Raw genomic sequence first — 72,089 nt, 5'->3', positions numbered from 1 at the left:
CAAAAGTGAAAAACTTAAATGCTCAATTATACTTGTCAAAAGTAAAACTCTCGTCAAACCTTGTCACTTGCGAGGGTCTCAAAACTTACTAAATCCCGTTATCCATGAGGGTACTAGAAACTTATTGCCGAGCCTGTCTAGCACCTGCTTTCCTCATGAAGGGTTTCTCCGGAACAAACAAAATCTCCTGCCCCTATTTCAATCAAAGAAAACTTGTGAGTTTAAACATGGTGATTGGTTTGCGGCCTTGACTTTGAGGGCGATTGCTCCTTCACTTCCCATGATAACTTCGATTTCAACTCGAAAGACCTTGCCTATTTATTGACTAACCACTTTCTCTATCACCCTTATCACGAAAAATACCTCTGATCCGTTCAAACCCAATACCATTAATCTATTGCATTATGCTCATGCATTGACATATACTAAACCTTTGTGTTTCAAATGAATCCCAAAGCACGTCAATTGCCACCCACTCAGTGTGCATGCTATTCTTTCCTGATTTAACCCACTGGCCTTGGCCTGAGGTCTATTACTCCCTCACTTGCCATGATAACTTTGATTTCCGCTTGGAAGACCTTGCTTGTCATTGGTTCACCACTTTCTCTGTTAATCTTATCACATAAAACACCTTTGATTCGTTCACCCAACATCCTCTATCTGTTGCATTATTCATGAATTGGCATATACCAAACCTTTGTATTTCACATGAATCCCAAAGCACGTTGATTGTTACCAACTCAGTGCGCACGCTATTCTTTCCTGACTTATGACACTTTGATGTGCTAGCCAGATCCCGTGTTGTGCAACTGGAAAGCTGGTGGCAAATTTTGAAGTCATTTCTCACTTGTTCTGACAAAACAGACTCAGGAAGAGGAAGTAAACAAGACAAAAGGAACAGAGTAAAGGACAATGGAAAGAGATGATTCCTAACAGGAAAACTACAAAGTAGAAACTTATCAGATGTGGATACCAACTCTAATGACCATGACATGCACCTGCGACCTAATCTGTCAAGCAAGTCTGATGTTCAACTCTTGCTATACCCCTAAACCATGAAACTGGGCTTCAAACCGATTATCCACTCTGATTCGTGATCCTTATTCGACTTGTAGTGCCCGAAGGGTTTTTACCATCAAGCCTATCTCATTTTGTTCTTTCTCTCAACTCACCATCGCCTTATGGTGTCTGTGAAGGTTTTTACTAATAAGACTCTCTCATTTTATTCTTTTCTTCTTATTTCCTCTGATTCTGCAGATGACAAGGCATTAACCATGGTAAAAACATCATATACCTTTGGCATGTCTAAACTCAGCACTCTCAAAGATTATCCCGAAGGTCTTTTTTTGGACTGTAATGTGGCTTTTAGACATGGGTAGAAAGAAAAAATATCATAAAGACTCAAAATAACTAAGACAACGGGGTTAATTTATTTACAAATTTTGGAATCCATTTCAAAACTTTGCCCCAATTTCTAAAACAAGAGAATTTGATTCTAAGAAAAACCACCCCACTCTTAACTTCGTGGGATTATGAAATATTTTATTTGGTGCGACCGAACCGTAAGGCTCCTACGTATCTTGTGGTGACAAGAATCAGGTCGAACGTAGTTCACAAGACTACTTTTGTTACTACTTTCCTTTTTTCTTTTTCTTTTTTTTTCTATCTTTTTTTCTTTATCTCTATCTTTTCTCTTTTTTTTTGAATTTTTCTTTTGGATTGAACTTTCTAAAATAAACCTATGGGGACATGAAGTCTTTTTTTCATATGATTCTAACTTGATTCCAAAAAGGGAAGGTCAAAGAAATCAATACAGGCTCAAAACGGTATCGAATGGTATAAGTGTTTGGGTAGCTGAAAGAGGGCCTCCCAATCCCTGAAAATGCCAAGTACAACACATGCAACTTGAAATAAAAAAGGAAGAGCATATACAACATTTCTTTTACAGCTTCGACATTGATATCACTAATATGCTTTCCACTTTTTTAGTGCCTTGTCAAGTACAGAACTCTCATTGGGTGATTTCTTCTTCACAATGGATACCCTCCGACTGTTTGGAGCAAACTCCCTTGACTTTATCTTGTAAATTGAGGTGTACATGAACTCAAAACTACTTACTTCAAATTGTTGGGACGCACTCTCTTGTAACAAATTCTTGTCGCCCTATTAACTTCCCAAACTATCTGCCATAGTTTCACACAATTCGGGCTTTAAGCGATCTCAAAATCTCTTTACTTATTTCCCTCAAATGCCCCTATCATCTTCAAAATTGTTTCATTGCTTCATGATTAGGCTAACTTTTAAGACCAGACCAATAATTACGCGTGCATGTCATGTCACTAGAGTCAGCATGAAAAGAACTATAAAAGAGAAGAGAACTGAACAAAAAATGATTAGAAATAACAGAAAATAGAAAATTGCATTGGACAGGTAGTGAAAGGGTTTGAACAACAAAACAAGCAAAATAAATTGGGGTTACAATCCAGGAACAAACCTAGACAACACTAAACGAGTCACTGCGACTAAACGAACTAGGCAAAATAAAAGGATAAAAGGGTTTCAGTCACAAAACAATATCCAGATTACAACCCTGAAATAACCCGAACAACAGAAATGACAACCAAATAAACCACCAAGACTCCTCCCCGGCTAGCCAAGAGATGGAGCGTCTTTCTAATTACCAAGTACGACATCTTAGTCACTGAGTTCCGCATCAACATTACTAGGACTTTCACAAGTCTCCATCACACTGACCTTAGCAAATTGCTTTTAGGTCCCTTTTGCCAACTTGTTCTTAGGATCAACTTTTGGAACTGAGACTGATAGCGCTGAAAACTTTGCGGAAAGTGGCCCTCCGAGGATCTCAGAAGAATTCACATATTCCTTTTCAGCACAAATCATACCCACCATATGCGTCTCATCATGAACATGTGATGGACTTCGGCTAGGGTATACTGCATCTGGATTTTGCACGATAATGTCACCTGCCTCGATAAGCTTCTGAACTGCTTCTTTTCAGATGCCAACACTTTTCTATGATGTGATCCGGGGCATTAGAGTAATGTGCGCACCTTTGAGAATAATCAAAATTCTTTGGAAGAGGGTTCGACATTTTTATCCGAATCGGCTTCAACATGTCCAATTGCCTCAATCTTTGGAATAGACTGGCATATGATTCTCCGATAGGAGTGAAAATAATTTCTCCTTGTTGTTGCCTTCTCATTTTGAACTCCAGCATTGGTTGGAACCTCTTTCGGGTAGGTGGTTGATATGCTTGAGGAGGCGGGTAAGACATTTGTAGAGGTGCTGCAGGCCATTGCGGGTTTCGTGGGTGTGGAACATATGGCGGTGCATTGTGGATAGGGTACTAGGAAGGTGAGGTATGACTTCGGGGATTTTGTGGAGGAAAGTAATACTGGGAAGGATTATCTGGAGTACGAGGATATTCATGGGGTCAGTATTGAGGCTGAAAGAGTTTAGCAGAAATGCCCACTGGATCTTGTCGTTGGCGGGGGCTCAGCAACATCTTCTATCAATGGGAGGACTATCCCGAGCAACTTGTTCGTTCTATCTGAACCAAAATTCCCTAAAACTTTCCTTGGGTTTGTTTTCTATCTGAGATAGGGAGGAGCGGTCTGGGACAATGTCTATATTGTACTGAAAGTGTCGCACAAAATCTTGAGCCATGCCATCCCATGTATGTCACTTACCGACATCTTGATGAGTATGCCATTCCAAAGCTGCCCCAGTCAGGCTCTCACTGAAATACGTCATCAGCAACTCATCTTTCCCACCAACACTTATCATTTCACTGTAATAACCCCTCAGATGGGCTACTGGATATCCACGCCCACCATACAAATTAAACTTTGGCATCTTAAACCCTTTCAGCTTTCTGGATATCTCATCTTGCTCCATTGTCTTGGCAGGCTTTTCAGTTTCACCAGGGGGCTCAAAATGAGGAGCGTGAGAGTATGGATCCGAGACTTTGAAAGTTGGTTCTGGAGCATAGTGTAGGGCATCAGGGACTTTGAACACAGTCTCGTTAGAGGATCGAGGAAAAATAGCTAGAGAAGGAGATACAAGAACATGAGTGGTCAAAGGAGTAGGATATGAGGTGGTTCTGGGGGTGGAGTGTGAAAAGGTTGTGGGGAGATATCAACAGCAGTGGGAATCTGGATTTGTGATAGTAGTGGGATAGTTGCAGGGTTTTCAGTGTAGCTAGTGGGGAATGAAGGTGGAGGATGCTCCCTGATCCAAGACTGATACATTTCTGCCATCTGATGTTTCAACATTTGGACCTCCCCTTTCAATTCAGACGCCGACTCCACAAACTCCCTCGACGGGTCAACAACTCTTATGTCCAAGTCTTTGCTAGCCATGGCTACCTTGATCTTTGACCTTGTGTTGTATGGAAGAGTTACCAGTTTAAGAACCACAAACCAACCACCCTTCTGCTATAATGAGGATAACAAAGAGGAACAAAATGAAGTCATCATGTTACTGTTAGGGCATTTAACAGCTAAAAATATCACATTACGTGCAATGTCCCTAGCAACAAGTAGCGGTACAAGAATGACTTCGAGGGTCACAAGGTCACTTGGCATCATCCCAATTTGTTCATTTCAATCTTCTCTTTTCTTTCCTTTTCTAGCACTTGCTTGCTCATTTTCCTTCCTCTTTTTTTTCTAATTATCACACTTTTCTTTTCTCTCATTTCTCACATCCCATAATTTCATCCCTTTTTTCCTTCTTTTTCCTTTTTCTTTTAATAAAATAAAAAAATGATTCGATCGAACCCTATATAGGTTGCATACGTATCATGACACCGCATGAATCAGATCTTTGCGTAGTTCGGGAAGATCGAGAATAAAGTAAACAAACTAACGTTCTCATTTTATTTTTATTTTTCTTTTTTTTTACCTTAATGAATACTCTGATGAGAAATTATTAAGGAAAAACCCCTAGAAGAAAAAATATATTTTATGATTCCTTTTTTTAGGAAGGAAGTCTAAAGAATAAACCAAAGAAAAATATTTTGAATTTTCATTTGATATCCTGAAAGAAAGATTTCGAACTAGGAAATGAAAAAGATAAAAAATATTTTTGGATTTCAGTTTTGATTATCTAAGAGAGAAACTCTGAAGATAAACCAAAGATAAAGTATGTTATTTTTTTTCTTCTATGTATAATATCCTAAAGTTCTAGTAAAAATAAAAGGAAAACATTTTGTTTTTGTTTTTTATATATTTCCCAATGGAGAACCTTAAAAGAAAACCTTTTTAGAATTTTGGAATTAATACCTTAAAGAAAACTTTTAAAGAGGTACTAAATGAAAATTCTCTTTTTTGAATTTTTAGTCTTAATATACTAAAGAAAATATAAAAGCAATTTTTTTTTTGAGTTCTAAATATTAATTTTCTAAAGAAAAAACCACCTCGAAATTTCTTCTTCTTTTTTTTTTAAATTTCTAGGAGTAGTATTTCTAAAGAAAATTCTAACGGAAATATAAAAACGCAAAATATCTTCTTCTTTTTTTGGATTTTTTATTTATAATACATTTTTCAAATACAAAATAGGAAATAATAACAAAGGCTCGACAAACTTAACTAGACTATGACAGACTCTAGCATCAACTAAATGACTGAATACTACTGTACAAGACTAGAAAGTAAACATAAACAGTAGACTCAAAAACATAAAAAAGCTCCTCGGGCAGCTCCTGAATGCAGTGGTCGTGGGGTATCTGTCATGCTCAAACTCTGGTAAGTAGATCCACACCTGTATGAGAAAATTGAAACCAACACTATGTGAGACAATAACATTCTCTACTAGATACATGCAAGACATGGTTGTGACTATTTTTTTAAAATTAACCTATGTGGCTAAAAGGAGCTAAAAATGCAAGATTTGGCTAAGACCTCGTGAAGCCAAGAACCTAAACTCACTAGGAAGATCGGACCTTATGTGGGTTGTCTACGTATCACGCCTCGAAAGACGAGAATCAGGTATGCATAGTTCGGGCAAATTGGATACGGACGAGAATTAAAAAAAATAACTAATTTAGAGAAAATATTTTTTTTGTCCTTTTTAAAAAAAAAGATGAAATGTGTAAACTCTTTTTGGATTTTCTTTTCCCCTTTTTTGATTTTTGATTTCTGTAAATGATGAAAAGGTGCAAAATCTTTTTTTTTTGAATTTTTTATGTTTTTTTCTTTTTCTTTTAACTTTATTTTCACACTTCATTCTCTTTTTTTTTTCATTTGCCCTCAATTATCATTGGTCCGCCAAATGATCCTTTTACCCTTGAAGATTGTAACATGTAGCACATAGGATGCATCAGGATGGTCTTTTATTTTTGGGTACACCTGTCCTAGACGGACTCAACCCCCGTGTTGAGTCCCCAAAGTCAAATGCACATGATACAAACAAACGTGCCTACTAGGGATCCGGCATGAGGTTATGTTATTCTAAGTTTAAACTTAGGGTTGTGTTCTTGACCTAGCTTACCCGAGCGGACAACTCGAGCCGAAGAGAGGGCAACGTACCGGGAGCACTAAAGTCTACACGGCCTTGTTGCTTGCCCAACCTCGTTCTATTTGGTATGACTTCTACATAAAAAGCGGGCCACGCGAACGTGTGCTCCACTTTCAGAAGACTCAGAGGGGTGACGTAAGAAGACAGTTATGTACAATTTAAATAATATCAAAGTGGTAAATAGACAACAATTAGCACAGTAGATCCACAAAATAGTGTAATATCAACAATAAATGAAGCCAAGCAAAAAACATATTAACAAGCTCGAATTTTGAACCCTGAACCAGAAGTTCTGGGTTCTTGTTCCCAACAGAATCGCCAGAGCTGTCACGCCTCCTTTTTACCACCCCGAAAAGGGGTATAAGACAGTTTTTACCAATTTAAGTGACAATCGAAATGAGATTATTTAAATTAGAATCAGAATCGCCACTTGGGATAATTTATTGTGTCCCAAGTCACCGGTTTAAAATCCCGAATCGAGGAAATTTGACTCTATTTATGGTCTGCGAACACAGAAATTCGGGTAAGGAATTCTGCTAACCCGGGAGAACGTGTTAGGCATTCCCAAGTTCTATGGTTTTAGCACGGTCGCTTTGATCATACTTGGCTTAATCAAATTGTTCCATTACCCAATTTTAGAACCTATGTGCATTTGCCTTTTAATTAAGAAATTATCTTGAAAACAGGTCACGCGTACGTGTATCCATTTGTTTGGCGCGTCAAAAATTATGTCACGCGAACGTGTACACAATTCACAACAGAAAGTTTAGTCCTAGAGTTCTATTTTCCAACAAAGCAAACTTGTTGCAATTTAGACATTCATATGAATTTGCTTGCGCAGCTTTTATTCGAATTCAGCAAACTTCTTCGAAACAACAGTTCTTTCACTATTAATTAAGAGGTTCAAAATATTCCTTCACAAAGTTGATTGTTGACATATATTAGCTAAATAAAGAATTTTTGTTATAAGTTAGGAACTAAAAAGACAGACTTGGAAATAGGAATGAACGATTTAGTCAAAGTACATCTCAATCCCGAACCCGCATATCCAACATCAATTTAATGAATTTGAACTAAACCCATTTTTGATCAACCATCCACGATTCAAACAAGTCACTGTTTGCCACTTTCATTCAAGTTTATTCATGTCTTCATTTTATTGAACATATCTTGTAAGACAAAATAAATAAAGAACAAATGAAACAATAAAACAATGAAACTAACCCAGATTAAACAAATCATAAACATATTCAAACTTGTTGAAACAAAGAGGTATATCCATCGATTAAATAAAGAGATGAAAAGAAATGGACCTCAATATAGCCGAAAAATTGGTTATTTGACTGTTTTAAACTCAACAATATAACAGACCATGGACTGAACCCGAATTAGCACTAGAAAGCTGAAAACAGGACGAAATCTCGAATCATCACTAGAAACTCAACCATAACCGGATTCAAAACCCACATTTTAATCAAAATTCATCCAAAATGAAGTTGACTGCCAAATCGGACCACTTGAAGGACATGGAAACTACATACGAAGCTCAGCCGACAAAACAAACAACAATCTCATAATTAAACGGTTCTAACAGCTTTAAAGTTGTTCCAAATCCTCTGTTTCTGCCGAGTCAGTGCGAGGTTCCGTCTAGAGTTGGATATGCTGTCCCATTTTATGTATTTTCTTGCTGATGTCTTAAGGATCTAGGTTTTGTTTGTTGTCAAATCTGGATGGAAACGGCTCATTGTTTGAGGTGTTAGGGTTCTGGTTCGTTGTTAATGGGAAGAAGTAGAAACAGCGATAGCTATGGTGTTCGTCGATTCTCTGTCCAGCGGCGATTGTTTGTGTGTGTGTCGGCGGCTGAGGGTTGGTTGTTGTTGAAGAAGAAGAGAATGGGTGGGGGTTATTTTTGTGTTGCAACTGATTTCCAGCCCTTAGGTCCTAGAGTTTTTTCTAGGTTTTCCCATGAAGAAGAAGAAAAAAGCTGATGGGGTCTCTGTGTGATCTCCTTTGCGTTCCAGCAGCTGAAAAGTTTTTAGGCCTTCTTCATTTTGTTCAAGAAGAAGCAGAATGTTCTGAGGTCATTTAGGGTAGGGTCTTGATTTTCTGAAAACGGTGCTGTTGGTTATCCCTATAGGTCTTAGAGTCTAGGTATTTTGTAGGGTTTTTTAGGTTAAGGGGTATGGGCTAGGTCCGAAAATTAGGCTTAAAATGGGTTGTTATGAGCCTAAAATATTATTCTTTGTCACAACCCGGACTTCCCACCCTCGGGAGTCGTGATGGCGCCTACTAATGTGAGCTAGGCAAGCGAATTATTGAACAGATTACCTTTATCCATTTTTATACCCTTTTAGCATTTATAAAGCAATAATGTGAAAAACAGCGAAAATTTTATTAAGCGAAAGAAATGTAGTAAAACATCTGAAATATGAATCTAATACAACTGTTTAAGCCTTAATCACCCAGCACTGGTATCACAGTACCATAGACGATCTAAGAGTGCTAAATACAAAGTCTGAAAATAAAGATACACCATTTTTGAATCAAAGAAATGAAACAGGAAATAAAGGATAGAGGAGACGCCAGGGCCTGCAGATGCCTGCAGGTCTACCTTGGATCTCCGCGTGGACTGAAGGTAGCAACCTCACTGCGGTCCGAAGTCTACACCACTTGGATTTGCACAAAAGAGTGCAGAGTGTAGTATCAACACAACCGGCCCCATATGCTGGTAAGTGTCTTGCCTAACCTCGGCGAAATAGTGACGAGGCTAGGACTAGACTACCAAATAAACCTGTACAGTTATATCATAAATAGCGAAAATAGAACAGATAATTGCAATTAAAATTGGGCAGGGGAAACATGCTTTGGGGAATAACAGATAACACCAGAATATCAAGAGAATATAAAGAAACCAAGATCCCATTACTAACATGGATAGGGAAAACAAATGCAGAGTTCACTTTCATTTCACATCTCGTTGCAGGCGTGCAACCTGCTCCTATTTCACATATCTCGTTGCAGGCATGCAACCCGCTCCCATTTCACATATCTTGTTGCAGGCGTGCAATCTGCTCCCATTTCTTTTATCAACACCAATCACAAAAGGGTCCCGCCAAGGGAACAATAATATCAAAACAAACATTCCGGCAAGGGAACAATAATATGATAATAACATCCCGGCAAGGGAACATTAATGATAATAGTATCCCGGCAAGGGAACAATAATGATAATAACATCCCGGCAAGGGAACAATAATGATAATAACATGTGAAGTGCAATAAATCACAACGGAGTCATAATAATTACAATACAAGACTCACGGGCATGCTTGACACCAACGTATAGATACTCGTCACCATGCATATACATCGTACTCTACAATTAACACGTAGCAATTAAGACACGACTCTTAATCCCTCAAGCTAAGGTTATACCAAACACATACCTCGATGCCACGAACATAATTCAAGCCTCTACTATCGCTTTACCTCTTGATTCCACCATCAATTCGCTCGTATCTAGCCACAAGTTATTTAATTACATCAATAAACGCTAAATGAATCAACTCCAATGCATGAATAATGAGTCTTCCAAAGTTTTACCCAAAAAGTCAAAAATCGCCAGAGGGCCCACATGGTCAAAACCCGAGGTTCGAACCAAATCCCGATTACCCATTCCCCCACGAACCCAAATATATAATTTGTTTTTAAATCGGACCTAAAATCGAGGTCCAAATCCCCAATTTTTGAAAAACCTAGGTTCTACCCAAAACACCCACTTTCCCCATGAAAATCATTGATTTTGAGTTGAAATCATGTGAAAAGATGTTAATGATTAAAGAAAATGAGTTAAAATTGACTTACAATCAATTTGGAAGAAGAGTTGTTCTTGAAAAATCACCCTAGGGAGTTTATATTGTGAAAAGATGTGAAAAATGGTTGATTTTCGGCTAAGTATAAAAATTGCAGGTTGCAGGTATGGGAATTGCGAACCCCGACCCCTGCTATGTTCGCTTTTGCGAAGGGGTTATCGCATTTGCGAGATGAGATTTGCGAACACTGTGTCGCATTTGCGACTGTTGGCTGAAAATGGGGAAATCGCATTTGCGATCAAAAACCTCGCAATTGCGAGATGGGCTGGCCTGGGTTGCTTTCGCAATTGCGACACAGCCCTCGCATTTGCAAGCCAGGCTTCGCAAATGCGAAGCCTGCAGGCCTGAACACACCAGCTAAAACCTGCAATTCACCAAGTCTAAAATTCACTCTGTGGCTTATCCAAAACTCACCCGAGCCCTCGGGGCTCCAAACCAAACATGCACACCAACCTAAAAACATCATACGGATGCGCTCGTGCATTCAAATCACTAAAATAACATCAACAACTATGAATTTAGCATCAAAATCATGAAATTTTCTTAAGAACTTCAAATTTCCAATTTTCTCATAAATGATCCGATTCACGTCGTTTCAAGTTCAATTATTACCAAACATCACAGACTTATCTTGAATAACATATAAGACCTGTACCGGGCACCGGAACCAAAATACGGGCCCGATACAATCAAGTTTTAATCACAATTCATTTCCAAATCTCATAAATAATTTCAGAAAACAATTTTTCTCTAAAAATTCATTTCTCGGGCTTGGGACCTCGGAATTCGATTCCGGGCATACGCCCAAGTCCCATATTTTCCTACAGACCCTCCGGAACCGTCAAATCACGGGTCCGGGTCCGTTTATCCAAAATATTGACCGAAGTCAACTTAATTCATTTTATAGTCAAAATTTATCATTTTTCACAAATTTTCACATAATGTCTATCCGGCTACGCGTCGGAACTGTGCACACAAATCGAGGTGATGCTGAAATAGGTTTCTAAGACCTCGGAATGCATAATTCATTTCTAAAACAAGTGATGACCTTTTGGGTCATCACATTTCTCTGTGAACAAGACGAAAGTACTACCTTATTTACTAATTAACCCTACTTAAATAAAATAACTATTAAAATAAGACTAACCGTTAAAACAAACCTATTTTTGATATTTTCAAGATTAAAAATGACTACAAAACATTAATGAATCTATTTTTTTATAATTTTCATTTTCTTGTAATAAAATAAAGTAAAAGAGTCAAAATTAGTTGAAATATCGATATTAAGCCTAAATTAAATATTTACATGCTAAAATATAAAAAATCTTAGGGAGGGTCAAAAATCACATGTCTACAATTATTACTATTTTCGGATATGGTAAATTAAACTCATAATATAAGAAAAGTTTATGAGATTTTCTTTGTTGTAAAGATAGCAATTATTTTCTCACAAGGAAAGAAAGTTATTTTTTATCATTTTAAAAAAATTAAGCGTACGAAAAATTTGTATTCTTTATATGAGATTAGGAAAATTAGAATGTTGAGAAAATATATGTATTTTTACATGGATGTTTTAATGAAATAATAGTGTATGTATTTACTTTATATGGTACCACATGACCATGATAGTAAAGTATATTATAGTATGATATATAAAGTGTATTAAAAAGTGAGTAGTATTTTAAGTAAGTTGAGATAATTTTTTTAATTACGTGTGTAATTGGTTAATTATCGGATAACAGGTCATTACCTAGTTAATTACTAAGTTAGGGGATAAGATTTAACCCCTCCCCAATGTGGCAATCACTCATTTACATTTAATGACTAAGCATTAAAGTTGCAAGATGCCAGCATAAAGTTGTACATTCCCTTGTTTCATAGTCCGGCAATCATATTCTTCGACATTCATATCATGAAGTATATTTCCTATACTATTCTTCGGTGATACATTTTGTAGATGAACTCCTATTGTCAAACCTTGCCGCCTTAATAGGAAAGCCTACCCAGTGCTTTCATTTGAGGTTAAAAGCGAATCCATTTGAGGTGCTTGGAATTCAGAAATTGGTGGCTGAGCTGGATTTAAGCTGTATAACTACATATAATCTTGACGCACTGAAGTTTGTTTGTTGTGGAGATGAATCTGATAATTTGCCTTACACATGTTGTAGCAATGATGTACAAAACATGCAAAAATCAGATTTATCATCCGCTGCTATAGATGTATTTGATGAAAATTTACTACCCCAAAAGAACAGTGAGTAGTCAAAAAGCTTTCAGTTTGATCATGATAATTTTTCCAGTTTGGGGGTGTGTTGTTAATGTTGTATTCTGCTTGTTTTCTGATCTGCTGAAAAGAATATCTTTGGTCTCTCTTTTTAGCCTGTACAAGAGGTTATAATTTGCGAAAGGTACGAAAGACTAGTACTTGGTGATTTGATGAATAGCTAAAAAGTGCAATAAATAACAAAATATGTAAAAGGAATACTAGAGGAACTCATAAATAAAAGAAAAGGTTTTTAAAATTATATTGAATTGGTAGAAAGAGGAACTTGATATGTTCAATTTGGATAATGATATTATGTACAATTTTGGCATATTCATAGAGATATGACTAGCTATTGGTGTGCTTTACCCGTACCCCTTTGCATCCCTCCAAAATTTTGTATGTTCCAGATCATAGGGTGGTCATTGGCAGCTTTATTGACTGTCCTTCCTTATTCTAGAATTCTATTTAATTAGCTGACTTGATCCTCATTCAGTTGATCCGTATACGTTCCTTGGTTTGCGGTTAATAATTCACTTACTCCACCTGCTGTAGAAGCTTATCTTCTTGAGGACGATTATTTCCGCCGTTCAAGGGAAAGCTTAAAGAGAATTGGTCTAGGTATGTTAAGGTTATCCCTTCTTTCTCTTGGCATGATCCAAAATAATATAGAAGAAACGAGTAAACGCACAATTTCCAATAATGATACTATCCATAGAAGTATTAGAGATACCCATGTTCTTGAATTCCCATATGTCTTAGTGTTCTATCGTCTATTCATGGGTCTCAGAAAATACATAAGTTGATAAAATTTATTTCGTGATATTAATCAGAGGCATAATTGTCTTATGACGTACTGAGAGATTTTATTAACGTATTTCATGTGCATTTCATGCATTTATACATGCACATTGACCCATGACCAGATGGCGTTATATACGCGTATATATGTATTTATATATATATATATGGGATATGGGAAAAGGTTATGGCATTATATACGCACCACCACCTGATCAGTTGGTATACGATGATGATGTTGCCCACAGTGGCTGAAATATGACTTAGACGGCGTTATATACGCGTATATATATATCATTATATACGCACCACCATCTAATCAGTTGGTATACGATGATGATGTTTCCCACAGTGGCTGAAATATGACTTAGATGGCGTTATATATATATATATATATATATATATATATATATATGTGTGTATATATATATATATGAGATATGGGAAAAGGTTACGGCTTTATATATGCACCACCACCTGATCAGCTGGTATACATTGATGATTTGCCCATAGTGGCCGAGATGATATGATGGGATTCCCTTAGAGGCTTGATGACGTTGTGTACGTACAGACCTATGCATTACATGATATTTATACGTGTATGCATGATACTATAAATATTTCACGATTTACAGAGTTATCCATACTTACAGGTTGAGTCCTTTACTTCATGTTTCTTTCATGTCCTTAATTAAATGTTGAATTACTATTATGTTTCAATTCCGCCTTACATACTAAGTCTATTATTCGTACTGACGTCCTTTTGTTGGATACGCGGCATTCATTCTTGCAGGTATAGATAATTGGTTTGACGGGCCCTCATAGTAGACGAGATTGGCATTCAGCGAAGGATCGGTAAGACTCCACCTCATTCGGTGTGCAACCGAGTCTATTAGTCATCGAGTCAGAGTTTTGCTACAGACTTATGGGTAGGTCGGTACCTGTCCCCTTTGATGTCAAATAATCTTAGAGGCTTTGTAGACATAGATTCAGATTGTACAGTATGTTAGAGGCCTTGACGGCCCATATGTGTTTATGTTTTAAGCAAAAAGTGATTTAGTGATACAATATTTTTTCACTTACAATTGTACATTACAAGTTGTGGCTAAGTTGGCCCATGATAGTTACAAAAGGAATGAATGAGTTACAGAGTAGTTCGCTCGGGCCAGTACGACACCGGGTTCCAGCCACGCCTCCCCAGGTTGGGGCGTGACAAAGTGGTATCAGAGCAGTTCGTGTCCTAGGGAGTCTACAAAGCCGTGCCTAGTAGAGTCTCACTTATGGGTGTGTTGCGTGTCACATTTATAATTGAGAGGCTATAGGTGTGATGACCCGACCAGTCTTCTCATGAGTTACCACTCTGTTTCCTCATTTCTACTTCTTTATGCCTTGTTATCCGTTTTTTGTGGTATCAGGTTGGTCGGATCGAATCCGGAATGATTTTGGTAAGATTTGAGACACTTAGTCTCTTTTAAGGAAGTTTAAGTTGGAAAAGTCAATCGGATGTTGACTTATATGTTAGAGGGATCGGATGTGAGTTCTGATGGTTCGGTTAGCTTCGGGAGGTGATTTATGACTTAGGAGCGTGATCGGAATGAGTTTTGAAGGTTCAGAATAGATTTAGGCTTGAATTGGCGAAGTTGATATTTTGGCGATTTTCGATTGGTAGGCGTGATTTTGATATAGGGATTGGAATGGAATTCCGAGAGTTGCAGTAGTTTCGTTGTGTCATTTGGGATGTGTGCGCAAAATTTCAGGTCATTCGGATGTGGTTTGGTTGGGTTTTTAATCGAAAGCGTAATTTGGAAGATTTTAGGAAATTTGGCTTGAATCCGATGTGTTTTGGTTGATTTGATGTTTTTGAGGTGTTTTGATGATTGGAACAAGTTTGAATAAGGTAATGGGATATGTTTGTGCTTTTGGTTGATGTCTCGGGGGCCTCGGGGTGATTTCGAATGGTTGACGGAAAGGTTTAAGACTTGTGAAGCTGCAGAATCTGAGTTGCTTCTAGTATTTCCGCACCTGCGGATTGGGGACCGCAGGTGCGACGCCTCACTGCGGGAGATAGACCGTAGAAGCGAAAAAAGGTCTAGAGGAGCAGGAACCGTAGAAGCGGCTAATGGGACCGCATCTGCGAAGCCACAGATGCGGATAAGGGATCGCGAAAGCGGGAATGCCTGGAAAGGCAACGACCGCAGATGTGATGGATGGACCGAACCTGTGAAGGCACAGATGCAGAAGGTTGATCGCAGAAGCGGTTTGGTCCATTAAGTGATTTCCGCAGAAGAAGAAGAGGAACCGCATATGCGGTACCTCAGAAGCGGGTATTGTGTCGCGGATGCGAAAATGACTGGGCAAAAGGTATAAATTGTAGTCTTCACGAATTTTGAGCTATTTCACCATTTTTATCTCGGCTTGGGAGCTTTTTGGACGATTTGAAAGAGGAATTTCAAGGGTACTTAATTGAGGTAAGGAATTTGGACCTAAAACACGTTCCTATGCTATTATTTCATGGATTAGAGCTAAAAATTATGGAAATTAAGGGTGAAAATTGGGAAAACTAGGGCTTGGAAACTTAGATCTTTAATTGGGGATTTGAAGGACTATTTGGGGTCAGATTTGAGAACTTTTGATATGTATGAACTCGTGGGGAGATAAGGAATATATCGATGTAAAAATTATTGAATTTCGAGACGTGGGCCCGGGGGTCGAGTTTTGGTAATTTCGGGATTTGTGTAGTATTTTGATTACTTTCGCTTGGGTTTCGTTCCCTTAGCATATTTTGACGTCCTCGTTCTGATTTTGGATAGATTTGACGTGTGTGGAGGACAATTTGAGGGGCAAAGGCATCACGAGCTAGAGATTTGACCGGTTCGAGGTGAGTAATGATTGTAAATGATGTTCTGAGGGTTCGAAATCTTGGTTTGCACATCATAGTGCTATATTGAAGTGACGTACATGCTTGATGACGGTTCGAGGTGAGTAATGATTGTAAATGATGTTGGGATTGTGACTTAGTCCGTCCCGAATGACTATTTTACCGCGTATTTGACTGAAATCTATTTGTTATCATCATGATTTGCGCAGAATGCCATATTTGGGCCTTGTGCCAACTATTTGAACCCTTCGGGGATTTTTACTGGTATTTCCTCACTGTTTTGACTTTATATTTGAACTCAGTCATGATATATTTCGTTGTTTTCGTACTCAGCCATGTTTACTCTGTTTTAACACTTAAATGATCTTTTAAATGATACTTTGGGATGAGAAACATGTTTTACCACTACCCCAGTGGCTTGTGAGGATTTTGACTGAGTAAGACCGAGGGCCTATGTTGTGAGGAAATATTTAATACTGATTATGAGGCTGAGGGCCTGAGATATGTACGCCACGAGATGGCTTGATATTGCGTTTGGGCCGTAAGGGGCCCCTCTAGGAGTCTGTACACTCCCAGTGAGTGCGCGTACCCATTGTGATGTGAGATTGAGCCCGAGGGGCTGGTATTGTTCTATGTGATTGCCCGAGGGGCTGGTACTCTTTTGAGGTGTTGCTCGAGGGGATAGATTTGTTGATATTGTGCCCGAGGGGCGAGCCTTTATGTGTTTACTTTTCATAATTGATTGTCAATTGCCTACTTAATTATTGTAAAAGGCTTTTCATGAAACTACATTTGAGTTAAAAAAAATTAACTATCTTTCACTGATTTACTGATTTAAAAATGGTTTTACTGCTTCATTATAGAATGCTTTGTGCCTTACGTGATTTCTTGCTTTCAGTCTTTATTTACATTTGTTACTCACTAAGTTGGAGTACTCACTTTATTCCCTGCATCTATGTGTGCAGATTCAGGCATTGTTGATCCTGCCTGTGCGAGTTGAGAGCTCCCAGCGGACATTCGGAGTTCACGAGGTAGCTACTTGACATCCGCAGACATGTGTTTCTCCCTCTTTATTTTTTCTATCTCTTATCAGATGTTTGTAATAGTTTTTAGACTCTTCAGACTTGTATTATGTTATATAGATGCTCATGACTAGTGACACCCCGGTTTAGGGCTATGTTGGGTTGTCCTTCCGCATATTTATGATATTATCTGCTACTTAGTATTATTAAATCATGTTTTAGACTATTTTCTTGTTGTTTAACTATTTAACATCGAATTGGGAATAGTTGGCTGGCTTTGTCTTCACGAGAGGCGCCATCACGACCGGGTTCGGGTTTAGGGTCGTGACAAGTTGGTATCAGAGCCTAGGTTACATAGGTCTCACGAGTCATGAGCATGTTTAGTAGAGTCTCACGGATCGATACGGAAATATCTGTATTTATCCTCGAGATGTTGCAGAACCTTTAGGAAGAACTCCATATGCTTAAAATCCTTGTCGTGCGAATTTGTTGATTCGAGTACTAAACTTCTGTTATTCTATTCTCTCATAGATGGTGAGGATGCGTGCTACTGGTCAGGATAGACGACCACCAGTACCACCGGCTGTGGCCACCAAAGGCCGAGGACACGATCGTGGTCGTGGTAGGGGCAGAGCAGCTAGGGCAGCACTTGCAGATCTACCAGCTGCCCCAGTTCAGGATCAGGTCCCCGTTATGGACGCTCCAGCAGCACCAACTCAGGCACCAGTTATGCCCATTATGATTCCGTATCTTCAGGAGGCCTTGGCTCAGATCTTATCAATTTGAACTGGCCTAGCTCAGGTGGTTTCAGCCACTACAGCCGTAGCTACTTCTCAGGCCGGGGGAGACAATCTGATTCCCGCCGCTCGCACACCTGAGTAGGTCGTGCAGGGACTTTAGATACCGGGGGCACATCCAGCCAAGTCGGTTGCAGCTGCTCAGGACTATGTAGTTCTTGCTATGCCGGAGGATGAGCAGCGTAGGTTGGAGAGGTTTGGTAGACTACATCCTCCAACTTTTAGTGGTGTAGAGGGCGAGGATGCCCAGGGTTTCTTAAATAAGTGCTAAAAGATGCTTCGTACAGCGGGTATTATGGAGACTAGCAGGGTCACTTTTACTACTTATTAGTTTTAGAGAGCTACCTTCACTTGGTGGGAGGCTTTTGAGAGGCGTGGTCCTGTTGGTGCAGCACCCATTACCTGGCAGTAGTTCTCCATTCTCTTTCTAGAAAAGTATGTGTCGTAGTCTCGCAGAGAGGAGCTACGCAGAGAGTTTGAGTGGTTGCGTCTGGGAGAGATGACGGTGACGCAGTACGAGATGAGGTTCTCCAAGTTAGCTCGTCATGCTATTTGGATGGTTCCGGCAGATAGAGAGAGGATTAGGAGGTTTGTTGATGGCCTTACTTATCAGCTTCGTATTCTCATGACTAGGGAGATGGTGATTGGTGCTACTTTTGAGGAGGTTGTGGATATTGCCCATGAGATTGAGTCTGTTCGCCGCTAGGAGTGAGAGGAGAGGGAGTCCAAGAGGCCTCGAGGATCTGGTAGTTATAGTAGTACTCCTTCGAGGGGTTAGTTTTAGCACGGTAGAGGTCGTCCATTCAGGCATGCTCAGCCAGCTCGCCTAGGTTATCGTGGGGCGTCATCGAATCATGGTTCTCACAGTTCTCATCAAGGCCAGTCATCACTTAGTGCCCTCCTAGCTCAGAGTTCGTCCCGTGCTCCATTAGTTCAGGTCTCTTCTATGCCGAGTGCATCTGCTAGTCACTCCGGTGCGAGGGGTTCCCTTCAATCCCCTTCTCCAGCACTTGGGAGTTGTTATGAGTATGGTGAGATAGGTCATATGTAGAGGCAGTGCCCTCGTCATCTTGTGAGTTCATCTCAGCAGAGGGGTCAGTCATCGGCTTCAGCGCCAGTTACTTCACCACCACCCGCCTAGCCAGCTAGGGGTGGCGGTCAGTCAGCTAAGGGTTGCCCTAGAAGGGGAGGTCGATCAGGTGGCGGTCAGGCCCGTTTCTATGCACTTCCATCTAGACCCGATGCTATTGTTTAAGATGTTGTTATTACAGGTATTGTTTCAGTCTGCTACAGAGATACCTCTATATTATTTGATCCCAGTTCTACCTTTTCTTATGTGTCATCATACTTTGCTCATTATTTGGGTCTGCCCCGTGAGTTTCTTACTTCACCTGTTCATGTATCTACCCCGGTGGACGATACTATTATTGTAGACTGTGTATACCAGTCTTGTGTGGTGACTATTGGGGGTCTGGAGACCCGTGTGGATCTTTTATTATTATGTATGGTGGATTTCAATGTCATTTTGGGCATGGATTGGCTATCTCCGTGTCGTGCTATTCTGGACTATCATGCTAAGACAGTCACATTGGCTATATTGGGTGTGCCACAAATTGAGTGGCGAGGTGTGACTGATTATGTTCCCAGTAGAGTGATCTCATTCTTGAAAGCCCAGCTTATGGTTGGGAAGGGTTGTCTTTTGTATCTAGCCTTTGTGAGGGATGTCGGTGTTGAGAGTCCCAGTATTGATTATGTTCTAGTTGTGAGGGATTTTCCCGATGTGTTCCCTGCAGACCTGTCGGGCATGCCACTGGACAGGGATATTGATTTTGGTATTGACCTGGTGCCGAGCACTCAGCCCATTTCTATTTCGTTGTATCGTATGACACCAACGAAGTTGAAAGAATTAAAGGAGCAGCTTCAGGAACTTCTTGATAAAGGGTTCATTCGGCCTAGCGTGGCACCTTGGAGTGTGCCGGTTCTATTTGTGAAGAAAAAGGATGGCACTATGAGAATGTACATTGATTATAAGCAATTGAACAAAGTAACAATTAAGAAATAGTATCTTTTGCCTCGCATTGATGATTTATTCGAACAACTTCAGGGAGCGAGAGTGTTCTCCATGATTGATCTCCGTTCAGGTTATCACCAGTTGAAAATTAGGGACTCAGATATTCTTAAGACAGCTTTCAAGACCGATATGGTCATTATGAGTTCTTGGTGATGTCTTTTGGGCTGACTAATGCCCCAACAGCGTTCATGCATTTGATGAACAGTGTGTTTTGGCCTTATCTTGAATTGTTTGTCATAGTCTTCATTGATGATATTCTGGTATATTCGCATAGTTAGGAGGAGCACGCGGAGCATTTGAGAGTTGATTTGCAGAGATTGAGGGAGGAGAAGCTTTATGAAAAATTCTCCAAGTGTGGGTTTTGGCTTAGTTTAGTGGCTTTCTTGGGGCATGTGATGTCTAGCGAGGGTATTTAGGTTGATCCGAAGAAGATAGAGGCGGTTCAGAGTTGGCCCAAACCATCCTCAGCTACATAGATTCGCAATTTTCTTGGTTTGGTAGGCTATTATCGCTGGTTTGTTAAGGGATTCTCATCTATCACATCGCCCTTGACCAAGTTAACTTAGAAGGGTGTTTTATTTTTATGGTCGGATGAGTGCGAGGAAAGATTTGCTCCAGTGTTAGTTTTGCCATCAGCTTCACGTTCATATACCATGTATTGTGATGCTTCGAGAGTAGGTATTGGTTGTGTATTGATGCAGGAGGGTAGAGTTATTGCTTATGCTTCTCGTCAGTTGAAGCCCCATGAGAAGAACTACCCTGTTTATGATTTGGAGTTGGCTGCCATAGTTCACGCGTTAAAAATTTGGAGGCATTACTTATATGGTGTGTCTTGTGAGGTGTTTACTGATCATCGTAGCCTCCAACACTTGTTCAAACAGAAGGATCTCAATTTGAGGCAGCGGAGATGGTTGGAGTTGCTTAAAGATTATGATATCACTATATTGTACCATCTGGGAAAGGCCAACATGGTGGCCGATGCTTTGAGCCGAAAGGCAGTGAGTATGGGAAGTTTGGCATATATTCCAGTTGGGGAGAGACCTCATGCAATTGATGTTTAGGCCTTGGCCAATCAGTTCATGAGGTTAGATATTTCGGAGCCCAGTCGGGTATTGGCTTGTGTAGTTTCTCGGTCTTCCTTATATGATCGCATCAAAGAGTGCCAGTATGATGGTCCGCATTTTCTTATCCTTAAGGACATAGTTCAGCATGATGATGCAAAAGATGTGACCATCTGTGATGATGGGGTGTTGAGGATGCAGGGCCGAATTTGTGTGCCCAATGTGGATGGGCTTCGAGAGTTGATTCTGGATGAGGCCCATAGCTCGCGGTATTCCATTCATCGGGGTGCCGCGAAGATGTATCAGGATTTGAGGCAGCACTATTGGTGGAGGAGAATGAAGAAAGACATTGTGGGATTTGTGGCTCAGTGTCTTAATTGTCAACAGGTGAAATATGAGCATCAGAGACCGGGTGGCTTGCTACAGCAGATGGATATTCTCGAGTGGAAGTGGGAGAGGATCACTATGGAATTTGTTGTTGGACTTCCACAGACTTTGAGAAAGTTCAATGCTATTTGGGTGATTGTGGATCGGCTGACCAAGTCCGCGCACTTTATTCCTATGTGTACTACCTATTCTTCAGAGCGGTTGGCAGAGATCTATATCCGGGAGATTGTTTGTTTGCATGGTGTCCCAGTTTTTATCATTTCAGATAGGGGCACTCAGTTTACATCGCAGTTTTGGAGGTCTGTGCAGCGAGAGTTGGGTACTCAGATTGAGTTGGGTACAGCTTTTCACCCTCAGACGGACGGGTAGTTCGAGCGCACTATTCAGATATTGGAGGACATGTTGTGTTCTTGTGTCATTGATTTCGGAGGATCATGGGATCAGTTTCTACTGCTTGAAGAGTTTGCTTATAACAACAGCTACCAGTCAAGTATTCAGATGGCTCCATATGAGGCTTTGTATGGGAGGCGGTGTAGATCTCCAGTTGGTTGGTTCGAGCCCGGTGAGGCTAGGCTATTTGGGACAGAATTGGTGCAGGATGCCTTAGAAAAAGTGGAGGTGATTCAGGAGAGGCTTTGTACAGCGCAGTCGAGGAAAAAGAGTTATACTGACAGGAAAGTTCGAGATGTGTCCTACATGGTTGGTGAAAAGGTTCTGTTGAAGGTTTCGCCCATGAAGGGTGCTATGAGATTTGGAAAGAAAGGAAAATTGAGTCCTCTGTTCATTAGGCCTTTTGAGGTGCTTCGGAGGATTGGGGAGGTGGCTTACGAGCTTGCTTTGCCAACCAGCTTGTCGAGTGTGCATCCGATATTTCATGTTTCTATGTTTCAGAAGTATATTAGGGATCTGTCTCATGTTCTGGATTTCATCACGGTTCAGTTGGATGATGATTTGACTTACGATGTGGAGCCAGTAGCTATTTTGGATCGTCAGGTTCAAAAGTTGAGGTCAAAGGATATAGCTTCAGTGAAAGTGCAGTGGAGAGGTCGGCCAGTGGAGGAGGCTACCTGGGAGACCGAGCGGGAGATGCGGAGCAGATATCCTCACCTGTTTGAGGCTTCAGGTATATTTCTTGACTCGTTCGAGGACGAACGTCTGTTTAAGTTGGGGAGGATGTGATGACCCGGCCAGTCGTCTCATGATTTACCGCTCCGTTTTTCCCATTTCTGCTTCTCTATGCCTTGTTATCCGTGTTTTGTGGTATCGAGTTGGTCGTATCGAAACCGGAATGATTTTGGTAAGGTTTGAGACACTTAGTCTCTTTTAAAGAAGTTTAAGTTGGAAAAGTCAACCGAATGTTGACTTATGTGTTAGAGGGCTCAGATGTGAGTTTTGATGGTTCGGTTAGCTTCGGGGGTAATTTAGGACGTAGGAGCGTGATCGGTATGAGTATTGGAGGTTCGGAGTAGATTTAGGCTTGAATTGGCGAAGTTGATATTTTGGCGATTTCTGGTTAGTAGGTGAGATTTTGATATGGGGGTCAGAATGAAATTCCGAGAGTTGTAGTAGTTCCTTTGTGTCATTTAGGATGTGTGTGCAAAATTTCAGGTCATTCGCACGTGGTTTGGTCGGGTTTTTGATCGAAAACGTAATTTGGAAAATTGTAGGAAATTTGGCTTGAATCCGATGTATTTTGGTTGATTTGATGTTGTTTGAGGTGTTTTGATAATTGTAACAAGTTTGAATAAGGTAATGGGATATGTCTGTGCTTTTGGTTGAGGTCCCAGGGGCCTCGGGGTGATTTTGGATGGTTGACGGAAAGTTTTGATACTTGTGAAGTTGCAGAATCTCAGCTGCTTCTAGTATTTCCGCACCTGCGGATTGGGGACCGCAGGTGCGATGCCGCACGTGCAGGAGATAGGCTGCAGAAGCAAAAAAAAAGGCTAGAGGAGCAGGAACTGCAGAAGCAGCTAATGGGACTGCATCTGCGAAGCCGCAAATGCGGATAAGGGCTCGTAGAAGCGAGAATGCCTGGAAAGGCAGCGACCGCAGATGCGGTGGATGGACCGCACCTGCGAAGGCGCAGATGCGAAAGGTTGATTGCAGAAGCGGTTTGGTCCATTAAGTGATTTTCGCAGAAGCAAAAGAAGAACCGCATATGCGGTACCGCAGAAGCGGGTATTGTGTCGCAGATATGAAAATGACTGGGCAGAAGGTATAAATTGTAGCCTTTGCGAATTTTCAGCTATTTCACCATTTTTATCTCGGCTTGGGAGCTTTTTGGACGATTTGAAAGAGGGATTTCAAGGGAACTTAATTGAGGTAAGGAATTTGGACCTAAAACGCGTTCCTATGCTATTATTTCATGGATTATAGCTAGAAATTATGGAAATTAAAGGTGAAAACTGGGAAAACTAGGGCTTGGAAACTTAGACATTTAATTGGGGATTTGAAAGACCATTTGGGGTCGGATTTAAGAACTTTTGATATGTATGAACTCGCGGGGAGATAAGGAATCTATTGATGTAAAAATTATTGAATTTCGAGACGTGGGTCGGGGGTCTAGTTTTGGTATTTATGTAGTATTTTGATTACTTTCGCTTGGGCTTCGTTCCCTTAGCATATTTTGATGTCCTCATTCTGATTTTGGATAGATTTGATACGTGTGGAGGCCGATTCTAGGGGCAAAAGCATCGTGAGCTAGAGATTTGACCGTTCAAGGTGAGTAATGATTGTAAATGATGTTCTGAGGGTTTGAAACCCCAGATTGCACATCGTAGTGCTATATTGAAGTGACTCACATGCTTGATGATGAGCGTGGGATCGTGCACTATTGGGGATTGTGACTTGGTCCGTCCCGAATGACTATTTTACTACGTATTTGACTGAAATCTATTTGCTATCATCCTGATTTGGGCTGAATGTCATATTTGGGCCTTGTGCTAACTATTTGAACCCTTCAGGGATTTTTACTGGTATTTCCTCACTGTTTTGACTTTATACTTGAACTCAGTCATGATATATTTTGTTGTTTTCGTACTAAGCCATGTTTACTCTATTTTAACACTTAAATGATCTTTTAAATGATACTTTGGGCTGAGAAATATGTTTTACCACTGCCCGAGTGTCTTGTGAGGATTTTGACTGAGTAAGGCCGAGGGCCTATGTTGTGAGGAAATATTTGATACTGATTATGAAGCTGAGGACCTGAGATATGTACGCCACGAGGTGGCTTAATTTATATGAGGCCGAGGGCCTAGTGATGATGCCACGAGATGGCTTGATATTGCGCTTGGGCCGTAAGGGGCCCCTCCAGGAGTCTGTACACCCCAATGAGCGCGGGTACCCATTGTGATGTGAGATTGAGCCCGAGGGGCTGGTATTGTTCTATGTGATTGCCCGATGGGCTGGTACTGTTTTGAGGTGTTGCCCGAGGGGCGAATTTTTTGATACTGTGCATGAGGGGCGAGCCTTTATGTGTTTACGTTTCATAATTGACTGTCAATTACCTGCTTAATTATTGTAAAAGGCTTTTCATGAAACTATATTTGAGTTAAAGGATTTTACCTATCTTTCACTGATTTACTGATTTAAAAATGGTTTTACTGCTTCATGATAGAATGCTTTGTGCCTTACGTAGTTTTTTGCTTTCAGTCTTTATTTACATTTGTTACTCATTGAGCTGGAGTATTCACTTTACTCCATGCACCCCTGTGTGCAGATTCAGGCGTTGTTGATCCTACCATTGCGAGTTGAGAGCTCCTGGCGGACATTCGAAGTTCACGAGGTAGCTGCTTAACGTCCGCAGACCCGTGTTTCTCCCTCTTTATCTTTTCTATCTCTTATCAGACGTTTGTAATAGTTTGTAGACTCTTCAGACTTGTATTAGGTTATACAGATGCTCATGACTAGTGACACCCTGGGTTTGGGCTGTGTTGGGTTGTCCTTCCGCATATTTATGATATTATTTGCTACTTAGTATTATTAAATCATGTTTTAGACTGTTTTCTTGTTGTTTAACTGTTTAACATCGAATTGGGAATAGTTGGTTGGCCTTGTCTTCACGAAAGGCGCCATCACGACCGGGTTCGGGTTTAGGGTCGTGACAATAGGGCATTTAGGAAATGTTACCCTTCTTTTGTTTCCAGATCGTGCCATAGAGCTAAGTCGTAAGAAGTTAGTATGAAGTTGTCGCGAGATTTTGTATGCACCAGAGGTGCAGGTATCACAATAGAGCTATAAGGCGTAATGTGGAAGGGAGGTTATGAAAGAAACAGAAGATACGATGTGAGATTGAAACGTAAGTAAGGTAAAGGTGAAGAAGATACGAGATACCTAAGTACAAAAGGTTGTGAATAGTCGAGACTTCAGATATAGTTTGGGGTTTAGTTTGATTTACAGAGGAGACCCTAGTGAATTATTTTTAAGTCTATAAGAGTTAACATTCGAGGACGAATGTTCTAAAGGGAGGAAGGATGTTACACCCCGTACTTTAATACTAGGATAAGTACTAGTAATCTATATGAGGTTGAAGGGATTAAGACCCTGAAAGTTTAACAAACTTAATACCGTTAGATATTATGTTAGTGTGGTATTTTTTTTTAAGTAAAGTATTTTAGAAAAAGTTTTATAAGTATAATTTTGGATAGTTACCGTTATTACTATTTTCGGATATGGTAAATTAAACACATAATATAAGAAAAGTTTATGTGATTTTCTTGTTGTAAAGATAGCAATTATTTTCTCACAAGAAAATAAGGTTATTTTTTTATCATTTAAAAAAAATTAAGCGTACGGAAAATTTGTATTCTTTATATGAGATTAGGAAAATTAGAATGTTGAGAAAATATATATTTTTTACATGGATATTTTAATGAAATACTAGTGTATGTATTTACTTTATATGGTACCTCATGACCATGATAGTAAAGTATATTATAGTATGATATATAAAGTGTATTAAAAAGTGAGTAGTAATTTAAGTAATTTGAGATAATTTTTTTAATTACGTGGGTAATTGATTAATTATCGGGTAACAAGTCATTACCTAGTTAATTACTAAGTTAGGGGATAAGATTTAACCCATCCCCAATGTGGCAATCACCCATTTACATTTAATGACTAAGCATTAAAGTTGCAAGGTGTCAGCATAAAGTTGTACATTCCCTTGTTTCATAGTCCGGCAATCATATTCTTCGACATTCATATCATGAAGTATATTTCCTATACTATGGTGATACGTTTTGTAAAAGAACTCCTATTGCCAAACCTTGCCGCCTCAATAGGAAATCCTACCCAGTGCTTTCATTTGAGGTTAAAAGCGAATCCATTTGAGGTGCTTGGAATTCAGAAATTGGCGGTTGAGCTGGATTTAAGCTATATAACTACATATAAGCTTGACGCATTGAAGTCTGTTTGTTGTGAAGCTGCATCTGATAATTTTCCTAACACATGCTGCAGCGAGGATGTACAAAACATGCAAAAATCAGATTTATCATCCGCTGCTATAGATGTATTTGATGAAAAGTTACTATCCCAAAAGAACAGTGAGTAGTCAAAAAGCTTTCAGTTTGATCATGATAATTTTTCCAGTTTGGGGATGTGTTGTTAATGTTGTATTCTACTTGTTTTCTGATCTGCTTAAAAGAATGTCTTTGGTCTCTTCTTTTAGCCTGTACAAGAGGTCATAATTGGTGAAAGGTACGAAAGACTAGTACTTGGTGATTTGATGAATAGCTTAAAAGTGCAATAAATAACAAAATATGTAAAAGGAATACTAGAGGAACTCATAAATAAAAGAAAAGGCTTTTAAAATTATATTGAATTGGTAGAAAGAGGAACTTGATAAGTTCAATTTGGATGATGATATTATGTACAATTTTGGCATATTCATAGAGACATAACTAGATGTTGGGTGTGCTTTACCCGTACCCCTTTGCATCCCTCCAAAATTTTGTATGTTCCGGATCATAGGGTGGTCATTGGAAGCTTTATTGACTGTCCTTACTTATTCTAGAATTCTATTTAATTAGCCGACTTAATCCTCATTCAGTTGATCCGTATACGTTCCTTGGTTTGCGGTTAATAATTTACTTACTCCACCTACTGTAGAAGCTTATCTTCTTGAGTACGATTATTTCCGGCATTCAAGGAAAAGCTTCGGCAAGAGAATTGGTTCAGGTATGTTAAGGTTATCCCTTCTTTCTCTTGGCATGATTCAAAATAACACAGAAGAAATGAGTAAACGCACAATTTCCAATAATGACACTATTCATAGAAGTACTAGAGATGTCTATGTTCTTGAATTACCATATGTCTTATTGTTCTATCGCCTATTCATGGGTCTCAGAAAATACACAAGTTGATAAAATTTATTTTGTGATGTTAATCAGAGGCATAATGGTCTTATGACGTACCGAGAGATTTTATTAACGTATTTCATGTGCATTTCATGCATTTATGCTGGCACATTAACCCATGACCAGATGGCGTTATATATGCATATATATGTATTTATATATATATATATATGTATATAGGATATGGGAAAAGGTTATGGCGTTATATACACACCACCACCTGATCAGCTGGTATATGATGATGATGTTGCCCACAGTGGTTGAAATATGACTCAGACGGTGTTATATATGCATATATATGTACAGATGGCGTTATATACATATATATATGTAAATATATGTATATGGGATATGGGAAAAAGTTACGGCGTTATATACGCACCACCACCTGATCAGCTGGTATACGTTGATGATTTGCCCACAGTGGCCAAGATGATATGATGGGATGCCTTAGAGGCTTGATGACATTATGTACGCACAGACCTATGCATTATATGATATTTATACGCATGTGCATGATACTATAAATATTTCACGATTTATAAAGCTATCCAAACTTACAGGTTGAGTCATTTACTCCATGTTTCTTTCATGTCCTGAATTAAATGTTGACTTACTATTATGTTTCACTTCCATTACATACTCAGTTTATTATTCGTACTGACGTCCTTTTGTTGGGTACGCTGCATTCATGCTTGTAGGTATAGATAATCGATTTGACGGGCCCTTATAGTAGACGAGATTGACATTCAGCGAAGGATCAGTAAGACTCCACCTTATTCGGTGTGCAACCGAGTCTATTAGTCATCGAGTCAGAGTTTTGCTACAGACTTATGGGTAGGCCGGTACCTGTCCCCTTTGATGTCAAATAATCTTAGAGGCTTTGTAGACAGAGATTCAGATTGTACAATATGTTAGAGGCCTTGACGGCCCATATGTATTCATGTTTTGAGCAAAAAGTGATTTAGTGATACAATATTTTTTCACTTACAATTGTACATTTCGAGTTGTGGCCATGTTGGCCCATGATAGTTACAAAAGGAATGAATGAGTTACAGAGTGGTTCGCTCGGGCCAGTAAGGCACCGAGTGCCAGCCACGCCTCCCCAGGTTGGGGCATGACAGTATATAATGTCGTAACCTTTTTCCATACCCCATATACATATAATATATGCGTATATAACAGCATCTGGTCGTGGATCAATGCACACGTATAAATGAATATAATACATAAGGAAGTAAGTCAATAATATCTTTTGGAATGTCATGAGATCAATATGCCTTCGGTCAATATCATGAAATAAAATTTATTAACTTACGTATTTTCTAAGACCCATGAACAGACGGTATAATATGACACACGGGGAATCAAGAACATAGGCACCCCTAGTACTTCTAGGACTAGAGTCCAATTATGAAAGTTGTGTGTTTGCTCGTTTTGTTTGTATCATATGCATCATGCCAAAAGAAAAGAAGGGATAGCCTTAACATACCTTAAATCTCTTAAGTCTTTAATACCTTCCAAGCAATTCTTCAAACAAATCAACTCAATCTACCATAGCATAAGGAGATTCAAAATCTGTTGAGTAAAGACTAAGTCCGCAACTTAAACTAGTAGCTCGTTTATGTAAATCCAGGCAGCATTTCCTCTGTAACAAGGGCCTACTCCAATACTATATACCAACAACAACAACCAGAGCAATACAATAAGAACAACATCAATAATAGGGCACAAAATATTTCATTAACAAGTCATCAGCATATCACGACGAGCAGTAAGCTCGGATTGAATGCCTTTACAACCCTTCAACCCCATTATCATTCATTCTTGAACTTAAAAAAATATCCAATATAATAACAATTCCTTTTAAATTATTTCCAGCCTTCTACTCAATTTCAAAGTTACCCGAAATAGCCCAGCACAAGATAATATAACTGTGGACAACTTTCAAGTGCTTTATAGCCATTTCTTTTTCTAGTTACCAATTTCCTCAACAAGATTGACAAGTAAATCAATATAAGCATACTAACAATATCATATCCAACTTATTTTACATAATTTCCAGCCACTTAAATTTTATAAGAGCAACTTTCAAATCAATCCATCAAGAACAATAACATCTCAAACTAATCTAAGTTTTATCTTGTAGTTTATCATCCTAACAACTTAACCAACATACAAGCAAGCCTAAGCACAATTAGTAGGTTGTTATACTCACCTTATCTAGTAACAAAAACTTGAAATTTTAGCCAAACACAGCCCACAACTATCCTCAATGACAACACAACCTCAAAGAGGTGTTCTTCACTAGAACTAACATTTGATGTTGAAATATGGTATAATCACTTTGGAATCACTTCAAACCCTTATGGTATCTGTAGGAGGATTAGGAGGAGTTTAGGGATGAGGTTAGGTCAAAAAATGACAGATAAAGTTCGTCCAAATCATTTTTAAAGTGAAGTAGGCCGACCACTGCCTAAGTGGGTCCCATTGGGAGCTGCTTGCGCAATCTTGCAAAAATACAAATATCTCTCTACTTCAATATTATATCGATAAATGGTTTAATGCGTTAGAAATTAGACTTGTATATATTCAATTTGATATATGGATCATCCTGCAATTCCAAGTATAATAGAAGAAAAGCTCTGCTACATTTGACATAAGTTTCAGCACATTATGAATGTAACTTGTGATGATCTTTGCCAACTTTTGTTCCACAACTCACTTGACTTCAAAACGTACCACATGACTATCATACGACTAAAATAACTCATAAAATAACCTACTTATCATATTAAGAACCCTAGTCTCACCCGAAAGTGCATATTATAACATTCCAAACTTATCAACTTTCAACGAAACTTATTTTTCGTTTAGCTTCTAAGATTTCCAACCCTCTTGGTACTTGTTATTCATGATATTGAAGATTTGTAACCTCCATGGTAACATGATTAACTTACTTTATGTACTTTCAAAATGATCTCATTCTGAACTTACATCAATTATCTTACGACGTACTCTTACGTACAAAAACATGGGGTGTAACAAAAGGATCCAGACTCGGGGTAGTATTAATTACGCCCTCGGGAGAAACCCTAGGTAGACCATAAAAACTATTTCCTTGACTAACAATGAAGCCGAGTATGAGGCTTTGATTGCAGGAATTGAACTAGCCCGGGGACTAGACTCTAAGGTCATTGAAATCAAATGTGATTCCCAAATGGTGATAAATTAGGTATACGGGATCTTCGGCACCAAAGAAGAATAGATATGTGGTGAAATTTCAAACTCTGGTGGCACGGTTTAGGGAATGGTCAATCACCTATATCCCGAGAGAAGAAAATGCAGAAGCAGACGCACCGATCAATCTAGGCTCGTCCATGGAAATGAAATGATCAGATTTAGGTACGGTAGTACAGCTCATGTATTCAGTATTGGATGTGGATGGTTATTATGAAGTAAATGTGACAAATTTGGTCTAGGAATGGAGAAATAAAATCATCGACTATCTTGAGCACGACAAACTACCCGAAAATATGAAGGCATCCTGGGCACTCCGCACCAAAGCAGCTCGCTACAGCTTTTGGGGAGGCCAGTTGTATAAAGTCGTTCTAAGGCACATTGGACCGATGCTTGCGTAACGACCCGACTAATTATTTTGCCTTCTAGAACCCCATTCCCCTAAATAAGACTTTCTGTACTTGCTTTTACTGATTTATGACTTGCGAGGATGGTTGGTTCCAGATTTGGAAGAGTTTGGGTTGAAATCGGAACACTTGGTTTCTTGAGATTGGCCTGAAAGGCCAAGTTTGACTTCGGTCAACATTTTGAGTAAACGACCTCGAAATCAGAATTTGACGATTCCAATAGGTTTGTATGATGATTTCAGACTTGAGCGTATGTTCAAATTGGGTTTTAGATGACCCGGGGGCGTTTTGATGCATAATAGTGAAAATTGGTTCTTGAAGGTTTTTAGAAGTTCTTTAAATTTGGTTTAGAGAGGATTTTGATGATATTGAGGTCTAAATGGGATTCTGAGACCGGGAATAGTTTCGTAATGTCATTTAAGACTTGCACGTAAAATTTAGTGTCAATCCGAGTAGTATAAGTATGTTTCAGCACATTGGAAATAAATTGGAGAACTTGAAATTTATATGTTTGATTCAATTGGTTTTACGGGTGATTCTTAGTTTTAATGTTGTTTCGGGCATTTCGAGGGTTCGGGCGAGTCTGTTTTATCATTCCAAACTTGTGGGTATGTTCGGGCGGGCCCCGGGGACCCCGAGCATCAATCAGACGAGGCTTGGACTAAGTTGAAAAATTTGAGCAAGAGCTAAAGCCCCAGCTTCTGTCATAACCGCACCTGCGGTTGGTAAGTCGCAGGTGCGAGCTCGCAAGTTCGAGCCTTGACTCGTAGATGCAGCAAAGGGTGGGCAGCCCATAACCCGCACATGCGGCCCCTTCTCCGAAAAAGTGGAACCACAGAAGCGGTGCGCCTTCCACAAAAGTGACCCTGGCTGGCCTAATGAAGTTCCACATAAGCGGACCGTTGTCTGCAGATGCGAGGGCGCAGGTGCGGCCCCTGACCGCAGGTGCGGAAATCACTGAAGGTAGTAGCCTTCATTTAATACGGGCCTTAGACGTTTTTGGCTCATTTCACTTTATTGTTGGACAATTTTTGAGCTTCTTGAGAGGGGTTTTTCACCAAGCTTTTGAAGGAAAGTAATTCCTACTATATGTGAGTTAAATACTTGGATTTTAGGTAGATTAACATGTAAAAATTAGTGAAAATCATGGGATTATAGTAAAACCTAGGTTTTTGATAAAAACAAGATTAAACCACAAAATTTGTTATGGAATGAAGTAAAAATCATATATTCTTGATCCTAAGATTATGGATAACAACTTTCTTCAAAAAATTTCGGAATCCGAGCACGTGGGCCCGGGGTGGATTTTAGGTAATCACTCTAATAGTGGGGATATGAACTTTTGATCCAATCATTATTAGTTTTTATGTTATTTATATAGTTTCGGATTGTTCAACACCAAATTGAGGGTTTGGGCTTAAGCTTGGACCGGAAAGTAGACCTTGAAGCGAGGTAAGTCTCTTTTCTAACCTTGTAAGAGGAAAATTTACCCATAGATGAACTTAATTAATATGTGGTTACTTGTGTGGGGCTACGTATATACGAAGTGACGAGAGTCCGTACGTAGCTACTATTTCTGTTATGTCCGGGTAGTTCTAGGTTTACACCATACTTTATGGACACTACTATTTGATTGTATGTGCTAATTGTCATGAAAGGAATTAAGTTGAGGAAATTATAAGGATTTAAAGGCTTCAAGTTTAATTGTCTTCATTTTTTGAAAAATAATCAAGGAAGGGTTATCATTTAAATGATAAAATTATGTTTGACCGCGTCGCACGTATGATTCGCGAGCGGGGTTATGTTTTCACCGCGTCGCATGTATGATTCGCGAGTGAGGTGAATAGATACATCTATGGTTCATACTGTTTGACCCTCGGCAGTGCACATTTTACTTTTATGTTGGATCGGGCCAAACGTCCTCGGTGATATTTGTGTGTGATAATAGAATTGGAACTCTTTATAGTTGTATGCTTTGGTTGCTTGAAAGGCCACTTGTTTTAAATAAAGAAAGTACCTTGATTTCTTAAATATGATGGAAGGTTTTCTCGGTTATTATTCTTGTTTGAGCTTGATTGTTATCTATATACAATATGCTTAAGAATTGGAGCTTCATATTATTATATTGTTGGCCCTAGTAAGTGTCGGAGTCGACCCCTCGTCACTGCTTCTTTGAGGTTAGATGAGATACTTACTGGATACATATTTTTATGTACTCATGCTACACCTTCTGTACTTGACTGTACATGCTTTGAGGCAGGTGCATCTGGCTATCAGTCCGATGCGTAGATTTGACTCTTCAGCTTGAAACTTCCTGGTGAGTTGCCCTTTTGAGCCATTTTGCAGCACTTGGAGTCTCACATTATGTCTATATTTTCCTATCTATTTCTTTTCCAGACAATAGGATAGTATATTTTTGTATATTATCCTAGATTGACCACATACTTGTGACACCGAGTCTTGGCACACATATAGTAGACTTATGATTTTTGGTTTACCTTCATGACTTAAATTCGTAATTATTGCTTCCATTTATTTATGTTTAAATTTTTAAACTCCTAAATTTTTATAAATAAGGAGAAGATATCACGTACTAATTATTTAAACGAGAATTCACTAGTTGAATTAGTGTTGACTTGCCTAAAAACGGTGTTGGGCGCCATTATGGCCTAATATGGAATTTGGGTCGTGACAATATGGTATCAGAGCACTAGGTTCACGTAGGTCTCACAAGTTATGGGCAAACCTGGTAGAGTCTTACGGATTGGTACGGAGACATCTGTACTTATTTTCGAGAGGCTATAGGGTGTTAGAAACTACTCTTTATTCATCTCATATCGTGCAGTTGATGGTATACTAAATTTTTTTATTCTATTCTCTCACAAATGGTAAGGATGCATACGACGGACGTTCTAGACCCGGGAGGAGCTGCTTCCCCCCCCCCATTGCTAGAGACCAAGGCAAAGGTCGGGGGAGGGCACCGGCCCAAGGTAGGGGACGAGGTCGTCCTAGAGCTGCCCTAGTAGCACCACCGGTGGATCTAGCAGAGGAGCCCATTATTGAGGAGCAGGGCGAGGTGCCCGCAGCAGAGCCTGCCCTAGTAGATTTCATGACAACACCGGGCTTTCAGTAGGTCATGGGTCGTATACTGCAGTTCTATGACTCAGGCTGGTTTATTTCCAGCAGACCCAACCACATCTCAGGTAGGAGGGGGAGCACAGACCCCTACTACAGGAGAGATTGTCCTAAGCTGAAAGAGAAAAGAGGAAAGCAGAGAATAGATAATTCGGCAAATATTAATGAAGCTAGAAATAATTTTGATGATAGTGACTATATAGGGGGAGCTTGTGCTGTGAGTTCCAGTTATGGGCAAAATTCCTGGGTTCTTGATTATGGTGATACTTTCCACATGTGTCCACATGAGAATTGGTTTGAAACTTACAAGCATATCAATGGGATTGTCTACATGGGAGATGATAATCCATTCCCAGTATAGGGTATTGGTAACATCAGATTGAGAATGTTCGATGTAATTATCAGAAACATTGAGTGTTGGCATGTTCCTCGGATAAAGAAAAATTTGATTTCTCTTCCAACTTTGGATCAATGGTATACTGTTCACTCCGATAATGGAATACTTAAAGTGTGTAAAGGCTCCATAGTATTCATGAAGGGTAAACTGCATTATAAATTGTATCATCTTCAGGCCAATATAGTTGAAAGGGAAGATGTTGTAGCTTCTAGAAAAAGTGATATGAATCAGTCTCAGTTGTGGCACTTGCGACTTGGTCATACGAGTGATAAGTGATTGTCCTTGTTGAGTAAGCAGAATTTGCTGAATGGGTATAAAAATTAATTTTTGAATTTTTGTGAGCATTATATGTTTGGTAAATAGACAGGGGTAAAATTCAGCGAGAAGTTCGAACACAAGACTAGAGACAAGTTAGAGTATATACTTTCAGACTTGTGGGGTCCAAACATAGTTTCCTCCAAGAGTGGTGCCATGTAATTTATGACTTTGATTGATGATTATTCAAGGATGGTGTGAGTGTATTTTCTGAAAACAAAAGATGAGGCATTTCCGACATTTGTTAAATGGAAGACGATGGTTGTGAGGCAGACGGAAAGAAAATTAAGCACCTTCAAATTGACAATAGGTTGGAATTTTGCAATTATGAGTTCGATAATTTCTGCAGCAGTGAGGGCATAGTGAGACACCACACTTGTGTCGGAACACCCCAACATAATGGTGTTGCAGAATGTATGAACATAACGCTTTATGAGAGGGCATGAAGCATACTTTCACACTCATGTATTAGCAAGGATTTTTGGGCTGAAGCAAACAATACAGCTTGTTATTTGGTTAGCAGATCTCCATCTAGAACTATTGAGTTGAAAACTCATTTTGAGGTATGGTCCGGTTCGCCTGCTGATTATTCAAATTAAAGGATATTTGGTTGTCCTGCTTATGCTCATATGAGGGATGGAAAACTTGAGCCGAGGGCAAAGAAGTGCATATTTCTAAGGTATGCAACTAAAGTGAAAGGTTATAGGTTGTGGTGCACATATCAAAAGACTCCAAGGCTAATTATCAGTAAGTGTGTAATATTCAATGAATTTGTCTCACTGGACAATCAGAGGGAGAGGCAATAGCAGAAACAAATCGCAATGTAGGTGACAACATAGAGTTGGAAATTGAATCTCCACTAGCCCAACCTAGTAGTTCTAAAGTAGAAGAAGTGGAGGAAGTGCAAAATATTGATCAAGATGATAATGTTTATTCACATGCGAAACAACAACCATATAACATTGCAACATGCAGAGAGAAGAGAGTGATCAACCCACCACAAAGGTTTACAAACATAGCTGATGGTAATTATTGAGTCTCTTAAGAAGTTTAGGTATTGCCTAGACTTGGTTGATGTGTGCGGCAATGGGTAGAGCCCTTGTGAGGGCTGAGGGGAAGGTAGAGAGACGTTGTTCCTATTGATGAAGATAATTTAAGCCAAAGGGAAGATTTTGTTATTTTGTGGGTTGAATTATTTCCTTGTATTTTTAGAAAACCCATAATCTCTATAGGTTTGGGAAGACCCATTGTCCTAATAGATTTGGGAAAGAAAAACTTATTGTCCTTGTCAAATTGGGAAACCTTTCTCTTATAGGTTTGGGACTATTTGTGATCTATATATAGAGGTTGTAGTTGGGGATTCTAAAGATTGTATTATGCTTTTCTTCTCATTCATAGTGAAAAACTTTCTGTACTTCTGGTTCGAGGATTAGGCTTAGCCGAACCTCGTTAAATCCTTGTATTAATTTTTTTTCTCTATTTGCTTTGTGTGAGATTATGTGCTATTTAACCCACGATCTTCTGCAACAATAAGGGAGAATTTGGGTCGTTCAAGAATAAAGGTAGTGTTATAGTGATTTTTTTTGCAAAAGAAAATGATAGTTGGGTAGTTAAAGGGACAGAAAATGTGAAATTATGATGTTAGAATGTTAGTTTTATAAGACTGCAAGAATGAATTACTATTGTAGTATTTTTTGCAAAAGAAAAAGAGAATTGGGTGTTTAAAGGGAGACGAGAGTGTGAAATTATGATGTTAGAATGCTAGCTTTATAAGATTGTACAAGTAATGTTATGCGGTGCCTTCTTGAGATTCCTTGGAAGGGCGACGTAAGGCTAAGCAACTGATGTCAATGCAGTTACTGTCTGCCAACTGAGGTCCCCTCCATACGCTAGACTAGATTGTCAGTGTCGTACGTGAAAACTAATGTCAAGAGCAATTGAGAGAACATAAATGAGAACTGAGAATGAAAGAAAGCTTGATTGCATTAATGAAAGCTATTACAGAAAGGCAACGCGGTGTTGAGGGGGAGAGACACCAGTACAAGAATTATTTACTTGCTAGAAAGTTTGATTGCTTGATCCCCCCTAATAATACTTAAAAAAAATAAACCAAAGCTACAAGACTAGACTTGATTAATCTAGAGAAACATAATGGAAGTACATGAAATAAAACTACTCTATATTTACAATGGAAAGGACTTAGTTTTCTACAAGGCAAAAACAGGTCCGTTGTCAGCAGCATAGTCTTTGGCATCAGGGTCTGCGCACGTGGCATTGTCTGCGCGGGTGGTGCTGTTGGCATCCACCTGCGGTTGGGCACTAGTGAGGGATATCGGTGGGGCGACAGAGGCACATGTGCACTTGTCACTTGGCGCGGCCAAGACCACGGGGCCGTCTGTGACACTAGGCATTAGGAAGCTTGCTAGGACGCCACGGGGCGCGCCCAAGGGATCATGGGGCATGGCTAGTAAGCTGCCCATGACATTCTCCCCCACCTGAGTTGGCGACGTCCTCGACGCCTTACTTTCAAGATAATCTTCAATTAGGCTCTTGTAGGCTTTGAGGTTTGTTCCCCTCTCCCAAGTATTCTCCTCTGCATCGCAACCCTGCCATTTCACCAAGAACTCTTGGTGATCTTTCCTTGAGGCATGAATCACTCTATCATCAAGGATAGCTTCAACACGCCGTTTTTCGGTTGAATTGGGCCCTCGAATACTGGGTATTGTGAGCTAGCTCCGTGAAGGATCCTCCGTGTCTTCTCAAAAAGGTTTCAGAAGGTTGACATGGAAGACAGGGTGAATTTTCCACCAAGCTGAGGTATCCACCCGGTATGCAACTTTCCCAATGTGCCTTTCAATGGACAAGGGTCCAATATATTTTTGCAATAGGCGAGGGTCATGGACCCCAACAAATAAGTACCGCTTTGGAATTTTGACCATCACTTTGTCTCCTACTTGGTATTCAACAAAGCAACTATTCTGATCAGCATGCCTCTTCATCCGTTTTTGAGCCTTGACAAGATAGCTCCGTACTATCTCCAAATTTCTCTTCCACTCTTTTGAGAAGCTAGTAGCTCGAGGAGATTTAAACATATTTGGTGCATTGACTGTGTGTGGGAGTAGCGGTTGTTGTCCTATAACAATTTCAAAAGCGTTTTTGTTTGTACTAGAGCTATTTTGTGAATTGAAACACAGTTGAGCAGCATCCAGAAGCTTCACCCAATTCTTCTGCGATCCGGTTACAAAGTGATGGAGATATTCCTCTAACATACTATTGAACCGCTTTATCTGGCCATCAGATTGCGGATGAAAACTTGAGCTGTGACTCAGCTTTGACCCAAGGCACTTAAAGAGTTGGGTCCAAAAGTTACTAGTGAAGCGTGAGTCGCGATCACTAATAATGTCTTTGGGCAGGCCCCAATATTTGACGACATGAGAGAAGAAGAGTCGGGCTATATCTTCTGCTGATATATATTGTGGGGCAGCAATAAAGGTAGCATACTTGGAAAATCGATCTACCACAACCAAGATAGTTGTGAGATCTTCGACCTTGGGCAATCCGGTGATGAATCCAGGGAAATGCTTTCCCAAGGTCTCTTTGGGACAACTAGTGGTTCCAAGATTCCCGCTTGGTTTAAGCGGTCCGACTTGTCCTTCTGGCATACTAGACAAGTCTTCACATACTGAGCAACGTCATCGGCCATTTGAGGCCAATAATATGCACGGCGAAGTAATGCCATGGTGCGTTCCTCACTGGGATGGCCGGCCCACAAAGTATCATGACATTCAGCCAGAAGAGTCCTTTGCAGATCTCCTCCTTTAGGAACATAAAGTTGGTTCCCTTTCATTTTCAGAAAACCATCTTCCATGTAGAACTGGTGAGTCTTTCCATGTCCTACCAAATCAACCAAATACTGTGCAGCAGGATCCTTGATGAGTAGATCCTGTATCTGGTCCTTGATGGAGGTGGCTACTTCACTCCCCCTTAGGGTAGCGAGTAGGCACACCGATGCTAGATCAGCTCTCCGACTGAGCGCATCAACAACATGATTGGTCTTCCCACTTCGGTACTCCAGGTTGAAGTAGAGTTCAGCTAGGAGTTTCTACCACCTGGCCTGTCGACCATTCAACTTCGGCTGGGTCATGAATTGGATAACAACTGTGTTGTCTGTCTTGATCATGAATGGGGTCCCCAATAGATAGTGCCTCCAGAGGCGCAAGTAGTGGATGACAACCAATAATTCTTTCTCATGGGCGGCATAGCGCTGCTCTGCATCTTTCAGCTTCCGACTATCGTACACTACATGATGCCCTTCTTGTAGCAAGACTCCACCGAGAGCATAGTCAGATGAATTTGTTTGTACTTCAAATGGCTTGGCCAAATCAGGAAGGGCCAAGACGGGGCTACTAGACATAGTCGCTTTCAATGCGTTGAAGTCCTCCGCTCGCTTGGGTCCCCATTCCCAAGGCGTGACCTTCTTGAGGAGTTCTGTCAATGGTACTAGAATGAGGGAGTAGTTTTCACAAATCGCCGATAGAAATTGCATAGACCAAGGAACGTCCTTAAGGTGTGGATATCCTTAGGCGGCGACCAATCTGTGATTGCCTGAATCTTCTGCTGGTCCATCTTGATCCGCCCTTCCTCGATGACATGTCCGAGGAAGTCAATTTGCTTTTGAGCAAAGGAGCACTTAGATAGCTTCGCATATAGTTCATGCTCCCATAATCGAGCTAGGACCTTCCGCAAGTGCATCAGGTGTTCCTCCAATGTTTGGCTATATACCACAATGTCATCCAAGTAGACCACCACAAATTCATCAATGTACTCTCGGAAGACTTGGTTCATCAAAGTGCAAAATGTAGCTGGGGCGTTAGTCAAGCCAAATGGCATAACCAGGAAGTTGTACGACCCATATCTTGTTACACAAGCCGTCTTGTGTTCATCACCCTCTGCAATCCGAACTTGCCAATAACCTGTCTTTAGGTCTATTTTGGTGAACACCGTCGCACCACCCAGTCTATCGAACAAGTCTGCCATTAGCGGAATAGGGTACTTATTCTTCACAGTAATTTTGTTTAGAGCCCGATAGTCCACACAGAGTCGTAGGCTGCCATCATGTATCTTTTGGAATAGCATAGGGACCCGCATGGGGATTTGGAGGGCACGATGATCCCTGTGTCTAGCATTTCCGTCAATTGTCTCCGAAGCTCGGTGAGTTCGGGTTGTGACATTCTGTAAGGCGCCCGGGCGGGTGGCTTCGCGCCCGACACCAGCTCAATTTCATGGTCCACAGTGCGTCTAGGCGTTAGTTGCTTTGGCATATCTTATGGAATGACATCTTTAAACTCTAGTAGTAGCTCCTTTACGGGCTCAGAATGGGACCCGATGAGCGTTCTACATCTTCAATGCAGAGGGTTGCCAGGAACGTAGGTTCATGTCTTTTGACCCCCTTCTTCAACTGCAAGGCCGAGATGTTTTCAACGGCCATCTTCATGGGCATGCACGAGATAATGCAGGGCTTGGTCCCGTTTGTTCCCATCATCAGTAACATGTCAGTATACGGTACATGCATGGTGTTGGTTTGCCTCAGGAATTCCAATCCAACTATCAACTCGAAGCCATCTATGATCACCACGCGCATGTTGAATTTTCCCCTTCGTAAGGGCCAAGCTTCACTAGTACCTCTTTGGCTATCCCACCCACTGGCTGAGGAGGTGAGTTGATAGCCTTGACACTACCTCTGGCCTTTCCTACAACTAGAACAAGGCGCTCCACCTGAGTCGAGGCTAAGTAGTTGTGGGTATCACCTGTGTCTATCATCGCCCGAATGGGCTTGCCATTTACCTTCATCTCAACGAACATTAAGGTCCTCTCTTGTTTAGGAGGATTCCTCTCATCCGCCTTCTTTTTTCCTTTCTTGGTGCTTGGGCAGGGGTCCTTCTTCTTATGAATGCCAGCACTGGTTCCCGCTAAGGCCTCAGAAATGGAGCCAACAATTGCATTGAAGGCACCTACTGGCTCGGTCTGGTCTGCATCGTCTATGTCGTCATCTGTCCCATCGTCAAAGGTTTGATGGGCATTCATCTATGCATGTGGACACTCATTATTCCAATGTGGTCCGCCGCAATGATGACATCCCAAAGGAGGCTTTCTCCCCCGATCATTGTTGTTTGACGTAACACTATTGCTGCCTGAGGAGGGAGGCTTAGATTTGGTTGCACTCCGATCTCCCCCACTTCTGCTAGAGCCACCATTGCTAGGTTGGCCCCCTTTGAATCCTGCTCGGACAGGCGGCTGAGGCCGATCCTTCCGAGCTTCCATTTGATAGTCCCCAAGGCATTCAGCTGCTTGGATCGCCTTGGGTAGGGTATCTACCCTTTGTCTTTGCAGTTCCATGCGGGCATAAGGTTTCAACCCCTCTAGGAAGGTTAAGAGCTTGTCTTTGTCCCCCATGTCACATATATTTAGCATGAGCGCGGATAATTCTCGCACGTAGTCCCGCACTGACTTTGTCTGGCGGAGCTCCCGTAGCTTTCTCCTTGTATTGTATTCAACATTTTCAGGGAAGAACTGTAGGCGTATGGCTGCCTTCAGTTCTGCCCATGTCTCGAGAGCATCTTCACCAGCCTTGATGACTTCGTACTTCACTCGCCACCAGAGTTTAGCATCACCCTGAAGATACATGGCAGCAGTTGCTACCTTCTTAGCTTCTTCTAGGCCTCCAACAACACCAAAGTATTGTTCGATGTTAAAGATGAAGTTTTCCACTTCCTTGGAATTCCTAGCTCCACTGTATGGCTTTGGCTCAGGAATTTTTAGTTTTTGTGTCGCGGAAGTGGGGTTCACAACGCCCCCGATTTGGTTTCCACCACCTCGAAGCAGGCCCTGTAAAGCAGCATTAACAACATTGAGTTTGTCTGTCAAGTCGTCAATAGTTTGTTGCATGACAGTCGCCCTGTCTGCCTCTTGTGCCCTGTAAGCTAAATCCTCGGCACGCTCCTGTTGGAGTCCCTCGAATTTGCTAAAAATTTCAGCTGCCTCTGTGGCTGCCGTTTGCCGGTCTCCCTCAGAGTCGCGGCTGATGTTTTCTATGTCAACTTCGGTCTGGAGTACCCTACGGTCCAAGTCGTCCAACCTTTGCCCTAGGCTGGTTCTTAGTTCAGGAACCGTATCCACAATGGGCCGTAATCCATCAATCGTCTGTTCAAGGGCCGCAATGCGGTTCCCATGATTCACTATGGTTAGAAATGGTGGTAATAGCAATGCGTTCCCTCGTCCGATGTCAAGCCTAGGCTCTGATACCAACTGTTACGCGGCGCCTTCCTGAGATTCCTTGGAAGGGAGACGTAAGGCTAAGCAACTGATATTAGTGCAGTTACTGTCCGCCAACTGAGGTCCCCTCCGTACGCTAGACTAGATTGTCATTGCCGTACAGAAAAACCAATGTCAAGAGCAATTGAGAGAACACAAATGAGAATTGAGAATGAAAGAAAGCTTGATTGCATTAATGAAAGCTATTACAGAAAGGCAACGCGGTGTCGAAGGGGAGAGACACCAGTACAGAGAATTGTTTGCTTGCTAGAAAGTTTGATTGTTTGATCCCCCCTAATAATACTTAAAAAAATAAACCAAAGCTACAAGACTAGAGAAACATAATGGAAGTACATGGAATAAAACTACTCTATATTTACAATAAAAATGACTTAGTTTTCTACAAGGCAGAAACAGGTCTATTCTCAGCAGCATAGTCTTTGGCATCAGGGTCTGCGCGCGCAGTGCTGTTGGTATCCGCCTGCGGTTGGGCGTTGGCGAGGGATATCGGTGGGGCGACAGAGGCACATGCGCGCTTGTCACTTGGCGCGGCCAAGATCACGGGGCCGTCCGTGGCGCTAGGCATTGAGAGGCTTGCTAGGACGCCACGGGGCGCGCCCAAGGGGTCATGGGGCATGGCTGGTAAGCCGCCCATGACAGTAATAGTGTCAAATTGTATATTAAGTCAAAAGTTCATGTGCAACATTTAAAAGTAGATGGGCCATTTCTTAATTTCAACAAAAAATGTTTAAATATGCTTTTGTACTATGTAAAATTGAGCGGATTTACTCATAATTAATACTTTGACATATACATACTGCTACCGTCCTATACTTGCTCCAAATATGTCTTTATTTTAAACGACCATATTTGGATGATATATTTTGTACCATGCACACACTTGACGGCATATTTGGCACATTAAAGATCATAAACTTTTATGTTATCAGGTTATCTTGTTTGATTTATGGCAATGTAATTGATGTTTGTAATTATAAAATCAATCTCAAATCATTTGTTTTCATTATGTAAATCTCAAATACGAACAAATAAAAGCAAAGTGTAAAAAAAAACCTAAACTATTTTGTTTGAAGAGAACCTATATAAAATAGTTTAAGTTTTTCTACACTTTGCTTCTCTTTGTTCGTACTTAAGACCCACACAAGAAAATCAATCAATTTGAGACGGACTTTATCATTACAAACTTTCATTACATTGTTATGAATAAAATAAAATAACTCAATAACATAAAAGCTTAAAAACTTTAATGAGCCAAATATGCCTTAAAATATGCGCGTGGACCAAAGATGCCTTCCATACTAAAGGCACATTTGGACCAAGTATTGAGCGACATGAACATGTTTGTGCCAAATTATGAAGGACTTCCAAATATTTGGACCTTTACCGTAATTTCAGTGAATTATAAGGTTGGTCATGCAATTAACCAACGAGGGGTGAAGTAGCTGTTACGCTACGTTTGTGTGACCGCTGTACAAGTGTCCGGTCAAGTTCTAAGACGCACTGTTTTGAGTGGGAACCATTGTAAAGGAGATGGAGACGGAGATATATAAACGGAAAAAAAGAGGACATTTTTGAACTTTTACGCTATAGTCTAGAACGGAACACAGATAGAATCTGGAGACAAGCATCTGGGAATAGCATATTCATCTGAGCAAAACTAACGTATTCATTAGCCTTATCAGTATTAGGAATTAGGAATGTTAGCAGGCGTTTTGCTGGATTAGGGATTAGGAGTAGTGGAACAATGGGTTCAGAAGCGGGACATTCGGAAAACGTGCAACAGAGTTCGCGGTTCGTTGCAACGTGGTTGGTGGGAGGGGTGGTGCTAGGGTTATCGGTGTTGGGTTTGAGATTTGCTTTACCGAAGAAGAAGAAGAAGAGACCTATACGGGTATATATGGATGGATGCTTTGATATGATGCATTACGGCCATTGCAATGCTCTCCGACAAGCTCGGGCTCTCGGCGACCAATTAGTTGTTGGTGTAGTTAGCGATGCTGAAATCATTGCCAATAAAGGCCCTCCTGTCACTCCTCTTCACGAGAGGTTTGGTGTTTTCTGCGCTCTCTTACATTTTCGGATTCACACATTTTTTCCTATCATTCAAAAATATATTATGCGTGTTCAGTGTTTCATTTCATCCGCATTATCCGTCTTATTTAGATCAGTTGCTTTGTCAGATTTTTTTGACAAATGAATTTTGACGAATATTTTATTCCCAATGAGCACTTCTTTTTATGCGAATTCTGTAACTTTGAGCTGATAAAAGCCATTTGCTGAGGTAGTATGCTTTAGTTTTTTTTAATGATCTCAAGGAATGCTAGGCAAGTTCACTATTAACTCTTCAAACTAAACAAGAAATTACAACTGGAATACTTCAACAATCCACTGAATATTGTCCACAACTGGATACTGATAACAACAGAACTAGGATAGAAATGCAACAACAAAGCTTAAACAAGACTTCTTCGAATCAACTTAGTTCTTCAGCTGAAATCCACACCTCGAGTAACCCATACCTGAAGGATAGTCAAATTGGAGCTAATCTCGTAACTAGTTTCATGATAAGAAGGAGAATTGAGCGAGAAGGGAAGAATTAGAACGGATTAGGAAGAAGAGAAGAAGAGAGATCAGATTGAGAAATTGGGGAAAGAGAAGAGAGAGATATGAGAAAGCAACGATTACAGAAACATACCAGCGATATTCCATGCACCCCACACCGAATTCAGAAGTATTTATACTTCCATCATTTGCATCTTAACCGTCCATTGTAATCAATCTCAATTGTCTCTACTTTATAGCTAACCTTCTGCTAAGTCAAATTACTGTTAATTATCCCTCTAATTACTGCACAAAGGACGTCACACCACTTCATTTATTTAGTTCTTTCCCATTTCCAATCCCAGACATTACAGTTTGGTTGCTATGCTTGAGTGTTACTCTCTCTTTTTTCTCTTTGATTGATTGGTAAGCTAATTCTTAAAGCTCTACTAGGAGGCGAATCTTTCTTCCAAAACCTTAAGCTTAAAGCATAACTGGTATTTTTCCTGGTTCTTTATATTGGGTCACTGTATAGACATGTCCTACAGTGGGAAACTGGTGAGGGTGGGTTTTCTGGGTTGCAGAAACAAGGCTCTATAGAGTGTTTTTTGGGTGAGGATGGTTTTTCTGGGTTACAGAAACAAGGCTCTATACAGTGTTCAACTACCTAAGAGGAGACCTCAGATCAAGGTGAAGTTTGGCCAAGGGCGGCTCAAGCACATGTAATACTGGGTTGTTGTTGTTGTTGTTGTTATAATATATATTTTTATTTGAAGTCTATTCTTTAGATTTTCAAGATGCAAAGTTGTTAATAATATTTTTATAATTATTTTTTTCAAATAATTCCTTTTCAACTAATATAGCAAGCCCATTTAATCTTTCTTGAGACATTATTGATCTTAGCTAAGATTTTATCAATTTTAATTTTGATAAACTTCTTTCGCTGAGGCAACTGTTAATATTATTCTATAAGCAATATAAGCATTTGGAAACGAAAAATCTTTTATTTGATTGGGTATATCGATTAGAGTAATATCTTCTATTTGTACTATTTTCTTGTCAAATCAATTCCAGTTCACACGTTAACTATTCATACTGCCCATTTTAAGTAAGCCAAACAATTACTTTATTTACATAGCTAAAATAATGTCTTTCCTTTTATATGAGGACATCTACTTTTGTACTAAAAGTACTAAATATTATTTTTTAAATACCTATAAACCTATTATTTCTTAAAAATGGGGCCTCCCAAACTTGGGGGCCTAAGGCACAAGCCTTATTAAATACAACATTAGAGCCGGCCCTGAGTTTGGTTTTCAGGATATCGTGATTTGATTATTGTGGAAAACGGTTGGGCAGTTACCTTTTAAAAGAACAGTTATCTCAGCTCTGAACACCATTTCCACCAGAAGTTTCCTAATCAACTGATGGCTTCATTCCTTCATTTTGCTTTTTGTCTGATACCATTGTCCTTGAGAGAATAGAAGGCATTTAACAAATAAAATCATGACCATTAGATCTCATTTCACTGTGCTTGGCTGTGATTATTATTATTGTTTTATCTGTTACTTGGATAGATTTTAATCAAAAGAATTAACTCAGTTTCGTGTTTGTTGATTTTTCCTAGGATGATTATGGTCGGAGCTGTTAAGTGGGTGGATGAAGTCATCTCTGATGCCCCCTATGCTATTACTGAAGATTTTATGAGGAAACTCTTTGATGAGTATAACATAGACTATATCATTCATGGGGATGACCCTTGTCTTCTTCCCGATGGTACTGATGCTTATGCCCTTGCTAAGAAGGTTGGTCGCTATAAGCAGATCAAGCGCACAGAAGGAGTTTCAAGCACTGATATAGTCGGTATGTATGTTCTCTTGGTTCATTTTCAGTGAAAACCTTCTCTTTCAAAACATATTTGGGCATTTGTGTGTGGTGGAATGGCTACTTTATTGTTTCTTGGGCTGCTGGGCAGCATCCTATCATTTGCTATTTCTACTAGCTAGTGTACTGATGTACAGATGTTTTGGCATTTGTTAATATTCAAAAGCTAAAACTTCACTTATTGAATTGCAAGAGCTTATAGGTGCTACTTATTGTTTGTGTATGTTTCATAAATATGCCATGCAGGTCGAATGCTTCTTTGTGTGAGAGAGAGGTCCACTGGTGACTCCCCCAGTCATGCATCCTTGCAGAGACAATTTAGCCATGGACACAGCCAAAAATCTGAAGATGGTGGTGCTAGGAGCGAAACACGCGTATCTCATTTTCTTCCTACGTCTCGTAGAATTGTACAATTTTCCAATTCAAAGGTGAGCCTCTTGCATTTTAACTTTCTCTAGTGGTAAATTTATTGCTCACAAAGCAAGAAGCAAAACTTTTTAGGTTTGCTAGTTGCATTCTTCATAAAGTGATTGTCATCAATGTGTGGACTCTTTTAAGTTTTCCTTGCAAAAAAAGAAAAAAAGAAAGAAAAAAGAAGAGTTTTGAGTTAATATCTGTGTAGGAAAAGCAAAAGAGACTCTCAGATTGTAAACACTAAACTGTCACAAGTTTAAGATCTCATCTCGCATCGTGGGTGATTTGGGACAAGGGAGGAGATCACTAGACAATTGAGCAGTGAAAGAATAGTAACATTTTCTGACTTTCTTATGTTTCATTGCTAAAAGGCTCTCAAAACTGGGAGGCTTTGAAGTAATTTATGTAAGGAGTCGTTTGGTAGGATGCATTAGGTAAAATAATGCATGCATTAGCTTTGTGTATTTGCAATACCTTGTTTGGTATACTTTTTGAATGTATGCATTAGTTATGCAAGCATTAGTTATACACCTTGTTTGGTATTATCCTATGCATAACTAATGCATAAGAAACCATGGTGTTAACAATGCAATGTGTTTTAATGCATGCATTAACTTAGTTAAAGACAAAATTGTCCTTCAAAATTTATGTTTGATTAAAATATGCTATTATATTAATGCAAGTTTGAAATAATCCAAGAAAGTGAGAAATAAAATTATCTCCCTAGTAAATAAATAAATAAATACTTAGCATATTTTCTTTTTTTTATAAATAAATATTAAGTTCGATACTACAATATAGGTAGACAAATCAAATAATTTTTTAAAACATTTTCATATAAAAATATTCCTTAACATATGTTTCTTCTGAAAAGGTAAAGTGATACACTGGTTATGAGGGTATTTTTGTAAACAAACAATTCCTTTAGAAATTGTGCTTTAATACATCAAACCAAACAATGGATAAGACATATGTCAGCATAAGTAATGCCAGCATAATTAATGCAAGCATAACTAATACCACCATTACTAATACACCCTATTCAGCATTATTCCTATACACACTACCAAACAACCCCTAAGGGTGCTGAGTAGGTTAAGGGAAGAAAAATAAAAGGGAGAATTCATGGGGTTCTGAGGTTGTGAATAGTATCTGAGAGCAGTAAAAGTTAGGCTGTTAGTGGCTGTTTTTTTTTATGGGTTGAGGAATCGCTTGATGGAAGGAGAACTTTGTGGTGGTGATGAAACAATTGCCCCCCCCCCTCCCCTCCCCCCCCTCCAAAAAAAAAATCCCAAGAAGAGGCAAGAAACAGGGCAAGGTAATAAGCCACCTAGGTAAGATTATATGATGTCTCGTCAAAGTAGTGCTAAAGTTATTTATTGTCCACCAGTTAATTGAGAAAAAACATACAGGCGATTGGAACAACTCTTATCCTATTCCGACTACTAGAGGCCCAGAAGATGTGGCCTAGTGGACATCAAAGTTGGAATGGATTCTGGGAGAATAGGTTTCAAATCCCGGTAGAGGCAAAAATAATAGGCGATTTCTCTCCATCTGTCTAAGTATTGGTGGGCAGAGTGTTCCTGTGATGGTGGGAGGTAGTGGGTTCCCGATATATTAGCCTCGATGTTTGCAAGTTAGCCCCGAGACCACCATTGTCGGGAAAAAAAAACAAGATAGAAAAACAACTAAATAACAAAATTTAAGATATCCTGATTCTTGAGTTTAATACAAGGTACTAAACTCCAAATATCCTGGACTCCTTTTGGAGAGGTAAAGTGTAACTTTTGTGATGAAAACCAGCAAAAAGGAAATGCTGGCAATCAGTTACAACCAAAGTGTGGTAACATTACAAGTTTCTAATGTGCTAAGAAAATCAGCAATGTCATGAATATCATCTACATTTAGAGTAGGCCATGTTGCACCAACACCTAAGCAAAAAAGAAAAAGAAAGAAAAAAGAAAAGAAGCACCTAGTCATAAGATTAATCACTTTGCCTTTCTTGCTTTAGAAAGTTCTGGTATTCTTCCTTCAAATAACCACCAAACTATACAGCAGGAATTGTACACTCGATGTCAGAAGAAGCCCTATGCAAATCATTTCTGCACCACCCTTCTAGAAGTTGTAGAGTAGCCTCGAACATGGCCCATATGTCCCAGTGTGTTGAGTAACAAATCCCAGATGTGGCTAGTGATTCTTTTTTTGAAATGGGAGATCTGGCTAGTGATTCTGCAATAAAGGAAGAGGTGATTTCTGTTTCTTAATGGCTCCCCGCATAGGCTGCATCTGTCACACATGTTGTAGGCCCCTTTTCTGGATATTGCTTCAGGTTAAACATGCCTCATTTTCTACTAACCTAGAAAACCCTTAACATGTATGGGGCTTTATTTTTCCATATATCCTGGACTTTGTATGCTTGGTATAAACTAGACTTAAATTGCATCTTGAATAAGTAAAATAATTCCAATACCTGAATGTAAACCCACTAAAACATGATTCCGATTTTGGTCCAGAAAATAATTTAGGAAGTTCTCTTTCTCATCCACTTTCATTCCTCATCATTCTCCCTCACATTGGAGAAAGCTAAAACTTGAGTTTTATAATGCTGCAATTTGATTATCCATAAACTTTGAGATTTTACTTTGCTAGGTTGAAACATTCTAACCCTTTTTCCATGTCGGTTGTCTGGGAATGGAAAAGAGACTTGTCAATTAGCGGATACGTTACTTTCTCTAATTCCAATTTGTTAGTTGACCTTTAATATATTTTGTGGGATCTAATTTCAAGGTAACAACTTTTTCCACCTCTTGTTAGCAACTAAAACAAAGTCTGCTGTTTGTCTACTACCTAGAACACTAATTGAGTTTAGGATAGGTCTTGTTTCCTGTTGAGGTTGTTCTCATGCTCTACTAGCATGTTTAACTTTTTCAGCCATGAATTAGTTGAGCAAAGTTGTTCTTCTTCCCATTGGTTGTGTTCAGTATAAGAGAATGGTTTAATTGATTGCCAAATTTTAGAATCAATGAAAGCTTTATAATCTGATAAATGTTGATGCTCATGTATTGCATTAGTAGTTTTCTTTTGATCCAGCTAGCTTATACCTTGACTCCTTCAAGATAGGGTGATTAATATGAGCTACCAATGCACCACAAGTATACTCGATTAGACAAGTATCATAGGATGAGTAAAATCATAGTTCCCACGAGGATTTTATTTAATTAGCTGACGATCAGGCTAAACCTAATTATCGAGAAAGAACTAGTTTGATTTGAAGAAATATGATTAAACTAAATTAAAGAAGAAAATAAAAAACTGATGTGCTCAAACATCTTAGGAATTTGATAGTAAAAGAGCCTAGAGCTATGGGTTCCCTTGACAATCCAGTTATGATTCTATCTCAAATAAATTGATTAGCAAGGGCTTTTAACCTACTGTCTCTTTGCTCAGAATAATCTTCTGAATTCTGATTCGTCTACTCAAATTAACATAGTCACTATATTTCTATGAGAAACACATTATAGTTTCTTGCATTCATAAGTTATGTAAGGCAAGCAAGTATAATTTCTTACCCATGAATCAAGCCCCTACTACATTGGTTCATGAACTTACAATATTTAATGCAGCAACCGTATCTCTTTTTCAATTTTTTAGGATCCGTAAGTAGAATTCAATTTGCAATCATCCCATCAAACAATAAAGCACGAGGTTGAATAAATAACCCATGAAAGCAAAAGCAGTTTTTTGAAATTAAGATTCAAACCACTATGTTCATGTCAATATCCCCATAACCTAGAACAAGCTGTTTAGCCACTCTTAGCATAGAGACAACACAATTTTATCAAAAGAACAAAACAACAAAATCAAGAAGAAACAAAGAGAGAGAAGAAAAGACACCGTGAAAACCTCTAATTCTCCACTGAGTAGCTTCCAAGGTTCTCAAACGTCTGATATCAACCTGCTGAAGCAAGACCGCTATTTATAATTTTACATCAAAGAAAGGAAAATTTTGAAACGACCATAAATGAAAAATCACCTGGACAGCCCAGGCGTGTCAGGCCACCTTCAACATGCCACACTATGAATTGGTTTTGTGCGTTTGTTTCTATCGCTTTGTTTTGACATCTTGTCTTATTTCTTTACATCTTTTTCCATTTTTTCCTCTGTCACTGGGCTTCATTTTGTTCTAATTTGATGCCAAAGCTTTGCATATTCATCACACTCCAATTGTTAGCTTCTAACAGCACAAATTTGCAAATTAAACCTTTAAACATTACAAACAGATGCAAAATTAAGTCAAATGAGGGAAAATATGGCAAACTTATGAATAGATTTAAATTATGATTTAACCATCAGTGCATGATCTGTCTTACATTTAGTTTATGGATCTTTTAGGAATACCTGTTGTCCTTTCAACACATCTTGCTGTTGTCTGTTCTTTTTTTTCTTTGGGTTCTATGTTGCTGCTATGAAGTACATTTGTTGCTTATAATGTTGTCGAGCGGTTTGTGTAGGGAGCTGGACCTGGTGCTCGCATAGTTTATATTGATGGTGCTTTTGATCTCTTTCATGCTGGACATGTAGAGGTAAGTAATCTGGCTTAGAACCTACAAAAATGAGGATGCTTATATTTTAAAGAATCATATAAAAAAGTAAACAAATGTAGTGTCCTTTAATAACTTTAGCTTATGGTTGAAGTGATCCACAACACTCAACATGGTATCATAGTTCATAGATGTCACGATTTTCATGTTTTTCGTGGAAAAAGAAAATGACTGCGAGAGAAGAGATTCTCTTGAAGATCAAAGGAATAAATATATTCTTACCCAATAGCTTGTGCTTTTAGACATTTTTTCTATAGATCTCAGCACAAGTATTGCAACTGTTTTGATTCATCTAATATGTAAAAGACCGTTTCTGCAAATATGTGGGAATTCCCACCTTTTGCCGAGTATCTCAATCTTAACTTTCTTCGGAGCCGCTTGGACAACTTTTGGAAAATCTTTTTTGAAAGAACTTCTGCAGAAAAAGTTAATGCAAAAAGAAACGTGTTTGGACAGTTTTATGCAAAAAGAAATGTGTTTGGACTGTTGTAGTTTTTTGAAGGTTGTAAGTGTTTCTGGGTGAAAGTAGAATTTTTCTTCAAAAAGTTGCTGATACGTATTCTTCAATGGACATCTTTTTGAGAAAGTCCTTCAGAGATTTTTGAAAAACTTTATAAAAACATCATCTTTGAATAAGTTTTTTCATGATCATAAAAAAAACTTTTCACAAAAAAGCTGCATCTTGTTTTCCCTTGTCGTATTTCTTATTCCTGCTTATTAGTCTTTTTTGTGTATGTCTAATGTGAAGCTTAAGATGTTAAAGACAGAGCGCTTACTTTTATTTTATTTAATTATGCCTGCAACACGCCCCTCACGTACGGGCTTGATTCTTTTTGATAATGGGTAGCGCTGAGATCAAATTTTGGATCTTTGTCTGCTTTGATACCATGTTGAATTGTGTAACCATCTTATCTAAAAGTTTAAGCTGTTAAAGTAAACAAACTTTTATTTACTTAATTTTGTCTTCAACATAATGCATGCATCAGTGTAGATTCATTTCTCACTTTTGTGGTTATCTTTAGATACTAAGGCTTGCTCGAGGACTTGGAGACTTTCTACTTGTTGGCATTCATACTGATCAAACTGTAAGGTATGAGTCCCTAAATTGTGCTTCTGTGCTCTAATATCAGATAATCCATTGGAACCACTTTCCTTATCCTACAATCCTCACCTACTAAATTTTTTTGTATTTGGACGCTTCCTCAGGATGATAAAACCTTAACAACATTAGTTTTAAATGTGGTTTTCTTGATTGTTCTAGTATGTGCTGTACAAGTTCTCTTTTTATCTTTCTTAACCTTTATAGTATGTGAAAGTGGTCTGCAAACATGCAGATCATGGCTCCGTTAGCCAGAGTTTTGGTAGTGAGGTGCTATTTCCTTACCTCTTGGCTTATTTTGTCGCAGTTGATGCTTAACGTGCATAACTTCTGGACTATCAGGAAAATGCACGTATTATACATGATGATGTGGACATTTGTTATTAGCCTTATTATTCTTGGTTTCCTCCTCTCTTGATCTTTAAGATATGGACATTTGTTATTAGCCTTATTATTCTTAGTTTCCTCTCTTGATCTTTAATTTCTGCATTTACAAATCATTATCCCACAAATTATCAAGTCTTGAAATGATTGCTCATTAATTTTCCTTTTCAGTTTGAACAAATACCGCCTATCTCTTGGCTTGTATCCTTCCATATGAACTGTAACTGCCTCCAATCTAATAAGTAATACCATATGCTAGTCTTCTCCACCCAGATTGATATTTACTTGGTTCTCTAAAAGAAGTTGCTAGTAAGGAGAGGATATTTTGGGAGGATGTGTGAGTAAACTCACGAGTTCTTCCTTATTTATGGAAGGTTTGGTTTTCAGATTAAGGACATTAGACAGGCAAAATTACTATCCGATGTTTGATTTTATTTTTGAAAGGGACTATCATAAGGATAACAATCTTTGCTTTCTTGATAGGTTAGTAATATTATATTCATGAAATCTGGCTCTGGATATGTGCATTTGCAAAAAATTCAGTTCCCTACTAAGAATGCCAAGTGGAGTATTAATATGATATTTGTTTAATATGTTAAGAGGAAAAAATATGGTTGACGATGAGACTTACACTGCATGCTATGTGTGAATCATATCCTATGAAAGTTATATTAGTTAGCAAAAGAACATTTTGTTTATTTATTTATTTCCAGTAGTGTTAAAATAAGGCTAGGTTTTTCCATATTCCCTATCAGAAGCACTTTCTGCAGAAAATTGACAACACCAACTACAAAAGACCTAGCAAATTCCCACAAGTGGGGTCTGGGGTAGTGTATACGCAGACCTTACCTCTACCTTGGGAAGGCAGAGATGCCCCTTTCTCAAACTTTTCTATAATATAAGGTATTTGGAACCCTAGGCTAAAGAGAAAATGAAAAGCTGTGACAACAAGTAGTAACAATAGTAAGATATTAAGAAACCGAAGCGAAAGATAGCAATCAACAATATGTAGTAATAGCAATCTATGAATTAGAAGGATACCATACTAACACTAATGCTACCAAAAATAAAAACGCTCGACTACCTACTAACCTTTTACAAACCTTCTACTCAGCTGAAAATTGAACTCGTCTCAAATATAAGGAAGAAAATTCTGCACCTTCAATTAATTTAAGCTTTCTGTCAGTAGGAAAGTGAACATTGGTTTATATGCAATTGTCCATTTCAGGTCTGATTAGGCAATCAAAAGTTATTAGTTGCATCGCGTATTAAAAAAAGAAGGAAGTTCTTTGGAAGATGCTGCAGTGCCATGTTAGCTGTTGTAGTTGAGATTGAGGGAATCATATTCCAAGAACTGTGAATCTTGAATAATAAATGTCCATTCTCTATTTTGAGTACATATTTGTTTTCTATATGATGGATTATTGTGTTTAATGCTGATCCCTAGAGGAACCGGAAACATGTCTTTTATGGCACTATCATTTGTATTCCTTTCTTTCATGCTGAAAATTCTTTTAATCAGAAAGGAAAAAGAGATAGGATTAATGGAATAACTCTGCATATAGCTAAAAGAAGAGGCATAGAAGACAAGCTTGGGGAAGTGGGCAGAGAGTGACCCATCAGTGAAAATTTATTTAATTTTTTTTGGGCATTTTGATCAGAACTCTAGAAATGTACTTTCAGATAGGGACACTGGATACATTGGTTGCTGGAAAATACTTGATCAATTATGCTAATCCATAGGCAGTACTTGACGTTGTTGTGGATAAAGCAGCATGTGCTCTAATACTTAGCATGTTTGCTGGCTGCAAGATCGATTATCTTTGTCATAACGAAATATGCTTAGTTATTTTGCAAGTTTGGTCAAAGAACTCATATTTCATTCCGTATTGTATTTTACAGTGCCAATAGAGGTGCGCATCGCCCAATTATGAATCTTCATGAAAGGAGCTTAAGTGTTTTGGCTTGCCGCTACACTGATGAAGTGATTATTGGTGCTCCATGGGAGGTGTCAAAAGATATGGTAATCGCTACTAATATAAACACTGTTGAGAAAATTGTTTTTAACATTATTATTGCTATTTTTACTCGTCTACTTCTCAGTTCTCCTACAATCTCGTTATTAATGGTGGTCCAAGATCAAGGATGCTACAATATTATATGATTGCAAGGATTCACAACATTTTTACTATGACACATCTCATCTTTGGAGCCAAACAGTAATTGACATTAATGAAATACCACAATACTTGCGTTGACCTTCTGAATGTTATTTATAAATCAGGATGACTTATGGCTTTCTTAGTTTTCATGGAAATCAGATTGATGATAGCTACTATATTAGGAATCATTTCCAGATTATAACTTAATCACTTATGGTGATATGGCTTTTTCTAGGGAGATATACGGCCCAACACAACACATTGCACCCATGTAGCTATATTTTTCAGTTTACACCCGCATGGCCAATATTTTGTATGCAACGTACATTATTATACAATATTATTACACCTATATAAGCAATGTATCGACCTTGTATAAAAGTGTATAGTAATGTATAAACATGTTTCAACCTTGTATAAAAGTGTGTAACAATGTTTAAAGGGTCTAAACATTGTTAGCTACAATGACGAACTCCTTATGCGATTTTCAGTTGCAATTTTCATTCGTAATCAGTCCAAATGTCCACCAAATGACTTTCAAATTTTGTAGACATCCTCTTTAGACTATTTCAACCGGTCTGAATAACATCCATTCCAAATTTCTCACAAAAATCATATTTGAAATTCAAACACTCGTCTTCAAGCTTGTTCAACAATGGTTGGTTACCTTTCTAATATGATTTTTACCACCCAAATCTTGCAAAATCAGTTTCTAACCACGATTTGAGCTCCAAAAGACAACAACAACAAACCCAGTGAAATTCCACAAGTGGGGTCTAGGGAGGGTAGTGTGTAGGCAGACCTTACTCCTATCCTGGGGAGATAGAGAGGTTATTTTTGAAAGACCCTCGGCTCGAGAGAATGAATAGAAAACAGTCAAATATCAACAACAATAGCCAGAAAAATGATAACAACAATGTAAGAACTAGAAAAAAATAGATAGAAGAAAGCAATAGCAATAAGCAGTAACCACGACAAGATACTAGAAAACCGAAGCGGAAGATAGTAAGAAATAGCCCTAATACTAGCAATCTAGGAACAACGACAAGATACTACTAGACTAGCCCTATACAACCCGGTAAGGATCAGAAAAACGTCTTACTACCTGCTACCCGTCTACCCTAATTCTCGACCTCTACCCCCTCCTATCAAAAGCAATGTCCTCAGTAAGCTGAAGTCGTGCCATGTTTTGTCTGGTCACCTCTCCCCAAAGTCGCCCTCTACCTCTTACCGTACCCGCCAAAGTCAACCATTCACACCTTCTAACTGGGGCATCTAGGCTTCTCTTTTTCACATGCCCGAACCATCTAAGGCTCACTTCTCGCATCTTGTCCATGGAGGCCACACCCACCGTCGCCCGAATATCCTCATTCGTAACCTTATCCAACCTAGTGTGCACGCACATCCATCTCAACATCCTCACTTCAGCTACGTTCATCTTCTGGACATGGGAGTTCTTGACTGGCCAGCACTTAGCTCCATACAATATAGTCTGTCTAATCACCGTTTTGTAGATCCTACCTTTTCTTGTCACACAAGACGCCGGATGCTAACCTCTATTTCATCCATCCCGCCCCCATATGATGTGTGATATCCTCGTCAATCTCCCCATTCCCTTGAATAACTAACCCAAGATACTTGAAACTTCCTCTTGTGAGTCGAGCCTCACGTCCACATCCGCTCCCCTGTCACATCGTTGAACTTGCACTCTGAGTATTCTGTCTTAGTCTCGCTCAACCTGAAACCTTTAGACTCTAGGGGAGCTTCGAAAGACAACAAAAAATTAATTCGAGTTTGTCAATTAACAATCAATAGGACTCACAGTTTGTGTTTCGCAATCGGGTCTGTGGTGGAGAAGAAAAGCGGGGGAAAGAGGGAAGGGGAGTTTGATAGACTAATGGGTGGAAAGTTTTAACTCATTATATACAGAATATGCTAAAATAAGTAACAAACTAAGGAATGTGCTAAAAGCTGAAGTAAGGACACTCAATATGTATTTTGATGTAATTATCTCCGTTTTCTACTTAATGTGGCTTTTGTCTTGTAGCCTAAGTTGCGCGGACTCTTCGATTTTGGTGCCGTCTTTGTCCCGATACGAGACGGGACGGGAGCGGGATATGTCCCGGATACGGTCAACCGACTTCGGACACTTTGACCGGAGTCTGTCGACAAATTTGGGAGTAAAATTGAGATTTTGATTTCTCAAAATCAAAAATAAAACAGATTTAGGAGAATGAAAGAATAATGTCCATCTTGGAGAATGAAAGATTGAATTCTACAATATTCATGTAAGTTTTTCACCAAATATCTCTCAAAATTTACTATATTTTTATAGCTCTATTTTTTATTAGCCGAATCCCTGCACTCGTATCCATATCCGAATCTTAAAATTTAGATTTTGTCGAATTCGATACACGGATCCGTCTCAGTATCAGATACCCGCACCCGAGTCCGAGCAACTTAGCTTGTAGCTTCTTAGTTATTGTTTCTTGAAACATATCTGATTAAACTCAGGTTGTATTTTTACTAAATATAACTTCTCAAAGAACCCAACATGTCGGCCTTAAGCTTTTTAATTTGGACTTTCAGAAATATCCTCGTATGGACAGTTTATATTACCGATAGGGGACACTCAAGGGTATGGCTTAGTGGTCAATAAAGTGGGTGAGAACCATGAGGTCTCATGTTCAAATTCCAGCGGAGGCAAAAAACACTAGGTGATTTCTTCCTATCTATTCAAGCCTTGCCGGATAGAGTTATCTGGTACATGGTGTTGGTGGGAGGTGACAGGTACCTCGTGGAATTAGTCGAGGTGTGCGCAAACTAACCGGACTCCACGGTTATAAAAAAGAATTACCGACATGGGTGCAGGCTTAAATGGTAAGGGAGGCCCAGAATCCTATAGTTTTGGGGCTCAGTTCTCCCTTTGGTTGGGAAATTTTGTATTTAGTCATTTTCCTCATAAAAGTAACTTTGTTTGCATTTTGCAATTTCATTTGTGACAAAAGAGCTAAGTCTATACTCATTATTATAATTTTCCTATTAATAGGTAAACTTACTCTGCCTATCAGAAAATAAAAAGAAACAAAGTTAATCTCACTTTATCTCTTCCCCCAAAAAGAAATTTATTACGTTTGTTGGCTGTTGATTTTTGTATGTATTCTTTCACAAGTCATGTTTGATTAGAGGGAATTTCAGGAGTTATTGGTATTGACTGGAAATCTTCATTTGCTTTGCTTCCATAAGATCTCTATCGAGCAGAGAGTTCCTTTTGGAGATAAAGAAATTAGATGCTTTATTCTAAACTGTAATTTGAAAGCTAACGCTTCCCTCACTCGAGTTGATCTCGTAGAGTGTAATCATGTTACTCCTCATTTATCATGTAGTGACTTTTTCTACAATTGGACACTGATGCAGATAACTACCTTCAATATCTCTTTAGTTGTTCATGGAACAGTAGCCGAGGATAATGATTTTCAGAAGGTACTCTATGGTTATATGTGGTCTTTTACGAGAATCTTGGGTTAAAAGGTCCTTTGTTTGTTGATCATGATTCTTTAATTTGCAGGAGAAGGGTAACCCATATGCTGTACCAATTAGCATGGACATTTTTAAAATATTGGATAGTCCTTTAGATATTACAACGAGCACAATAATAAGGAGAATTGTGTCAAATCATGAGGCATACCAGGTTACTTCTCCTCCAATATGTACTTTTTAGTTTCTTTTATATTTATTTGAACGAGGGTTTCTGAAAACCGTCTGTTTGTTCTTCTGAGCTGTTAGCAGAATTTTTCTAATAAGTAAATAATGAAACAAAACATAGGTTCAGCCCATGCTATAATGTAGACTGTAGAGTAAGACCGTAAACGTAACTATAAAATAATATCAATCCCTCGAGATTCATTCTGAAATTCTCTCATTTTTATGATACCACAGCAATCAATTTGATTCAGCTGGACATTTTGCCATCCTACTTAAAACTCCTTCTTAGTCCTCTTAGTGCTCTTTCTGGTTTTGTGCTTTTTTTTTCAATATGAACTCTCCTTGTCACTACGTGTGCATTCTTCTTGCTGTCTCCTGGCTGTTTCAGCATCATCTCTTTTGTTCTCTTCTCATATTGACCCCAAGACTCATTTCCGCCATTCTAAACCAACATTGAGCTGACCCTTCATTCTTATTTAAGGTTCTGAGGAGTTGGCAGATCTCTTACACCACTTGCATCCTCTGTTCCAGTTCCACAGGTTGCTTCTTGGTTTTTCCATCTCCTCGTATAGTTCTAGCATCGTGCTTCAAAGTACTATTGCTTTCCCAGTATTCCCCTATTTTTTACTCCACATCTGAAGAATAGTCTCCCACTTCATTGAATTGCCGTCCGCGTTATCAAAATTTTCCTCATGTGACTCGACAACAACAAACCCTTCCTACGGGTTGGGTCTGGGGAGGGAGGTTAGTGTGTACGCAGACCTTCCTCTACCTAGTGAAGGTAGAGAGGCTGTTTCCAATAGACCTCGGCTCAGAAAAGGTGAGAAGACGAAGAACAAGAAGAAGAAGAAGAAACAGAAGGATCTAAGAATACGAAGGGGCAGGAGTGCTACTAATACTACTGGTAAGAAAAGGAGTAAAACAGTGAATGCACATCCGAGGAACCGAACCCTGGTCCGTGGGAGGGTACTATGATTCCACTACACCAGATGCGCTTATTTCCTCATGTGACTCGGATATATAGTAAATCAACCAAACCACCAGCCGTGCATTTATAGATATCTTCAGGAAGAAAATGGTTGAATTTCTTGTTCGATCTTAGTGGTCCTAACTAGCTGTTTAGTGCTTGACGAGGTCTATAATCCTGCGAGTGTCAAGTTTGGTGCTGAATATTGGATCATATTTTTCTTCAACCATAATGCAATTCCCTCCATTTGTTCGGATGTTTGTTGAACTGGGGCAATTTCCTGTTTCTATATTAATCTGGGCCTGTTTGCTTGGTTGAATTGAAACATGTATGTGGTCTATCTAATAATGATGTATATTTGCAGAAACGGAATGAGAAAAAAGCAGCTAGTGAGAGGAGGTACTATGAGGGAAAGAGTTATGTCTCTGGTGATTAGTTGACTTACAGAATCAAGAGTTATGTCTCTGGTGATTAGTTGACTTACAGAATCAAGGTAACATTGTATTTATGATGTTGGCAATTTTTCTTAACGATAGAAGAGCACTAGGTTGTGTTTTGAGTAGATTAGGAGAGAAAATAAAGAATAGATAATTTCTGATCTTAGTGTTCTCAATATGCATGTCTTTACTTGTACCACTATGGCTTGTTTTTGCATTGTAATAAATTCATTTAGAGGTTTTCTTTCCTGTTGTTTCCTATCATTTTTGGCCAAAAACACTACTTTTGCGTCTCTATAAATTCAATCTTAAAAAAGTACTGAATCCCTCGCATTTCTTTTGTCTGTTTCCATCAATGGTATGAAAATGAATTGTCATTATGTTGTTTATTTGCAGATGATAAATTGGTGGGGCCATATGCTTCAGAAGATGTAACTTGTGATTCTGGCTGCCCCCCTCGCTCTCTCGCTCCCTTTTTTGCCTTTTATGCCTTTTGCTTTTCAACCTTTTAGTAGGTTCCTGCGTCAAACTGCACGCTAGTGCACATGACGTCCTCTAGTTTAACCGAGGCAATTTTTTGGCCAAAAACATAAAAGATAGAAGTGAAATATGTCATCTTGACGTTGAGCCTTCAGTGTATGCAAGTGGGACTACTTGCTCTGGTTTTCCTTTTTGCATGGAGCATGTGCACTTCATGCTAATGAAATACAAAATTGCTACTTGTAAAGAGTTAGTTGTATGTGCGTCCGGAATACATCAGGTTGCCGCACAGTGGCGCACGCATGAATTTTCGTGGTACACTCTCCTATTGCGGAGCAGAATGTGGATGCACTTTTATTTATTTATTTTTGAAGTTTAGTACTGACTATTAATATCGGAATAACTTTGAATTGCTTATTGGTAATTCACGATTCGAAAGTTAAAGTGACTGTAATATGAAAGATAAGATGCAGAAATTCACGTTACTACACCATCAGAAGCAGACTAAATTTAGACCTGAACGTCACTACACCATCAGGACAATGTGTGTAGCTAAAACTTTTGTCATCTTAAACATGAAGGTCTGAAGTTGAACTGCATTCAAAACTTCTGTCCCATGATTTCAACTTAAGATTGATGAAATTAATTATGAGACGGTTAAACTTAATTTTTGTGTGTGTAAATGTTGGTCATTCTTTATATAGAGGTCCTAAAATGGATATTTGTGCACTTCACCCTCTAAAACTTTAAATTGTGGTTAATTTTAAAATACAGGCCTTAAAGTGGCTATTTGTGCAAATGGGCCAGTTTGATCCACATAAGCTACATTATATAATTTTGACTTTGCTTTTAAATTTTGTATTCAATTAGAGAGGTCAATAAGAGCACAAAGTGAATATAGGGGTGAGCATATGGTACAACTTTGAAATGGAAATATTTAAAGATATTAAAACAGAGAGAACAAATAGGGGGGCAGGAGAAATAAATTTTCATGTTGTTTATTGTCTGGCTTGGAGGGCCATCAATATTAAGTGTTAAATTGTTAATAATCTAAGGGGTCGTTTGGTTGGGGTGAATCAATATAATCTCCACATAAAAATTAGCATTAATTTATAATTTTTGATTGGTATTTGAGGAGAGTAATCTCCATATATAATTCAACATGAATTAACACAATGTTTAGTTGATACTTTTTATTTTTCTCATAAACAATACATGCATAAGTCAAGTGTTAATATATGTATTTTTATACGGAATAAAATGTAAAATAACATTACAGGTATTAGTAATAAATAGATTAGAATTTTAGAATAACAAAACTAACCATTATAATAGTAAGAAATATTTTAAATTAGACACTATATATATGCAATATATCAAACTAAACATTCAACAAAAAATAAGTCATGCATTATACAATTCTTATATTATTAAATCTATATTATTAATCTCTATAACACTAACTTTTGTTTTATTAATTCTTACATTACTAATCTCAGCAATACTAATCTTTGCATAACTTATAACATGTTTGGCCAAGCTTCTCCAAGGCCAAAAATGATTTTTTTTTAAAAAAAAAAGGTATTTTTTTTCAAAGTTGAAGTATTTGGCCAAACTTTTAGAAGAAAAAGTGCTTTTGAGTAGAAGCAGAAACAATTTTGGAAAAGCACAAAAAAGTAGTTTCTCCCTAAAAAGTATTTTTCTGAAAAACATTTTTGAGAAAAATATACTTAGAAACACTTTTTAAAAGGTTGGCCAAATACTAATTGTTGCTCACATGTGATTTTAAAATTAATTAGCCAAACACAAACTGCCTCTCACAAGAAAAGTACTTTTGAGAAAATACTTCACAAAATAAGTTGATTTAGAAGCTTGACTAAACATGCTATTAGCGGTTGTTTGGTTGGGAAATAAGTTATCTCGGGATTAATTATCCCACCCTCTCATAGGAATAAAAAATACTACAATCCCGTGATAACTAATATTAGTTATACTATGATTTTATCCGAACCAAATATGAGATAAACTCATCTCGAATTTAATCCAGATATTAATTATCCCTTATACCTCATATTAAACGAGCCCTTAATCTCTAAAACCAAACAACACAAACCTAACGACCACAACCAACAATAATTATGGTGGAGTGGTAAGTACTCTTTCATCCTTAACCAGAGATCTCGAGTTTGAGTCCCTGAGTATGGAATCGCTAGCGCACATTATCCCAATGGGAGACTTTTCGGCGCGAATCCTAGTGAAAAGAAGCAAAAGGACACGCCCAAAGTCGAAAGTATAAGGCATACGGTGGGATACGTGAAGCACGCGTATTCAGCTTTATTTAATTTAAAGGATTTTAATAATATGGGGGATACTGGCCCCGACTTCCGTGTATGTGTAGCACAATGCACCACTGTTTTATTTTGGCCCCTTTATCTCTTTTTTACAGCACAAATACCATTAAAGTTGATATCATCACACTTATTTCTGCTTCATCTACTACTACAACTACAACTAGTGCTAATTGGAACAGAAACTGGGCAACAACGTGCCTTGTCAGTTTGTTATAAAAGTTTTTACACAGAAAGAAAGAGGAAAGTGAAGAGTTAGTTAAGGCAAAGAATGAGACGAGACCCAAAAATAAGAGAGTAGCAGATGGGCAATTGTGGTACTAGAGAAGAATCTGCTGTTATCTCCAATGCTCATCATCAAGGTCAACATTTTCTCTTTGTTTTTTCAGATCTATAATTTAGTTCTTCAATTTCACTATTAATTTGACTTCAATTCCCCATTGTTTTCACTTAGCAATGATCCCAAGGCACAACCACTGCTTGTAGATGTATGCTTCATAGCAGAAGTGGATCCAGTATTTAAGCTCGGTTTCAACCTTTAAATTTCTTAGCATTGAATTTTTTTTTTAAAAAAATATGAGTTTGTATCTACTATTTGTTGCAATTTAAGTGAATTTTGCTCATAAATTTATGCTCAGCGTCTAAAATACTGGGTTCAGATGAACCGGTGCCACAACATTGCATCCACCTTTGTTTAGTAGCAATTTTGTACTCAAATTGGAGTGACAACTTTTGAGCTCATTTTTTAAGTTTTTTTTTTCCTTCTCAAAGTTGCTTTTATTCACCTCTTTAAATTTTAGGATTTTTTTTCTCATTGATGGGCAGTCCAGCAGCAGGGGATATCGTTGCCAAACAGGAATTTAGGTGGTGACGCCAAGAGACAACACAGTCATAGCCGGTCTACATCAGATCTGAGTGAACCTTCGACCCCGAGGAACTTAGAGGACTTTAGGAAGAATGCGGTACTCTACACACACATAATAGCTTTCACGCTTTTTGAGCTGGAAACAATAACTAAAAGCTTTCGATCTGACTATATTCTTGGTGAGGGTGGTTTTGGAACTGTTTACAAGGGCTACATTGATGAGAATGTTCGAGTTGGACTCAAGTCACTACCCGTTGCTGTTAAAGTCCTTAACAAAGAGGGACTTCAAGGCCACCGCGAGTGGCTTACTGAGGTCAACTTTCTTGGACAGCTTAGGCATCCTAATCTTGTTAAGTTGATTGGCTATTGCTGTGAGGATGACCATCGTTTGCTCGTGTATGAGTTTATGTTCAGAGGAAGCTTAGAGAATCATCTCTTCCGAAGTATGTGTCTGTCCTCCTGTTGTCACGACTAACTTGATGATGGTTCTTTTGATTTACTGATTGCTATCTGCTATGCTTATCCAATAATAAGATGCCACATTTCTTAAACATTGCGACGGATATTTTTGGCCGAGTTAGTGATAATTTTAATACATGTTATATTTGGCTTGCCTGCTGCAAATTGGCTTCTGCTTTTTAACTGCAATATCACATTGTTGTTATCCCGTGTTTAACTTAGCCTTTAAGGGCATTGCTTTTATCACCTTAGAATAAATTGCTTATACATGGCAATCTCGAGTCTTAAGCAACTAAATAGATTATCAGATTGAAATGGATGGAATTTTCAACTGAACGAACCCTTGTTAGGGACCTTACCACCCCAAAAAAGGTATGCTCATCTTCATTAGTCCTTGTAGAGGTAGATTTGAGTCACCAATCACCTTTTGACATTTGAATATGGATTCAAGTACCTTGAAGGATGGAGGTTTAGCCACTGCACGATGCTACATTGATGGCGAGGTCAGTTTGCTTCAGCCTGATCTTTTGGAGTCGTACCAACAGTTTCTCTTTGTGCTCTTCCCTTCAGTACTAATTACTTTTGCTGTCTAAAGAAAAAGTAACCGGGACCGTTCTCCTTCTGTAATAAATAACAAGTTTGTGGATAAGGTACTAGATACTGTTAATTCATTATCTGTTATTTTAATATACAACGCATCAGAAATATTTCAGCATCAGCTAGATTTGCAGCTAATATTGATAGCTTAAGGGTTAAGCATTCTATAGCTTTTTTTAACTCGGTAACTTAAACCAGGATTAATTGCATTAGTTGAACCATATTACTTGGTCTAGTAATCTTCTGAAATGCCAAAATACTGTTTTAATTAACCTCTGGAATATTATAGACCTGGAGAAACCATCAGCCGCGCACCTAATAAAAAGATCTTGTGTTGCTGCAAAAAGAATTGCATTTAGCTCTATGACTAATACAGTTCTAGAAAAGCGGATTCGTGGTGTTAATGATTGTCTATGCTCCAATTGTTTGGAAAACGTGCCTGTCTTTTGTTATTGGTGCTTCGAATCACTGATACTTCAACCGAAATAACTAATCTTCTTGGCTTCAAGCTGCTGAATCATGATTTTACGTTCTTATTGCCTCAAAATCAATAAATGTTGGCTTACTAAGTTGTGGTATTTCTTGAGGCTTTCAGAGGCTACTATTCCACTATCTTGGGCCACAAGAATGATGATTGCTCTTGGAGCAGCTAAAGGGCTAGCATTCCTTCATAATGCAGAAAGACCTGTTATCTATCGTGATTTCAAGACCTCAAATATATTATTGGATTCTGTAAGTCATGTTTCCGGGACTTCAACTATTTAAATCACTTGATTTTCTCTAGCTTTAACTTTCCTGATTCCCTCTATTTTTATGTTTATCGGAATAACATGAGATTGGTGGAAATTGCAGGATTATACGGCCAAACTATCTGATTTTGGGCTTGCAAAAGCGGGGCCACAGGGTGATGAGACCCACGTATCAACTCGGGTGATGGGTACCTATGGTTATGCAGCTCCAGAATATGTTATGACTGGTATGCACTAATGTTTTGTGGCTGCTATGATATGATCAGACATAGAACCATCTTTGTAGGTTCAATTAAAAACATTTGCTGAGAAAGGTGATTTCTAGAAACTGGTAATTAGTCAGACATCAGACTTGTTATAATATCTGCAGGACCTTCTATTCTACTGGAACCGCTGTGGCACTTCAGTATTTGTGTAAAATCAAACTAGATTCCAGTCTGGAGTTAAGTCAGTGCTCTATATGCATGTTGTAATTGTCTTGGTGTCAGTCCGTGATGAAGATTCCATATGACTAACACATATCATAGGTTCCATTTGGAGAACTAGGGAAAAGACAGTGTTGTTTAGTTGTCAAAGCCATTCTGACTCTTATCTTAGATCCTAAAGTTCAACTTTTTTGACATGTAAGTACGAATTTCAGTATTATACCAGTACCTAATTTGTCTGATGTATATTTTTAATCCAAATTTTGGTGGCAAGATTGATTATTATGTAGACATATCTATTTGATATTGGCATACCTGATACAAGTATTAACATTTTGTGGACGCAGGACACCTTACTGCAAGAAGCGACGTGTACAGTTTTGGTGTAGTACTCCTAGAACTATTGACTGGAAGGAAGTCTGTTGACAAAACCAGACCAAGCAAGGAACAGAATCTAGTCGACTGGGCTCGGCCAAAGCTTAACGATAAGAGAAAAATGCTGCAGATCATAGACCCTAGATTAGATAACCAATACTCGGTGAGGGCAGCACAAAAGGCTTGCAGTTTGGCATACTATTGCCTTAGCCAAAACCCCAAAGCAAGACCCTTGATGAGTGACGTGGTTGAGACTTTAGAGCCACTGCAATCCAGTGGTGGCAGTGCAAATGAAACCTCATCAACTGGAAGTGGTGTTCGATTTGCCATGGGAAGGGTCCCAGATTACAGAACACATCACCGTTATGCTGGCTCTCTTGGTGCTGCAGCTGGTTGTCGGTCTCCCAACCCAAATTGTTCCCCAGGTGCCCCTGCAGCATGCCGCGTTAGATAATGAGTGTGCCATTATTGAATATTCCAATGCTGCAAAGTTCGGGTTTACTGCTGTTCTGTACTTGATGTAAATTGCAGGAGAAAGTATAGTCTTTTAAGTTTGTTGTGGTTCTTTAATGGGCAAATCTGTATGAGGTGAAGAGCAATTTGCTGACACAGTTTTAGCTTCTTCCTTCTTTTTTTCCCCTTGTTTGCCTTATGGAAGAATTGAATGTGTGTTTTGAGTAAGTTCTAGTAGTTTGATTATGCTTTTATTTATACATATATATTACTCTTAGATGGAAGTAGAGGTGGAAGTGCTGGTGTGAAACCACATTTGGAATTAATTTCCCAGTTCCAAGTTTTGGTTTGATCATACGTGTGTTTGAAAATGATATATCTATCTATATCTATATATTCTTATAAAAGCATGAATCCGATGTCGGTTTACAAAAATAACCTTATAATATTAAGCATAATAACTCATAATAAAAGGACACAACTGGAATTTTAGATATTAGCCTTATAATCCTATTAGTTTTAGCACATAATACTACACGTTATGAATTCAGACGGGCGGGCCGTGCCTGAATTCACACTGGACCAGACTCTTCTTTGTTTGAGCTGCTCCCAGGCACGCAGACCGAAGATCTCACTTGTCATGCACAAGTACGTAGAGATCTTCGTGGGACCGTGGAGGGAGCCTCAATTGATCTTTTCTAGGATTCCTTATCACGCCACACATGGAGCTCTACATGATTACCTTTAGGAATCCTATTAGTATAATTATTTTCTGGATGTATAATTCATATAAAATTGAACAAGTAAATATCTTTAGTCATGTAATCCTATTACTATTAGGAGATACTTCTTACAAATTCCTATTACTAATTTAATTTAAAAACGTATTATAATGTCCTATTACTAATTTAATTTGAGAATGTATTATATTGTCCAAATTTATTTAGAAAAAAGGAGAACATATATTATTATAAAAGTATAAATACAATATTAATATACCAAAATAGCCCTAAAATATTAAGCGAAAGAAGAACTCATAGGGAAAGGATATAATTGTAATAACTTATATTTTGGACAACAATACCTTGTGTCACACCTCCTTTTTCCGCACCCGAGGGGGCGCAAGGGAGTTTTTTCCAATTAAAGGACAATCGGAACGGGATTGGTTATTTATTTCAGAGTCGCCACTTGGGAGATTTAGGGTGTCCCAAGTCACCAATTTTAATCCTGAATCGAGGAAAATAATGACTCTATATTACAGTCCGCGTACCAGAAATCCGGATAAGGAATTCTGTTAACCCGGGAGAAGGTGTTAGGCATTCCCGAGTTCCGTGGTTCTAGCACGGTCGCTCAACTGTTATATTTGGCTTGATTATCTGATTTTATACAAATGTGAACTTATGTGCCAATTTTATTTTTTAACCGCTTTTATCATTTACTGTTATTTTTATCAAGAATTGCAACGTTATAAAATGTATCTCGAACCACGTTACAATCAATATACCCGTGGTCGTCGATACACTTTGACTCCGTTGAGATTTGGATTTGGGTCACATCAATGTGCACCCCGAGAAGGAAATTAAATTATTAAAGGCGCGCCTAAAGCGACTAGCGTATTTATTTTTGGGTAGGACCGTGGAATTTTACTAAAAACGGTCCATCCCGAAGTCTAAACAATTTTTAAAGCAAATATTTACTGAGGGCCCCGCAATTTGTATCTTATTTGGCGAGGCTCATCTCATTCTTATTATTATTATTTTTTAAAAAAATGAATTTGCAACGTCATGGACACGCATCTCGAACCACGTCACAATCAATGTACCCGCGATTAGAAACACATTTCGAATCCGTCGAGATTTGGATTTGGGTCACATAAATGCGCACCCGAATTTAAGAAGGTAAAATTATTAAATACGCGCTTAAAGAGGCTATCGCGTTATTATTCCGGGAGGTCGTGAGATTTGCTAAACGACCCACCTTAGGGATTGAATGCTTCAATATATACATTAAACGAGGGCCCCGCAATTCGTGCGTTTTTCTTTATTTTTGTCGAGGCTCATCTCGTCTTTATTTTAACAGGATATCCTATAGCAGCTACATTCTTCTATTAAGTTTGTCTCTAAAAAAAAAACACAAGAGAATACCTTGATTGATTGCATGCTGAGAAAATACTCATTAGCTATTAGCGTACAACTGACACAAAAATGAGGAAATTGCAGCAGAGTTTGTACAAAGAGGGATGGCCTTCGTTCTATGTTCTATTATTCAAGAAAACTGAAACATGGGATTGACGCACAACAGTATCGAAACGGATTATCCTTAGGCGAAGAAATTAGGCATATTTGACCTTATATATTAACGAGCATACGTATGAGGTTCAGTTAATTTATTCATCACATGCTTGCCACTAACAAAACGAAACGACTGCATGATGATCCTGTCTAACTCAAATGGTGTTATCACGCGTTTAGCTATGCGATTTTTATCTTTTGGCTGTAATTCAGATTGCCTAGTGTACCCTCAAGATACGCATATTTACTGAAGAATCAAGGTGAAACAAGTGTGATTACTGCGTTCATTTTAACAGACGCGACGCCATTGCTGGCCGAGCATTACTACTATCCAGCTAACTTCTTACTGATTTACATACGACAATGGATTGCTTGACCAAACTCCTTATGGACTGAGAAATTATCTTATTACATAGTTTGAAATTTAAACTTTACATGTTAAATACCAACATTCTAAACAATGATCAGCAGAATAAAGGTAGCCATGCTCATGTTTGGACTACCATAACCTTGTGCTTTTATACAGCTCCAAACACATCATTACATCAGTGAATTTAGAACGTGTACCTGGTATAGCCAAGCAAAAGCAGAAGGGGAATGATCAGCTGAGTAATATGCAACAAACACAGCAACAGCAGATACACAGCAACAACACAGCAACAAGCCAACAACCACAAATGTTTTCCCACAGCCCACAGACAACCAGCAATATTTCCCAGAACAAAGAAAACCTGCAAATAATCGAGCACCAAACGAGCAATCCCGGGAAAGAGTGATGACACAACAGCAATAACAGAGTATTCAATGCAGCAACACCAACAGTTCAACAATCACAAGCAGCTCAGTCAATGCAAACAACAGAACTTGGCCGAGACAGCTTGACCAATATGAACTCTTATACAACTTTTCAGACAGTGTTTGGTTACAGTGTTTACTGGAAATTAACTTATGTTTTCAGTCTTTTCTTTAAACTCACAAGACCTCTCTTAAGACTAAAAATTTTCCAGCCCTTTTTAAGTTCTCAATTGGCCTATTTATAAGCCAAACGACCAGTGCAGTTAAACTGCCTGGATCCTGCCAATTTGCAGACTGCCCATACCCTTTAAACCCATGCCTAAACCTCTTTTGATGCCAGCCATTTGTTCCCCACGCCTGGCTTATTCTTTAATCAAGAGTTATGGGCTCATTTTAGTATTCATTTTAAATTCCCATGCTCTTATGTCTTGTTCCCCATTGGCATTAATTTAATCTTAATTAGTACCCTACTTGTCAGTTCATTTAAACTAATCTTTTCGGTCCTTTTCAAACCCCAGATTACCCCTGTTTAACCTTGATTATTACTGCCCTGCCTATTGCAGCATCAGGGCACTTTGGGCTTTTGATCGTTCGATTTCAGAACTGCCCCAGCCTGGTTCTTTTAATTGTTTACAATGTAGTTACAAACTAACATTCATAGGTAATGCCCAACATTCAAATCACAATACAGGTCCATTCAGTCAAGTGAGGTTGTACGTATTAGAATATTTGAACATTCAGTCGGGGGAAGTTAGTCGACGATATTTATCAAGTCGACTATACTAATTATAACAAGTAACAATCAGTCGTTCATATAAATAACACGTACAAGGTCCCGAATGTCTTAAAACATTTTTGTTCAATTACTGGGAACCTATATGAGTTAACTTATTTGACGATTAATCTAATCGACGAGCATTTATATCACAGAGTACATTCAGACCACACACATAGAAAATCAACCGACCAAATAAAAGGTCGTTGCTAGAGATGGAAGAAAACAGGAAAAATAACAGATAATAACAAATAATCACAACAAATCATGCTGACAACTCAATCAAAACTAAAAAGGAGAGAGGACACTTACTGGGGAAGTTTAAACCGAAATGACCCAAGTCCGACTTAGCTTTGACCATTTGAGGCCGAACAAATTTTAACCAGGGTGTTCTCACAAGAGAACACCT

General features: G+C 38.9%; 2 protein-coding genes across 2 annotated transcripts; both read left to right on the top strand.

Moving 5' to 3' along the window:
• Window positions 1-44,310: 44,310 nt before the first annotated feature.
• On the top strand, window positions 44,311-61,940 carry LOC104247382 (ethanolamine-phosphate cytidylyltransferase). The gene is made up of 10 exons (XM_070165203.1): window positions 44,311-44,920; window positions 47,043-47,278; window positions 47,546-47,727; window positions 52,225-52,296; window positions 53,337-53,404; window positions 55,700-55,820; window positions 59,377-59,442; window positions 59,528-59,650; window positions 60,996-61,124; window positions 61,465-61,940. The coding sequence occupies exons 1-9, from the start codon at window positions 44,619-44,621 to the stop codon at window positions 61,065-61,067; spliced, it is 1,242 nt and encodes a 413-aa protein (XP_070021304.1). The 5' UTR covers window positions 44,311-44,618; the 3' UTR covers window positions 61,068-61,124; window positions 61,465-61,940.
• Window positions 61,941-64,019: 2,079 nt separating this feature from the next.
• LOC104247383 (probable serine/threonine-protein kinase PBL8) lies at window positions 64,020-68,047 on the top strand. Its single transcript, XM_009803388.2, has 5 exons — window positions 64,020-64,258; window positions 64,722-65,204; window positions 66,413-66,549; window positions 66,670-66,793; window positions 67,339-68,047. The coding sequence occupies exons 1-5, from the start codon at window positions 64,201-64,203 to the stop codon at window positions 67,818-67,820; spliced, it is 1,284 nt and encodes a 427-aa protein (XP_009801690.1). The 5' UTR covers window positions 64,020-64,200; the 3' UTR covers window positions 67,821-68,047.
• The last annotated feature ends 4,042 nt before the right edge of the window (window positions 68,048-72,089 follow it).

The sequence above is a fragment of the Nicotiana sylvestris genome, chromosome 12 (assembly GCF_000393655.2).
Source record: "Nicotiana sylvestris chromosome 12, ASM39365v2, whole genome shotgun sequence".
In the NCBI taxonomy this organism is placed as follows: Eukaryota; Viridiplantae; Streptophyta; class Magnoliopsida; order Solanales; family Solanaceae; genus Nicotiana; species Nicotiana sylvestris.
This window is presented reverse-complemented; position numbering and strand designations above follow the sequence as displayed.

What these genes read in the sequence shown, in the direction of transcription:
- LOC104247382 (XM_070165203.1), top strand. Translation starts at nt 44,619, where the DNA reads ATGGGTTCAGAAGCGGGACATTCGGAAAACGTGCAACAGAGTTCGCGG. An exon ending in TTCAAGCACTGATATAGTCG is followed by an intron (nt 47,279 to 47,545) that starts GTATGTATGTTC and finishes TATGCCATGCAG; the next exon opens with GTCGAATGCTTCTTTGTGTG. An exon ending in TACAATTTTCCAATTCAAAG is followed by an intron (nt 47,728 to 52,224) that starts GTGAGCCTCTTG and finishes CGGTTTGTGTAG; the next exon opens with GGAGCTGGACCTGGTGCTCG.
- LOC104247383 (XM_009803388.2), top strand. Translation starts at nt 64,201, where the DNA reads ATGGGCAATTGTGGTACTAGAGAAGAATCTGCTGTTATCTCCAATGCT. An exon ending in CTCCAATGCTCATCATCAAG is followed by an intron (nt 64,259 to 64,721) that starts GTCAACATTTTC and finishes ATTGATGGGCAG; the next exon opens with TCCAGCAGCAGGGGATATCG. An exon ending in TCCAGAATATGTTATGACTG is followed by an intron (nt 66,794 to 67,338) that starts GTATGCACTAAT and finishes TTGTGGACGCAG; the next exon opens with GACACCTTACTGCAAGAAGC.